Source organism: Lepisosteus oculatus, chromosome 4, assembly GCF_040954835.1.
Source record: "Lepisosteus oculatus isolate fLepOcu1 chromosome 4, fLepOcu1.hap2, whole genome shotgun sequence".
In the NCBI taxonomy this organism is placed as follows: domain Eukaryota; kingdom Metazoa; phylum Chordata; class Actinopteri; order Semionotiformes; family Lepisosteidae; genus Lepisosteus; species Lepisosteus oculatus.
Genome location: NC_090699.1, coordinates 9,083,135 through 9,155,223, shown reverse-complemented (window position 1 = coordinate 9,155,223; position 72,089 = coordinate 9,083,135). Strand labels below are relative to the sequence as shown.

Here is a 72,089-nt window from a genome sequence, read left to right as displayed (position 1 = left end):
TCTGTCCAACAGATCTCTGCGCACCTGTCTGCAATGTCGCCCATCGGCAATCTAGGAAGCAACGCTGGAGCTGCCGCTTCGGCTCCACCCCCGCCAGCTGCTACACCTGCCCCTCGACCTCTTCCACTAACTCCACCTGACAGGTTTGACGGCAACCCTACGGAATGTCGGGGCTTCTTAGCACAGTGTGCGCTGGTTTTCAGGCTCCATCCGGAAACCTTTTTTTCTCCTCAGGACAAGATCGCCTTCATAGTTTCACTGCTAACCGGCCGCGCTCTGGAATGGGCTACTGCTCTGCTTGATCACGAGGCTCCTGAAATTCAGGATTATGATCTCTTTTTAGGAAAATTTAAGGGTTTTTTTTGTTATCCTGTAGTCGGTCAAGACTCTGCCTTCCGCCTCTCCTCCATCCGCCAGGGCCGCCGGTCTGTACAAGACTATGCTATAGATTTTCAAGTAGCAGCAGCGGAGACTCACTGGAACAACGAGGTCCTAATTTTTTTTTTCCGTCAAGGACTCAGTGAAGAAATAAAGGATCGTCTGGTAAATATGCCGCAATTGGGCAGTACCTTGGAAGAAGTAATTTCACGAGTATTGGAATTGGATATCAGAATTCGTCAAAGGAGTGCTGAAAGATCTCGGACCTCAATATTAAAGGCTCCTCGGCTTTCTCCTATCAGATCTTTCAACTCAGATCAACTTGGGAAGTAGCCCGAACCCAGTTAACCCCTGAAGAACGAGAGAGGCGCCAACGAGAGGGTCGCTGCATGTACTGTGGGAAATTAGGACACTTTAAAGCGGCCTGCCCTGCCTCATACTCGTCCTTGAGGCGCAGCCCACCTTCTCAAGTTCCTAAGGTGAGTGAGATTTCTCAATCTCCTCAGTTTTCCTCTGGATTTTTTATTCGTTCTACACTATTCTGGGGTAATGAAAGGAGACCTCTTCTAGCTTTTATAGACTCAGGGGCGGCAGGAAACTTTATTGATGCCTCCATCGCTCAAACTTGGAAATTACCCTTGACCCCGGTGACTACACCACTTCGTGTTCAATCGATCGACGGCTCCCCCGTATCTCCAGGACTCATTAGATGGCAAACTGAAATTATAAGTTTGCAGATTGGCGCCACCCATGTGGAAGACATCTGGTTTTATCTCCTTGAGACCCCAACACATCCTCTTGTGTTGGGCTTTCCTTGGCTACAACAGCATGACCCTAACATTTCTTGGTCCCGAAAAGAAATTTTAGCTTGGGGACCCAGATGTATTAAAGACTGCTGTCGTCTACCAGTACGAATTGCACTCACGGCGGCGTCCCCTTCAGGGGTTCCTACCATACCCCCTCAATATTCCGATCTACAGGAAGCCTTTAATGAGCAGGAGGCCTTGACCCTCCCACCTCATCGACCTAATGATTGTGCCATTGACCTTTTGCCAGGTACTATCCCTCCTAAAGGTCGTATTTTTCCGCTCTCCAGTTCTGAGTCTGAGGCCCTGAAAGTCTACATACAGGATTCTCTGAAAGCTGGACTTATACGTCCATCCACTTCACCAGCATGTGCCAGTTTTTTTTTCGTGGAAAAGAAGGATGGTGGGCTTCGTCCCTGCATCGACTATCATGGTCTCAATGAGATCACAATCAAGAATCGGTACCCTTTGCCTCTAATTCCAGCAGCACTTGAGTCGGTGCATGGAGCCAAAGTCTTCACCAAACTGGATTTACGAGGGGCCTATAATCTAATCCGCATTCGGGAAGGGGACGAGTGGAAGACGGCCTTTATGACTACCCATGGACATTACGAATATTTGGTCATGCCCTTTGGTTTGGTTAATGCCCCAGCGGTGTTTCAGTCTTTTATTAATGACATCTTTCGTGATCTACGACAAAGATTTGTCTTGGTCTATCTAGATGACATTCTAATTTTTTCTGATTCCTTCCAGGATCATGTTCTCCATGTCAGAGAAGTACTCTCCTGGCTCATCAAGAATAAACTATATGTCAAACTGGAGAAGTGTACCTTCCATGCTTCGAGGATTCATTTTTTAGGTTATGTCATCTCTCCAGAGGGTGTGGAAATGGATTCGAGTAAAGTCTCGGTGATAACTGATTGGCCCACACCCAAGAACCTCAAACACATTCAACGATTTCTCGGCTTTGCTAATTTTTACAGGAAGTTTATTCGAAACTTCAGCTCGGTGGTCACTCCCATAACCTCCTTGACCCGTAAAGGACCAAGACAAGGCAAATGGACCCCTCAAGCCGAAGAAGCATTTCAGCGTCTGAAACACCTGTTCACAACAGCCCCCATCCTAAAACACCCTGATCCAACTTTGCCTTTTGTAGTCGAAGTGGATGCCTCTGGCCATGGTGTGGGGGCTGTTCTCTCTCAACGTCATGGAGAAAAACAGATTCTTCACCCCTGCGCCTTCTTCTCCAAGAAGTTATCCCCTGCCCAAATGAACTATGACGTGGGTAACCGTGAGCTCTTGGCCATTAAGCTGGCATTGGAGGAATGGAGGCACTGGTTAGAGGGTGCTCATCACCCTTTTTTGATTTACACAGATCACAAAAACCTGGAGTACCTGCAGTCGGCCAAATGTCTTTGTCCTCGCCAGGCTAGGTGGTCCCTTTTTTTTTCCAGGTTTAATTTTTTGATCACCTATACTCCAGGTTCTAAGAACGTCAAAGCAGACGCCCTCTCGCGGATCCATGACCCCCCTGAGGCCGAATTGACCCCAGAACCCATCATTCCATCTGGTAAGTTCCTGGCTGCGGTAAGATGGGACATTGAGGTGATTGTCCGACGAGCCTTGGTTGGGCAGACAGTACCTCCTCAGTGTCCTCAGGACAAGTTATTTGTCTCTCATCCCGTCCGATCGGCAGTTTTACAATGGGGTCATGACTCCCGCTTCGCTGGACACCCTGGAGTCCACCGTACCTTGGATTTCATCTCCAGAGACTTCTGGTGGCCAACTATGGCTAAGGATACCAAGGAGTATGTCCAGGCCTGCGCTATCTGTTCCCAAATGAAGTCTTCCCGAATGAAGGCAGCGGGCCTACTTCAACCCTTACCCATCCCGGATCGTCCTTGGACCCACCTCTCAGTAGATTTTGTTACTGACCTTCCACCCAGCCATGGACACACAACTATTATGGTAGTGGTAGACCGTTTCTCCAAATCTGCTCATTTTATTCCCCTACCATCTTTACCTACAGCTCGAGAACTAGCAGAATTGTTTGTACAGCATATCCTCCGATTGCATGGCATCCCTAAGGATATTGTTTCAGATAGGGGCCCTCAGTTTGTCTCCCGGTTTTGGAGGGCTTTCTGTAAGTCACTGGGCGCCTCAGTCTCACTTACCTCAGCTTACCACCCTCAGGCCAACGGTCAGACAGAACGCATAAATAAGGAACTGCTGACCTATTTACGGACTTATATCTCCTCTACCCATGATAATTGGGTGTCCTTGCACCCATGGGCTGAGTATGCACACAACTCATTGTATACTACATCTACTGGCATGTCTCCCTTTAAGTGTGCCTGAGGTTATCAGCCTCCTCTGATCCCTGACTCCCACCCCAACACGGAGGTCCCTTCGGTTCAGGACTATATCTCTAACCTGAAGACCTTCTGGAGGAAGGCCAAAGCCACCCTTCTTCGCACCTCAGCTCAGCAGAAGAAGGTAACTGATCGGCGCCGTCGGATCCCACCCAGACTTCGACGCGGTCAGTTTGTTTGGTTATCCACTCGTAACCTTCCTCTTAAGCAACCTTCTGGCAAGCTTGCTCCCAGGTACATTGGTCCTTTTCGTGTCCTCGCCCAGATTACCCCTGTAACTTACAGACTGGCCTTGCCTCCTACCCTTCGAATCCATCCTACTTTCCATGTTTCCCTCCTTAAACCCTTTCACAGATCCACCCTGTCTAAACCACAACAAAAACCCCCACCACCTCGAGTGATTGATGGACTCCCTGCTTACACGGTCAATAAAATCCTGGATTCCCAATGGTCTCGTGGAGCCCTACAATATCTCGTCGATTGGGAAGGCTACGGTCCGGAGGAGCGCTCGTGGGTTTCGGAGAAGGATATTCTGGACCCCAATCTCATCAAAGACTTCCACCTTAACTTCCCGGATCGTCCCGCTAGGGCGTCAGGAGTCGCCCGTAGAGGGGGGGGTAATGTTACGATCCCTGCCTCTCGGCAACGGAGGAGGCAGAAGTAGGTGTAGCCCCTATCCATCAGTTCACCTATCAGTTTTTCCATTCACCACCACACCCCCGTCTCATCCTACTTAAACACCTGTCCTTCCCTACCTCATTGCTCAGTATTGGTTTTCCCTATCGAGCTTCCTGGTGTCGCGGACGTCCAAAGGGACTAACCGTGGGGAGCAGGAGAGCGGAAAAAGACCCATATGCGTAGCGGCGAGACGGGAAAAAGGCCCGGGCTCATTAGTGCAAAGAGTTCAGGAATGCCGTATAGAAACCTATGCCCTCAGGGAGCGGACGTGGGGCGCCCTGGTGCTAGGCGGGTCTCAGGACATCCGAACAACAATGCTGAGCCCGGACAGAGTGCAAGATCCGGAAATATATAGCCCAAGGAAGAGAGGGACAGGAAGGACAGCAGACCGGAAACTAGGGACAGGACAGAGAAGGAGCGCCCTCTGGCTGCAGAGGGCGTGACACCTGGTTGCGCTTCTTCTACTCTGTGTTTGTCTTGGATTTCGGCTTACGGTTTTTCCCTTTGGACTTCGGCTTTTCGGATCTCGGCTTGGATTGGTACTTTCGCTCTGTCTTGGATTACTGGCTACCTCTGGATTCTCGGATTGCTCTACGGACTACGACTTCGGATCACGCTTCGGCTTCGGTACACGTTCCCTTTCGGATATCTTGCTCCCCCTGGACTCTCGGCTCGTTCCTACGATTACGGTTTGCTTTCGGTTTACGACTTGGCTTTGTTCGCTCCTGCAAGTGGGTTCACTCACTGGTTCGGTCCCTATTACCGAACTCGTAACACTTTCTCGTCTTGAGACTGTGTTTGGAGTCTCTGATACTGCTCTCAAGTGGTTCAAGTCTTACCTCACTGATCGCTGTTACTTTGTCTCTCTTGGCAGATTTACGTTTGAAATTGGTCTTGTTAAGTCTGATGTTCCTCAGGGCTCAATACTGAGACCTTTACTTTTCAGCATTTACATGTTTCCACTTGGTCAGCTTTAAAGATCACATGGCCTCAACTTTCATTTCTAAGCTGATGATACTCAAATATACATCCATACCAAACCTGACACTAATATGGCTGTCTCTATTCTATCTAATTGCATAAAAACATAAAAACTTGGATGACTCAAAATTTCCTTAATCTTAACTGTGACAAGACTGAAGTCAAACTGATTGGCACCCCCATCAACTTTGAAAAGCCAATCCTGTAACTCTACCTGTGGATGGTACTGTACCTGAGCTTCAGTCTCAATTGAAAAACCTTGGGGTGATATTTGATTCAGGCTTGACATTCAACCCACATGTGCGGCATATTGTCAAAAAATCTTTTTTTCACCTCAGAAATATTGCTAGACTATGCCCTATGTTATCACTAACTGTGTCTGAAAAGCTGATCAACACATTTTTGTTCTTCCGAAATGATTACTGTAATGCTCTACTCACTGGGGTATCTAAATCCACTTTAAACAAATGCCAAAATGTCAAATGAACAAATGTCCAAAATTCGGCAGCCAGAATCCTGACCAAGTCTGATCGATCACATCACTCCTATCCTGGAATCTGTGCACTGGTGTTCAAAATCCTCATGCTCACCTATAAGGCACTTCATGGCTTGGCACCTCAGTTCTTGTCTGGGCTATTAACGCCCTACTCCCCACCTCACAACCTTCGCTCCTCTAATTCTGGTTTCCTAATAGTCCCCCAAGCCCATGTACACTCTATTGGGGACAGGGCCTTCTCCTGCTTCGCCCCAAAGCTCTGGAGCTCTCTCCCAAAGGATATCAGAGAGTCACCTTGTCTAAACTCCTTCAAATCCAGACTCACAACCTTCTTCTTCAGAAAAGCCTTTACTTAACTGGTTCTATTCTTCACCCCTCTGCTTTTCTTAGCACCATCATCCATGGTCTCCTCTATATATTGTAATTGTGTTTTATCTTGTGTAGTCTTTTTATTTATTGTTGTTGTCATTCTGTAAAGCGCTTTGAATAGCCACCTTTAAAGTCGCTATATAAAATAAAGTTTATTATTATTATTATTATTATTATTATTATTATTATTAAATCATGTTCTGTGACTCAGTGGAAGGAATATTCCCCTGTTCACCACTAGAAGGCTCTTAACACCAACAAGTCAGCCCTCTAAACTGTTTCTCTTTCCCTGATTATTCAAGTTCAATTTCACGTTCATTTGTCATTCCAGCCATATACAAACGAGTATACATTGGATCGGAATATCGTTTCTCCTGGTGCACGGTGCAAATACAGACAGGACACTCACATACTGCAGACATAGTGGATAGGATACCCATAGTGCACAGTACAGATAGTGCAAATTACAAGGCAGTACATAATACAATATACACAACACACTGGTGGGATTTAAACCCTGTTTCTGGAATTGGAGTGGGTGCAAGTACATTCCAGGGTGTTGAGGAGCCTGACAGCCTGTGAGAAGAAGCTGTTCCAGAGTCTGGTGGAGCTGGCCCGTACACTGCGATATCTTTTCCAGGTGGTAGGAGGGCAAAGAGTTTATAGGAGGGGGTCATCTACTATACTGGAGGCCCTGTGTAGCAGCGTTTGTGACAGGTGACAGAAATGGAAGGGAGGGAGGCTCTGTTGATCTTTCCAGCTGTTTCCATAATTTGTTGCAGGGTCTTGCACTCTGAAGTGTTGCAATTCCCAAACCAGACAGTGATCCAGCTGGTCAAGGGGCTCTCAATGGTGCTTCTGTAGAGAATAGGAAGAATGGGTGGGGGAATATTTGCCCTCCTCAGTCGCCGCAGGAAATAGAGACGCTGCTTGGCTTTCTTGGCTAGGGAGGTGGTGTTGAGGGACCAAGTGAGGTCATCTGAAATGTGTACACCAAGAAACTTGGTGCTTCTAACTGTATCCACAGGGTAGCTGTTGATGTAGTGGAAAGCAATCAGTGTTGGCTCTCCTGAAGTCAATGATTATCTCTTTTGTTTTGTTAACATTAAGAGAGGTTGTTGTTTGTGCACCAGTCCACTAGTAGCTCCACCTACTCTCTGTATGGTGACTCATCATTGCTGCTAATGAGGCCCACCACTGTCGTGCCATCGGCAAACCTGATGAAGCAGTTTGAGCTGTGCTTGGCAGTACAGTCATGAGTCATCAGTGTGAACAGCAGTGGGCTGAGCACACAGCCCTGGGGGATTCCAGTGCTCATGGTGATGGTGCTGGAGATGTTATTACCGATCCGGGGTGAGTTTCCCGAAAACAATTTATCTTAGAGACTAATGAGCAACTTTACGATGTACATACGTAACGTACGTGCTACTTTTTCGTGCGTTTCCCAAAACCCCTCTTAATTGGTCATTTAACGAGCGAGTATAAAGTACTTCTTTGTTAACCCCGCCCCTGAAGTCGTTTAGCAAAAGCATCACAAGTCGATTGAAAAACAATCGATTGACAATACTTTCATTATATGGTGTTGGTTTTGGTCCTTCAGTGGGATGAAATAAAGTTGTGAAAAGGAATATGAAGCAAAAATGACACCATAATTTAACAACCATTTAAGTGAAAGCGTATAGATAGGCACAAAATGGGACACTTATTGTTTCTAAGAGAAAAGAAAATAAATGACTGACATGCCATAAAAGAAAACCAAGTTTAACTGCGTGGACAGTGTATGCGTCCTGCACGATGTCTTTGATTTAAAGCAATATTGTTTGGCGCGCTGCCATTGTTAAGAATCACAGTGTTTCATGAGAAAAAACTGTTGTTATTTATAGTTATTGGGTGTTTTGGAACTCAATGGAAAAATTAACTACTAAGCTTGGCATGTGTCACTCAACAAATACAGGATCTATAATCACGTTTTTAAACAAGTAGGTCTAAGCTTTACCGTCCACAACCACGACAGAACATAAAACGGTATTCGAACTTTAAATATTGTATTGACCGCGGGTTACGGTACGGAATGGAGCAGGCGTGGGACTCAGGGGAATGGGGTTGAACAACAAATTTATTAACTCGAACCGGGAAAGGTACACAGGGACAGGGGTTACAGCGCTGCACCTACACTAACATACACACACACGAAGGGAAGAGACTGTATCTCAGCCTCCGTCCCACTATACACATTCCGGTAGTCCCCAGGTGCTGTTCTCAGCCCACCTTGCGTGCGCGTGGCGCTACATTATAAATACATGTTAGGCCCAATGATTTAACTTAAATAATGCATTGCCGCATTTCATCTTGAAAATAATATCATCTAGTCAAGCATAAAACTTAGCATTTTTTTAAATTAAGTGTAATGTAATGGATTGGGGTTCTCTGGGCATGTGCCCTCTCAGCTCCCAAACAAATACAAGTAGAGGAGAAAATACAGATAAAAGAAAGAAAACATAAAAAGAACAAAAAACAATTAACTGCCAGTGGTAATGAGGTAAATATTTACTGCATGTAACCAAGTTATATTTTTACATATACCAAATTTTTTCCTTGCTTTGGCATTTTTCACTTTCTTTATGGAATTTAAATACAATTTAAACCCCACCTCAAAAGTACTAAAAGAGGGAGTATAATTAAAACATTTGACTTATGAATATGAAATTTACCCAAGATGACTAATAAATTAATTACTGTATAAATAAATATTCTTTTCCCAAATTTCCTCTTACATAGTACAACAAAATATCAAAATCCTTAATATAAAATCTTAGTATTCTATATTTCCATAGAATTCCCATGACTTGAATTGAATGTGCTCAGTCTGGCGATCTCTGTCGCTAAGGTTGGCGCAAGAGGTAACCAGTTTAAGAAGCACTTAGTGATTAACGAGTGGGTCGGGGAGCACGTAGATTAAGAAGGATTTAACGTGCTACTTTAGTTACGATGGGTTTTGGGAAACACTCGTAAATTAACGATCGATCTTAAGAGCGATTTTACAATGTTCTTAGCGCTACGATGCTTTCGGGAAACTCACCCCCGGACTGTCTGAGGTCTCTCGATCAGAATCCAGTTACAAAGGGAGGTGTTAAGTTTCAGGAAGCTCAATTTTTCTGTCAGCTTCAGGGTGATTCTATTAAATGGTGAACTGAAGTCGATGAAAAGCATTCTTACAGTATTTCTTATCCAGATGGGAATCGCATGAGAATGTCTATCATCAGCACCACCTGAGATTCTAATTGACCCCTATATTACATTCTCATGTGATTCCCCCTTCGTTTGACCTAGAATCATGCCATTGGCAGCAAAGCTAGGGTGCTCTCTTTCATCCCTAAACAACCTTAGAGAATTCCCTCTATATTTCTCTTTTGATCCTAGCTCACCTTAGTGAAAAACCCTAGTTTTTGATTGAGTATGGACTAGCTCACTATCACCTCTTGAGGTATCTGTTACGACCACGGACTGAGATCCGTGTCGGCTCTTGTAGTAGACCCTATGCAATGCGGTAAGAGCTGGTGAAAACAGGAGGCGTGGTAAAAGGGAACACACAGGGGTTTAATAGTGCACAAAATAATAGTGACAGTACGTGAGACCGTGAACAGGGGAGACGGAGAATAGCATCCAAAACAGGTCCAAAGGCAGGTCTGGTCAAGGTCCGGGAGTCCATCAGCGAGTAATCCATCCTGGGATGCGACAAGGTTAAAATCCCCGGGAGGGGGGAACACATGGAGAGACAAAACATGGAGGTCCAAGGGTGACGGGGCGAAATCCTCCAGACCCCGGGCTCAGGAAGTGGGAGGTGCCGAGGATGAGGCCTATGCCCTCAGGAGACGGATGTAGGATTTCCTGGTGCCAGGTGAACCTCGCGACATCCTAACCCTAATGATGAGCCCTGAGGACTGGAGGTGCTAGTCTTTAAATACACATAAGAGGGTACACCTGGGGAGCTTAGCAATCACAGGGGCAATAACGGGTGCAGTGGAGCACCCTCTAGGGAGGGATGTCAGGCGTGACAGTACCAACCCTTTAGCTTGCGACAAGGCAGTCCGAAGACCTACGCTGCTACAGTTTCTTGTGCTGTCAAACAGCTTTGAGATTTTTATTACTGGCTTGGTTACAAAACATGAAATGTTACAAAATGTTTCATAAGACACTCAGTGATCTCATTGATTCAAAGCCTATTTTACATATATAAATATTAATATAAAATTAAATTGTCTCTGTAATCATTTTTAATGCTGAAAGTGTGAAAATATTATACTGCATATTAAAATACAAACAATTTGTCATAATCTTCAACTGTACAGAAAAAAGAATTAATCTTGCGTGACATATTTGTATTTGTTCTATTTCACTCGGTCTCTCAGTGCCATCGAGTCGGTGTTGACTCATGGTGACCCTATGGGTATCCATTGAGTTTTCTTGGCTAGATACAGAAGTAGATTACCAGGCCTTTCTTCCTTACAGATTGTGCAAGTGTTGTTGCCGTTGTCACGGAAATGTGATCCTCCGCCGCCAACACTGCCTCCATACCGCTGCTGCCCAGTATGGGTTTTCATTCTATTTACTGGAGAGTAAAAGACATTTAAAGTCAGATAAATTTTTCCCCAGTAACCTTAAATACCACTTGTAGTGGTCAATTGTCTGCATTTGTACAGTGCAAGTGTACACTGTGCTTGTAAAGCAGTTAATGTAGTGAGCAGTCTTCTGTAGTTAGTAGTTAGTGACCTCAAAAGGATGTTGAAGATCTTCAAATCTGGCACTTCAATTTAACATTAATATACTACATTGTTGAAGACAGCCATTGTAATCCTAGAACTGTTTGTTTGTTGTAATTAACATTCCTACAATAAGTTGCTTGAACATCACAATTATTTGGTTCAAGGTCTTGATGAGGTTGTTGTTAAACTATATATTTGCCTTCCATCTGTACTAAAGTTTTTTGTGTAATAAAGATTCTTCAAAACATCATAAATCTATTATACAGCTGCTCCCGATTTGAACTTTTGTTCTCACTGAGTTTTCCCCATCATGAACCACTTCAGGAACAGTTATGTTTAGCACAGTCAAGCCTGTGTTGTGAGATCACTGAAGGGACTTTCAAACAGTGTTACTTATCAGTATGGTCTATTATGTATTCACTGTAGTTTCCTTAGCAATCAGACATTAAATAAAGCCCATATTACTAGTTATGCTACAGATTAACACTGTGCAGTTCTGAAATGTTCCAGCACTGATATTGTTACTGTTGTCTCCTATCAATTGGCATATTTGACCCATAGATGTTGTATTTGACTCTAATGTACACAGCAAAAAGTGCTTTTATCTAGATTGTTTTCTTGAAAACATGCCATTGTAATCCCAGCATTGTGTGGTCTTGTATTGTCCACTTGGAAAATCAACACTTCTGCATTGACTTACGGAAATGCTGGTGAAGGATGATGATAAAGAAATTTTCACTGAGCAGTCCTCATAATCTGCACCAAAGTTTGTTGTATTAAAAGTAGAATCATCTAATCACAGTTCTACTACCCCACTGGTTGACCTGAATAAAACAGCAGTCAGTATATTGCTCAGCATGTCTGTTGTTTCCTTGCCTTCCTTCAGGTCTCCCCAAAAACAAAATAGTATCAAACTCAACTCTCCGTCTCCAGCTCAGATGATCTCTCACAAAAGAGGGCAATTTGCTCTTTCTGTTGTCATGTTTTCACCCAGTAACATACAAATGTATATATCAATAGCAGGCTAAACAGATTTGTATACAGTACATATATAGGAACTACTGTAGATAATCTTAAAAAGTGAATTAAACCTTTTCACAATCTTTGTTCTGAAACACAAAGAGGCTCAGCACCCATTTCTGTTTGATGTCCCTCACATTCAGATTAATTGTCTTTAAGCAATAACTGAATGGAGGTCCTCTTCCCTCTATAGTTATATAAAGCCTGTATTATATAATAAATGTTCATGTTTTAGTATTGCACTTGCTTATTATTACATATTCATTATATCATATTTTATATACATATCCCTGTATTTTACCAAACAATTACATCACAAAATGCTTTTAAAATCACTTACAAATGAACCAAAAAATATTAATTATAAGGTATTGAGGTACAGTATGTTGCCATCTAAACTCTTAAAATAATCTTTTCACAAAACTGGTCCTGACCCACACAGTGAATCTGTGTAATCAGGTTTAACTTCTGAGAACACCTGTCATTATGAAAATGACAATGTTTTAACAGACAGCTTCTTATTTGTCATCTTCATTTGTTTTTAAAGAGTTCAATGTGTGAATTAACAGTGGTTTTTTCTCTTTTTAGAATTTAAGTTGAGGAAGGCCATGGAAGGTATAGTATTTTTGTTTGTAAGATCAACAATCTTATTTCTACAGTTTAATTGAAAAGTTCAGGGATAGTTTTTATTTTTATTCATTTAATATAACATTTACTAACAAAACAATATCCTGGTTGTGCTGTTAACATAGTGTGGTGCCTCCGGGGGAATAGGTTTATGTAATAGGTACGACCACACACTTATTTTAGTGGTTTTCTCCTTTTCTTTTGCTCGTCCGTCTACCAAGCCAGTCCGCAATCCATTTTCTCTATCCTTACTCAGTCCGTGTTCCAAAAGTCCGTAAAACCTCACAAATCCGCGCCAAGTCCAAATCACAAACCGTATACCGTTATCCTTTATTTATTCCATAAATCCGTTGTCCTTAACTCTATATCCACACCAACCAAACTCCACTGTCTCCTCCAAGACACATTCACCCACTAGCTTCCGCACCAGTTCACTGTTTCCGGGGCATATATATTTTGTTTCCTGATGAGACCCACCTGCGTCTCGTTGTCTTTCAGACTGAGCCCTTTCCATCTGCGGGTCAGCTGGTTTCTCTTAGCAGCCATCTTGGTCAGGTCTAAATCAAGTATAGTGAGCAGATCGTTCCTAAAATACCTGTCCTGAATGACCCTTCCTCTGGTCCTCTTACAATAGTGATATAAGATATTGACAGAAGAGATATTTATAAACATAAATGTTTATATTTTCAGAACATAATACAAAGCATTTAGAATAAAAATAACTAAAATTATTTTCCAATACACTTGGAAAATGATTAAATTTCAGTCAGAGTGAAGTCAACCGGTCACCATATTTACCAAACTATTATTTATTTTGTTATTAACAGTATTTACTGTAGACCGTGAAATGGGAAAATGGGGTGTATTGGGGATTATATTTTATTAGACTGTATCAATTTGAATTCTGATTTTGCTCTCTGTCAAGAATCTTATTCACAAAATGATAAGATTGATATGGCAGTACATTATATAAACAAAGCATTAAATAAGTCTAGATATTATTTTCTAATACTGGAATGTACTGCAAGGTAAAATCTTTTCACTTTGGACTAAATTCTCTCCCTGTGCTTTTTACCCCCCAGTTTACGTGACCCTGGATGAGGACACAATGAACCCCTACCTGATGGTGTCAGAAGATGGCAGAGAACTGAGGTGGACAGAGCAGCGCCAGCATCTCACTGACAATCCTGAGCGGTTTGATGAATACCCCTGTGTGCTGGGCAACAGGTTACCAGCAGAGATGAGATGGGGGTGTTACTGGGAGGTGGAGGTTGGAAACAAGGAGTCTTGGGAGCTGGGAGTGGCCCGAGACTCAGTGTGCAGGAAGGGGCAACTGAGTCTGAGCCCTGGAGCTGGGTTTTGGGTCCTCAGTCTTTGGGATGGGAAGCTAACGGCGCTGACTGACCAAGAGCCCACACTGAAAAAAGACATTCCCACAAGAGTGGGGATCCATGTGGACTATGACAAGAAGACAGTCTCCTTCTACAATGTTCAACAACGTTCCCTCCTCTACACATTTGAAGACAAAATAGATGGGGACTTTCGACCATTCTTCTCCCCTGGCAGCAATGATAATGAACCTCTTTGCTTTCCAAACAGATCATTAGATGTAAACGACAAATGCCCTGCTGGAAGTGTTAAAGGAGGAAGAGAACAGAAGAAGCAAAGAAAGAAAAAAACAAGGAAAAACACTAAAAGTGTCAAGCCAACTCCTGTCACGTGTTAAAGCGTGAAGTACTGTGGTAACTTTTGTCTCTCAGTCTGTACTGTATATAAGAGCTGGGAAACCCTTGCAGTTTGTTCTGCGGGGCTGACCCAGCACACTTTGCTGTCCTTATTGAGCTCAATAAAACTGAATCTGCACAAGACTGTGTCCTGCATCTCTGATGCAGAATTTCCCACAACAGATCCTACTGCTGGGAAAAGAGATACATCATTTTAGCTAGGAATATTGGCATTAAGCACCCTTCAGATGCGTAGTCCTGAAGAGACAAGGGAGACACCTAGGAAGTGAGATAATAGAATTTTTTATTTTTGCAAACTATGCAGTCCAGTGTCTTGAAGTCGGCTTTGCACCCAAATATATAAAGATGCTGCCTGTCCTTGGTCAGTAGGATAAAGGGCATGTATGAGGTAAGCTGGCTGTGTGCCCAGAACATATGAAAGGATCTAACTTTTGTCTAGTCTGCAACTTAGATATGATTAAAAACCATATAGGGATGTGTTGTGTCTTTATCATTCGTTCAGAAAATGTCGTAGTAACTTGTTTGTTCCACAGGGAACATTCCAGATGTACACATGTTGTTAGCAGGAAGGTTCATTTGCTTCTTTACTTTAGAACATGATGGGATTAGAAGTGAAGGAATGTCCTCCCTAAGAAGAATTACAAGTAGGAAGGGTAGTCACTAGAGAAAGGTCACTGTTACAGATACCTGGAGCAAGTAAGGACAGAAGACCCTGTGCGGAGTCTTAAATAACTAGGAAGCCGAGAGTACTTATCTGAAGTAAAGATCAAAACTGAGGTGCTATCTGAAAGTTGTAATCAAGAGGTAAACCTTGTCTTGAAACCAGGAACGAAGATACACGAAAACCCAATATTGAGCAGTGAGGGAACTGCGAGCAGTCCTGAAGTCCTGAAGGTTGCTGCTGGAAGAGGTGTTAGTGGGGCCAGCAGAAGGCGCTCACCCTGCGGTCTGTGTGGGTCCTAATGCCCCAGTATAGTGACAGGGACAATATACTATAAACAGGTGCCATCCTTCAGATGAGACATAAAACCTAGGTCCTGACTCTGTGGTCATTAAAAATCCCAGGGCGTTTCTCGAAAAGAGTAGGGGTGTAACCCTGACATCATGGCCAAATTTCCCATCGGCCCTTACCAATCATGGCCTCCTAATAATCCCCCTCTATGAATTGGCTTCATTACTCTGCTCTCCTCCCCACTGAGAGCTGGTGTGTGGGGAGCATTCTTGTACACTATGGCTGCCATCGCATCATCGAGGTGGATGCTGCACATTGGTGGAGTGGAGTGTCCAGAAAAGCACTATATAAGTGTAAGCAATTGTAGTGTGCTCTCACGAGGCACCAGTTCTGTAGGAGTTTGGGCATTTACGGGGACAATTTTTAATTGTAGCCGTAAATCACAAAATGATTCTTTTAATGGCTTTAGAATCCAACCTTGTGATATAACTCAAACAACGAACACACACAGGTACTAATACACGAGGATACACTTATTAATACATAGAATATGCATGTAAACCTAACAGATCTTATCGTGAGGGTTATCAGAATACAAAAGGTATATATTCATTCAGTTACGAAGAGTTACATATATCAAGAGGACATACGTTCGTTATATCATTCATTTAGACCATTTCGTGAACATGAACTTGGTTATAACTTCTACATTAGATACACAAAACAAGTACATAACTCTTAGGAATTAAATTGAGATCAACTGGTTGGGATAACAATTGAATTCTCGAGCAGTAATGCAGTGAAGTTGAATACTCATCCAATCTCTGGATTCAGATCCCCTGCAGGCACAAAGAAACAGCTGCAGGTTTGTTGCTGTCCAATCCACGCTCTCTGGCTCGGTGCCAGGCTGTGCTGTTGCGGCTTGGTGGAGACTCCTGCGGCGCTGCTCTCTGAAGACCGGCTAGTTAGTGTTGGCTTTAACTAGCAAAGTTGTACACAGGAGAAAAGTGACCGTGGGTCCCAGCAGGTCAGGAAGAGGACCGGTTCATTCCTGATGAAGCGCTAGTTCTGAATAGTGATTCAGCTGTCCACAGTTCCGCCCTGTTCACGAGGCTTGCTGCTGATGCTAACCTCGGGTGGATCCTCTGGTTACTCTCTGGCAACCTCCGCTCTCGACTCTTAGAACAGAGGAAAGTTCTGGCACTCGGACACACTGGCCGTTCGGTGGTTGTCCGGGCTGAGTCTCAGAATGATCAGGAGGCGCGCTGCGAGAATGTCCTGCCCTTGGGAGCCTTTCTGCTCCTGGGCCATCCTGCCCTGGAATTGTCTCGCACCCCTGGAATTCTCCTTAGAATTATTCCCTTTTTGGAAAAGTTCTGGAGCTCTGTGTTGCCTGTTTTTACCTGGAGGAACTTCAGCTCATTGATTGGCTGAAAGTTCCATGGGCATCAGAGTCCCACTTGGGTTACTTGGCCCTACCAGTCCCTGATTGGTTGATCAAGGTGAGATATGAGTCACTTACCCCTGACACTTATGAATGCAGTCCAGATGTCCATTTTGCACTCCCTAGACAGATAGGCACCAATGGATGACCATTGATCATGGTAGCCAGGCTTAGCTAAGTGCATCCCCAAGCTGTACCTTATCAAAAGAAAACATCTTAAAATCAGCCTGCATGAATAGGAGGGAGATGGGGCCTCATTTGGGAAAGCACAGCAACACTTACTTCTGTCTTATTAATAAGCCTTGCCGCTACACAATTATTATTATTATTATTATTATTATTATTATTATTATTATTATTATTATTATTATTCTAGAGCTGGGGAGGTGTGGTAGTGAATGGATAAGCTGATTGGGTAATTGGCTTAAAGGTCCATGCCTACCAGATTGGCTGAGGTAGAGGTCTGTGTGTGTCTTGATCTGTGATTGTGGGAAGCCGACACCGTGACAGTCACTAGAGGAAAATTAAGTCTTTACCTCATGTCAGGTATTTTACTTGACTTGCATGCACAACTTTTGCGATTCATGTTACATATATTATATGTAAGTACATTCAATAGTCTCAAAAAGGAAGACATATAAGATCAATGATGTGTTAAAGTGTACATTTATTTTCACTACAGTAAAATCCAAATTAATTGGGCAACTTACTAACTTTAGTTTTAATAAGAACTATATTTATGTTGGTTACAAAATGTTTTCAATTTCTTGTATTCATGAATAGTTTAGTCCAGTCTGGCTATAGGCTATAGGAAGAGCTAAAAAAAAAGATGTGGAATCTGGAGATATATCAGAACAATACATAGCCTAGCAAAAGGTCCATCAAGATGTTCTTTTGAATACAAAATTGTCACGATCGCAAACCCCTCCTCTTAAGGGCGCTCCAGCTCTTCCTCGTTTGTATTATTCCCCGCACCTGTCCCTTGTTCCAGTCTCCTTCCTGTCCCTTTAAAAGCCAGACACAGTCACCAATCGTGGCTCTGCATCTGATCTCCACATCGTGCGAGCCCAGGACCTGATTTGTCTTGGATTGTTTGCCTCGGCCACACCTCCCTGGATCACCAGCACAGCATGGACATGCCCCCCTGTTTTCATCCCCCTCTTTCCTGCATGACTTTTTCCCCCGGTGTTTCCTCACTATTCTGGATTGTGTCGTCCGCATCGGGTCCGGAAAGAACTGTTCGTTACAAAAATATACTGATGACTGCTGCATGTTGATTTCTCCAGTTTTTTGCAGTCCAAATCTGGACCTTGTCTTTTTTCTAAACTTCCTGAAGAAGGCTCCATAGCCAAAACGTTGTGTCGCTTTTCCTTTCAGGATAGAATAAACCTTCACCTGTTCCTGTGTTAATTCTGTCACATTAGTGTACAAGCAAAGTGAATCATCAGCCACCAACCCACCATGCTTTTTTTCACCCATATATCAGTTTGAAATGATTGTATTGTGTATTGCGCGCAGTGACATTTCTGCCCTGTCATCTCACACCTGAGACAAGCGCTGTACCTCTGGATGTAAAGTGGTTCAGAGGGAACAAGAAACGAGGCTACCAGGGCAAAGTGAGGCTTTTTAATTTAGAGCTAGAAAGAGGAAACTCTATCCCTGCTTCTTGAAAAAGTCATCCAATGCCAATTCAGCTTTGAGCCTGGGAACATCTCGGAGTCTCAGTTGAAGATAGTGGTTATGATGAGAACTGGTTGATTACTTTAAATATTATCATTACTTTCTGTTGAGTGATGCTTGGAAGGTTGCAGAAAATACTCATTCCCAGACATTACTTATCCCTTATCTCTGGAACCCTTCTGACCGCTAGTTTAGCCAATGTTTAGCCAATACCAATGTAGCATCAGAGGGGAAAGGTGTTTGGACTGAGGATCTAAAACTGCATTTCAGGACACTCAGATAAGATGGTATCAAAAGGTCCTAATAGTCTGGTATTAATCAGCCACAAGATTCATCACTTACAGCTGCTTTGGAATTTTAAATTCTTAAAGTGCAATCCATGGGTGAATGTAGGATGTACTAGGTTCAATTGGATTGATTCTTTATTTGATTCTACTTACAGTCTAGATATGGATTGACAGACTGTTCACTGTACTGTATATCTATGTGAAAAATATTGACACACATCATGAGAATAGTCAGTGATACTCAGCTTTTTTCTAGAAACAATATAAGATAACTTAAAATGTCAACAGTTCTTATTTCTTATGTTTTGAATAGTTTTAATGTAAAATTCAATTTCTATTTCAAACAGGTTAATATTTGGAGAACACAGTCCGTTTCATTTTATTGATGTGGTACCTCACAATAATTTAGTAATAGGTTTATTGCAAATATAATTTTTTGGTCCATATCTGGACATGTAAAATAAAGTATGGTATCAAACCCATTAAAATAAATCTTAATATTTACTGTATAGATCTTAATAAGAAATGTTCCAAGTTATTGGTTTTAATACATCAATAAAACAAATGACATATAGTTTCTTTATTCATGTTACAAAATACACATTGACCATCTAAGTTGAGTTTCAATCTGGATAATGTTTGTTTAACAGGATAAATTGTATGAATATTCTTATATGACACTTCTTTAATTTTATTGTTGAGACAATATTTGTCATTTTCCATACTTTCTGACAATTAATATAATTCAATTAGAATTCCAATAGGTCTTTGCAGGTGGAATGAATATTGGTAAAGATATGTTCTTTATGTAATTATTATTACATTTCTTTTCTAAAATGTTAACACTACCCAATTAGACAATATATGTTAATTGATTGGTTGCATAATTATATGTTCTGTTATCGCCCCTAAGGAAAGTAATAACGCCCCCAGGGGTAGCATCAAATACAGTACTATAACATATTCTTTGGGTTTAACTGGAATCTTAAAGGTCTCCAAATATTCTGCAAGTCAGTAATGTGTCGATCTCATTTAGTAATTGTCTCACCAATATAATACCATCAAATATCAAACCATCTTTTAAAAAATATATATTTTATAATGTATAATGTTGTTATTCCAAGTACTGTATGTGTGTGGGAAGAAATAGTGTTTATAGGCCAGTGTCCAAGATAAAAGTAACTGTTTATGAAAACTGGATAACCTCCTTGCTTTTGTTGTAACTGGCCAGACTAAAATCAAAACAAATACATTTGATTCAAGGGCGTATAACTAGCAGTCATCTGCGCCATTTACTGTATTTAGAAACCTGTCAGTAGACTCGCAACAAATCTGCCTGCGAGAGAGGTAGCAGGGATTCAAATAGTCTGTCCCCCTTGGTATCATTTTGTACCTTATCAGCCCCCGTTAACAGAACCGAGCAATGGGAGCACTGAACAGAGCAGGTCTGTTTCGCGTTTAGGAGACTTGTATTGGACGCTGTTATGTTCTTGCCTGGATTGTGTTACTTTTGATATCTTCCTCCCGTAACTGAGCTTCAATATTTTCAAGTGAGTTGCCGTTTTTTTCGCTTTGTACACAGAATGTCTGCTCTGTGAACTGTCTCAGCAGTGGGCGGACTTTCTATATTTTGCTGATCCGAGATTTTATTGAATTGCGCAATAACGACTTTATTTTCTTTAACTGGCGACAAATGTATTTGTACTGTGTAATAAAGCAAATACAAATTTCACGTTGTGTATGAGAAGGAGCTCTGCAAAGTTTTAAAGAGATTTTCTATCCGTTTTTTTGTGTGTGTGAGCCTTTGAAAATGAAGGATCAGTGGTTCTAGGGCAAAAGCGCAGAAATAAATCGAATATATATATATATCCGCTTAGCAAAATACATGCACTTATAGATGTTACAAAATCTGAATTTCAAACGTTAGTATCAAACACGTAAAAACAAACTAATGTAAATAATGTTTTTGGAAAAGTCTGATGGAGATGGCAGAGATTTTCACTTTCAAGATGTGACAAAGTTCCCCTCTTGCGGTAAAATGTTTCTTGGCCAGCTTCATGGGGCTTAATCAGCTGTCAGCCCGTGGGGTTGTGCAACGATACTTCACACTTCAGGAATGTTCTCTTGACGTGTTACTTTCCCCCCGCATGTTATGTACAATTGCATTATAAATATGTACTATAATTTAATGAAAATAATATTCCTATATAATATATATATATAATGTACACTGTACAGTATGTGAGCCAACCACAGGGAGAGATTCCATCCGAGAATGTTTTACTAAATATAGAGGCACCGATTCCCCAAAGCTTTCCTTTGATGGCACTGTAGGAGAGAAGCGAGAGACGGTAACTGCAGCTCACTGATTATATTACCCTTTCTCGGTACACGGGTATGCTGGTTACCGAGAGAGGAAGGGTAGGCAGTAAACACAAAGAGGAAGAGAGTGGAAGACGGAAAGAGGCCCCGGCAGAGGGAAAGAGGTGAGGGTTCGGATGCTCCAGACACCCCGCTTCAGGGAGTTGACGCAACACGGCTCCCCAATCAAATATAATCAATCAATTAAAATGCCCGTTAGCGGAATGACAGTCTACTCTGAGTCAATAAATGGTAAATAATAAATAATCTTACGTAGAGACGCACAGAAACATCGGATTAATCTTTCCTAATAAGAAAATATATTCTGGCACTGTTAATAATATCCCGTTATTTTCTGTAAGGTTCCTTAAAGTTATTTCTTCAAAGCGACTTTTTTAAATACGTTTCAGAGCAATGTTATTTTAAATGTATTAAATATAGGCCCATGACAATACTCTATTTGCAATAACTATAGGGAAATTACTGGAACAAGTTTATTCCATGCTGAAATGTGAAGAAAACACAAAGTTTGGGCTGTGGAGCCTTCTTTGGGTGTAAGCTTAGTTACACCTATTTACACCCAGGAAATTACTGCACGAGTTACTTTAAAAAATATATTAGAAATGGAAAGGACAAATAATATGTACATTCTTTAACACACTTATATAACATTATTAATAACAAGCCTTCTAGATGCCATATTATTTCAGTCGGAAAACTGTAAGATTAGTCTAAGTCATATGATTTAAGTACATACTGTAGCTGTGTCAGCATTTGTAGGCTGCAAAGGAACAAGTAAAGGTTTATTCCCTGCTGTAAAGAGAAGAAAAGAAACACAACGTTTTGGCTGTGGAGCTTTCTTCGGTTGTGAGCCTTCCGCTAAATCTTTTTTTAGATCTCTCCATCAGTCCTTCTTCTCCTTCCTGAACTACTTGCCCGCTTCTCTCATCAAACCAGCATTTCCCCTCTTCACAGTGACTGACCTGTTCCAAGACCAGGCTTTCTAACCACCTCTTGTCCCTTTACAAATGTCGTAGTTATAATATAATTCCTACAGGATTTAATCTGAAATCTAATACCTTTTCTTGTTCTAAACCTTTTCTTGTTCCTTTGCAGCCCATGCATGCTTTTTCACAAATGGAGCCAGGATTATTTTCACTTTTATGGAACATTAAATCACAGAGAATTGGTTGCAGGCAATTTTGTTCAATCGAGATCAACATGCAGTGTTTGCTTAAAAGCCTGAGGTTCACTTATAAGGGCCCTGTTGTATGACATGACTGAAGAGCACAGTAGATCCTTAACGAGCAGTGGTACCGTAAAACCGAACAACCTTGTCGTATTTTAAAGATAACATTTAAGTAAAAAATACAGTTGCTGATTTTATTTTTAATAGAAATTATCACTGATCAGAGTCTGTAAATCAATTACAGAATTTCCAGTCCCCCTCTCCTCCACCTTCCCCTTCCCCTCCAGCCTATGGTCCTATGATCCCCAGGCTGTGGGCTATGGCTATGGTCCTGGTGAGACAGACCGGGAGCCTGATCATATCAAATTATTCATCCTCCTAAATAAGCTGAAAGCCAGCTCCATAATGCAATAATGCATTATAATGCATAATGAGGGTGTGAGGCGAGACTCAGTAGGCGAGACCTACTGTAATGCTCAAACGTTCGCCCATGGAAAGAAACAGGCCAGAAGCTCTGACAACTGTTGGCAGGATATGTTTTAAAGACTCTGGGGAGGGCTACACACATAGGGACAGGGGAGATACAGCACTGCACCACACCATGCAGACACAAAACAGCAGAGGGCGTCTCCAGCCCTCGTCCCACTATATACAGGCGGGTAGTCCCGCCCCTCAGCTGCCATTCCCAGCCTGCCTTGCATGCGCATGGCTACAGCGCCCCATGTGGACGCTACAGTACATTTCATTTTCCTGTGTTAACTGAGCTACAGCTGTGCTGGAGTCAAACTGTAATATACTAACTAGCTGGAACAGAGCTGTATCTTCAGGACTGATCCATTAAGCCTGGCTACAGACCTCCAGGAACAGAAACAGGTATCACACAACGTCATATTTTTTATATTGTGATTCTTCTATTAATATATTGTAAGGCCAATGGTTTATAAATAGTACTTTTTGTGGGAAAAATTGTCTTTACAAAGGATTGTTTTGTTTTTTTATTTCACTATTTTCCTGATTCAGTTGCAAGAGACAAGACTGGTCTGAACAATGGTGAGTTTACTTCAGTAAAATTGCTATTGTAATGCATTAAAATCAAGAATATCAACAAAACAGGCTTAAAAATTGAAGTTGTTTTAAATGTGTACAGTACATTGTTCATTCAGACTGATTTGTGTAAATAAACTATTAAGCTTCTGGATTTGTTCTGACAATCATCTGATTCACACAGTGTGTTGTTTACCCCGTTGTTGACACCTGTCAGTAAAGACTGATGAAACTCTGTGAACATGTGAATAATACAACTTAAAGACAATCACTCTTCTAATTAATAGAGCTTCTTTACACATCTCAGCAGGAAGAGTGCCACAGGTTTGGTCTCTGTAGTTTAATGGCCATTAACAAGTTTTACCAGAAAGGTGTACTATGACCACAGAGAGGAAATGTAATGTGCTTCGATTAGCTGCAGGATTTTAAATATCTGTTCAGAAGGTGCAAGGCTAATTCTCAGGCAAATGATAAGCACAAGACATTAAACTAAATATCTAATTAACTAATATTTCTTCTTCTCATTTTCATAGGGAGATAATAACAGTAAAAATGGTAAGTTGTCCTGTTTTTTAAATAAATGTCATTGGCTTTTTTCCAGCTTTGTTAATCACATAATCTATTAAAAGCATGCAGTGTTCCAAGAGCATTATCTTTCCTATGAATATTCTTATAAGTTTCTAGTCCTTGGCAGAAATTCTGTTATTTTTTCCCCTTTATAAGACTTGCCTACAGTGGCACGATTCTTCATTCTTAATATGGTTTAATTGTGGAGATTTTACCACACTGCTCAAACGATACAGTGCTGTAAAAAAGTATATTCCCGATTTCCTCTATTATTGCAGATTTTTGACACTGAATGTTTTCAGGTCTTCAACAAAAATCTATTATTAGATAAAAGGAACCTGAGTGAACAAATATCAGTTTTTCTCTTTACTTATTTCATTTATTTAATGAACAAAGTTTTCCAACATCAACTGGCACCGTGTGTCAAAAAAAGTAAAGTAAAAAAAAGTAATAGCCCCCTAGTTAAATCAACCCAATTAAAAGGATAATGTAGAGTCAGCTGATTGAACGCAGCCAGGTCTATCTACAGCCAGCCCTGCTCAATATAAACCTCAGATACCTAACTTAAACCTCATGACCTTTACCATCAGAGTCACGTTGCCAGCACAAAGATTCAACAAGCACATTATGCCATGATCAAAAGAAAATAAGTTGTTGATATCTATTCAATTCAACTTTATTGTCATTAAACTTACACAGGTGCATAGTATAATGAAAAGTGTTTCTCATTAGTCACTCAGGTGCAGTATATAAATAGGACAGAAGATGAGACAATAGACAGTTACACAATAAGACAGTTACACAATAGCAATAATAGTAACATGTAATAACATAACATAAATAACATGTAATCAAGTAATCGAAAACTGTGCAAAATTCCGCAAACAGAGAAAATTTAACAGGACAAAAACAGTGCAAAAAAATAGTGTGGTTAAAAGTAGTATGGTTAATTAATATTAAATATTATTATGCCTGTTACAATTTTACTGGGCTATCGAGGGGACAGTACAATTTTGGCTTACATGTGTGTGTGGTGGTGTAGGAGTACAGTGGTTGTGGGTACAGGAGGATGTTAGGAGAGATCATAATAAGGTGGAAGGGAGTGGGGGCGTCACCAACTTGACAGCTCTGGGGAAGAAGCTATTTTGGAGTCTAGTTCTGTGCGATTGGAGTGACCGGAACCTTCTGCCAGATGGTAGGGGAACAAACAAGTTATGACCGGGGTGAGTGGGGTCAGACATAATTTTGGTGGCTTTTTTCAGACTCCTGGTGTTGTATATTTCCTGGATGGATGGTAAGGCACTGCCGATGATGTGTTGGGCAGTTTTGACCGCCCACTGTAGTGCCTTACGGTCGGATGCGGTGCAGTTGCCGTACCAGACTGTGATGCAGCTGGTCAGTATGCTCTCCACCGTACATCTGTAGAAGTTGGTGAGGATCAGTGGGTGTAGGTGTATTTTCTTCAGCCTTCTCAGGAAGTACAGCCGCTGTTGTGCCTTCTTGATGAGACTGGAGGTGTTCAGTGTCCATGTAAGGTCCTTAGAGATGTGAACGCCTAGGAATTTGAAGTTATTCACCATCTCCACCGCAGACCCTTCTATGTAGATGGGGGAGTGAACTTTTCCTTGTCTTCTGAAGTCAACAATCAGCTCTTTGGTTTTGCTGATGTTGAGACATAGGTTGTTGGTTCGGCAGTCTGCGAGTTGTTTTATCTCCTCCCTGTAGGCAGTCTCATCATTGTCAGTGATCAGGCCCACGACTGTGGTATCGTCAGCATACTTGGTGATGGTGTTTGTGCTGAACTTAGCAGTACAGTCGTGGGTGAACAGGGAGTAAAGCAGTGGGCTGAGCACACAGCCTTGAGGGGCACCGGTGTTAAGGGTGAGTATGTTGGAGGTGAGGTTGCCAATCCTGACAGTCTGGGGTCTGCTGGTGAGGAAGTCTAGGATCCAGCTGCAGAGGGTTGTATCTAAACCTAGAGCCCTGAGTTTGGTAGAAAGTTTTATGGGTATGATGGTGTTAAATGCTGAGCTAAAGTCAATGAACAGCATTCTTGTATAGGTGTTCCTTTTATCCAGGTGGGTTAGTGTGGTGTGTAAAGCTATAGAGATTGCATCCTCTGTGGAGCGGTTTGTGCAATAGGCAAACTGGAGAGGATCCAGTGTTTTTGGAATGCTGGCTTTAATGTGCGGAGTAAGTAGTTTTTCAAAGCATTTCATTATGATGGGGGTGAGTGCAATAGGGCGGTAGTCGTTTAGGCATGTGGGGGCTGATTTTTTTGGTACTGGCACGATGGTGGTTGTCTTGAAGCAGCTAGGTACAGTAGCCTGGGCCAAGGACATGTTGAAGATGTCGGTACAGACATCAGCTATCTGCCAGGCACATGTTCTGAGTACCAGGCCAGGGATACCATCAGGCCCAGCAGCTTTATGTGTGTTCACTCTACTTAGTGATTTCCACACATCTATCTTGGATAGTGTGGGGGGTGGGGTGGTAGGGGAGTCAGTGGTCCAGGTGGTTGGTTCAGGGTTTTGAGCTTCGAAGCGTGCGTAAAAGGTGTTAAGCTTGTTTGGGAGAGAGGGGTCAGTAGCGCTTACAGGGCTTGTAATCTATAAGTCTGGAAAGGTTACAAAGCCATTTCTAAGGCTCTAGGAACCCACTAAACCACAGTGAGAGCCATAAATATCCAAATGGAGAACACTTGGAACAGTAGTCAATCTTCCCAGGAGCGGCCGGCCTGCCAAAATTTCAAAGGGCGCAACGTAAAATCATCCAGGAAGTCACAAAGGATCCTAAAAAAAGGACTGCAGGTCAGTGTTCATGACTCCACAATCAGAAAGAGACTGGGCAAAAATGGGCTTCATGAGAGAGTAGCAAGGCAGAAACCACTGCTAACCAAGAAAAGCACCTGGATGATCCCCAAGCCTTTTGGGAGAATGTTCTATGGACAGATGTGTCAAAAGTGCAAAAGTGGAACTTTCTGGACGACATGGGTCCCATTATGTCTGGCGTAAGCAAACACAGCATTCCACAGTAAGAACATCATACCAACAGTCAAACATGGTGTAGGTAGTAGTGTGATGGTGTAGGGATGCTTTGCTGCCTCAGGACCTGGGTGACTTGCCATAATTGAAGGAACCATGAATTCTGCTCTGTGTCAGAAAATTCTTCAGGAGAATGTCCGGTCATCCATCCGTGAGCTGAAGCTGAAGCGTAGTTGGGTCATGCAGCAAGACAATGATCCAAAACACAAAAGAAAGTTCACACCAGAATGGCTGAAAAGAAGCTAAATCAAAGTTTTGGAGTAGCCTAGTCAAAGTCCAGACTTAAACCCAATAGAGATGCTGTGGCAGGACCTGAAATGAGCAGTTCATTCTTGAAGACCTACCAGTGTTTCTGAATTAAAGCAGTTCTGAGAGGACGAGTGGGCTAAAACTGATGTGAAAGACTGATATTGAATTATAGGAAGCATTTGGTTGCAGTCATTGCAGCTAAAGGTGGCACAACCAGTTATTAAGTGTAAGGGGGCAATTACTTTTTCACACATGGGTGGGGATATGGGTGTTGGATTATTTTGTTTATTAAATAAATGAAATAATCATAATAAGAAAGTGTTATTTGTTCACTCAGGTTCCCTTTATCTAATATTAGATTTTGTCTAATGATCTGAAAACATCCAGTGTGACAAATATGCAATAATAGAGGAAATCACTTTTTCACGGAACTATTTACTTTTCTGACATACATCTTATGTCTGATTTATGTTTTAACAGGTAATAATGTTTTGGTGTCTGTCTCCACTTACAGGCAGGAATGAAGAGGCAGCTGAAAGAGATGGTAGGTTCAGTACAGTGGTTAAAGAGTTCTTCACAGTATTAAGTAATGTCTTCAAAACTATTATTAATCTTAATCTTATATATTCAAGATGTAAGATTAATCAAAATATAACTGCACAAATGGCATTGAAAAAGAAGGTTCTTGTTTAGTTGATCCTGTAAATACAAAATAAAACTAACAGTTTCAAATTTATAATGTTCTTCATTTTACAATTGAAATTGCATATAAATCCTTTTTAATGTGATGGCCAGAGATTAGGTCCTTCCTACCTGCTTGGTCATTAGATATCTTGTGAAAAGCAGCATTTTTTGAATATTTAATATAATCTGCCCTCCCTAGTTTCCCTTTGAAGTTGAATTCAGCTTCTTACTCCACCCTTATCACTGCCCAGTAGGGCTACTGCAGTAACATGGCTGCCATGTTTCCCCCAGGTGGGATAGGGCTGCAGTGGGACAGGAACAGGAAGTGATGCTCTATTTCCTGTTTAACTCTTCATTCCTTTCAGGATTGTAGTAGGACTGCAAGAGTGTTGCACCTACACACTATGACTTACCATCAATTTTTTGGCAATTATCACCGTCTTCTAAAGCCATCCATGAAAATACATAAACCTGTCGTACCAATGTGGCAATTGCTAAAAGCACTAAATATAACCAGCAGACTGACAATGATACAAAACATATGTGTAACGAACAGTACTTTCCGGACCCTATGCGGACGACACAATCCGAAGAAGTGGGGAAACACTAGGAAAACGTCATGCAGGAATGCGGGGCTGAAAACATGGGGGGGGGGGGGCGTGTCCAAAGTGCGCTGGTGCACGGGGGAGGTGTGGCCGAGGCAAACAATCCAAAAATAATCCATAGAGGGAATCCAAAACACAAGAATAAGTCCATTGCCAGGTGATCCGTCCAAACAAGGAATTAAAGCCATGAACCGGGTCGGAACCAGGTCGGAACCGGCGGACAGGGAACGGGAACAGAGATTAAAACCTTAAACGGGACCAGGCGCTTCCAGGTCCCGGACTCGCACTGTGTGGAAATCAGATGCAGAGCCAGGATGAGCGTCAGCGCCTGGTTTTTAAGGTGGGCTGAGAACAGGGATCAGGTGCACAGAATTAAGTCTGTAGTGAAAGGGCTGGAGCACCCTTAAGGAGGGGGGACTATAATCATGACAATATGGCCTGTGCAACCAAGGGTTTTTTAGGAAGGAATGACCAACAATCAGATTTAAATCTACTTGTGTGGCATTTTAATTGTGTAAGAAACAGATTTGTTTGTTTTAATTATATAGTTCAATTTAAAATGTAATTAGTATTTTTATATTTGTAAATTTGTACTGAATTCTATTAATAAAACAACAATCTGGATAATGCTGTTAATATTGTTAGAAGTGATATTTATTAACCTATTTTGAAGACTTTGATGCATAAAATGTCTATGAAGAAGGTGGAATACTGTTGTGTATTTTTATTTTTAGCTAACACTACCAGCCATATACAGTATGTATAATTTATTTCTATTCCTAAATTAAATTAATATTGTTTATGTTGTTCAGGGATGTTATTCTTCTGTTATTTCTATGCTCAGCTACCAAAAGTTCCCTTTAGTTGTAAAATATCATATTAATATTCCATATTTAAGCACCTTGGGGCAACCTTGTTGTGAAAGGTGCTATATAAAAATGAATTGAATTGAATATTAAATTGATTTAATCATGCAGAGTAGAGAAACAGATTAATTGCAGCACTTGTTTCCTTAACATCTTACACATCACAAATGCCACCTTTGGCGTATTACATAACCCAAAGCACCATGTTACAGGTAACGCATTTGAAAGAAATATTGCACATTCTGCATGGCTGTATCTGTAACTGTGCTGGTTGGAGATCAGCGCAGTCACATCAATTCCCATGATGTATGAGCCAAGGAAAAGTGATGCTGGTCTGGGGGGGGCTAAACAGGATGTGTGCAGCACCATGTGCAGCCCTGGAATATTAATATGTAGGGGAGCAGACATGCAAGATTCAAATTTGATCTCCACCTGAGTCTCTGTTCAACAATACCAGATCTGCAGTTCTGTTGAAGTCTAACAATAAGAAGATGAATCATGGAAAGAGATAATGTGCTTAATACTGGCTTTAACTTGCCTGGCTGAGGAAATGACAGTTCAATGTCAGCGCTGTTGCTTCACTCTAAAAGAATCCCCAAAACATTGACTGAAAAATTTAAAGCAAAAGTTTTAAAATTTAAAGAGAAAGTAAGCTTACCTGGGTTTTCTCCAGAAGCTGAGCAGAACATGAATAGTGTAGAACGAATAAAAAATCCAGAGGAAAACTGAGGGGATTGGGAAATCTCCCTCACCTTAGGAACTTGAGAAGGTGGGCTGCGCCTCAAGGATGAGTAGGAGGCAGGGCAGGCCGCTTTAAAGTGTCCTAATCTCCCACAGTTCATGCAGCGACCCTCTCGTTGGCGCCTCTCTCGTTCTTCAGGGGTTAACTGGGTGCAGGCTACTTCCATAGGTTGATCTGAGTCGAAAGATCTGATAGGAGATAGCCGAGGAGCCTTTAATATTGGGGTCCGAGATCTTTCAGCACTCTTTTGACGAATTCTGATATCCAATTCCAACACCTGTGAAATTACTTCCTCCAAGGTACTGCCCAATTGCGGCATATTTACCAGACGGTCCTTTATTTCTTCACTGAGTCCTCGACGAAAAAGAAAAATAAGGACCTCATTGTTCCAGTGAGTCTCCGCTGCTGCTACTCGAAAATCTATAGCATAGTCTTGTACAGACCGGCGGCCCTGGTGGATGGAGGAGAGGCGGAAGGCAGAGTCTTGACCAACTACGGGACGACAAAAAACCCCCTTAAATTTCCTAAAAAGAGATCATAATCCTGAACTTCAGGAGCCCCGCGATCAAGCAGAGCAGTAGCCCATTCCAAAGCGCGGCCAGTTAGCCGTGAAACTATGAAGGCGATCTTGTCCTGAGGAGAAAAAAAAGTTTCCGGATGGAGCCTGAAAACCAGCGCACACTGTGCTAAGAAGCCCCGACATTTCGTAGGGTTGCCGTCAAACCTGTCAGGTGGATTTAGTGGAAGAGGTCGAGGGGCAGGTGTAGGAGCCGGCAGAGGCGGAGCCGAAGCGGCAGCTCCAGCGTTGCTTCCTAGATTGCCGATGGGCGGCATTGCAGACAGGTGCGCAGAGATCTGTTGGACAGAAGCCTGTAGCTGGAGTAAGGCTTGCCCGTGCTGATCCAAAGCCGAGCGAATCTCCTCTTGCTCCGCTGGGTCCATGTTAAATGGCTCAGTATTCTGTTAAGGATTCGGTAAGAGGGACCGAACCAGTGAGTGACGTTAAGAATCTCTCACCAGCCTAATTTTGCTTATGAACAATAGGTTTATTCCCTACTTAAAAGAGAAGACAGAAAACCCAACGGCTAATTTTGCTTATGTCGTTATGGTCGGTAAAAGCTTTCCCCACTGTCCACTTTCATGAGTGGTCCCCTCAAAAAAACTAGAACTCTTCACTCAAAACACAAGGAAGCGTGCTGGGCATGAGACAACAGGGTCCCTCATGCTGAACCCCAGTCAGGCAGGGGTGACTCAAGTACAAATGAAGACGAGCTGGTATCTAAAAAAGATGTACAGTAGTGTCGATCATTTGGTCATATTTTGGCTTCAGCAGACCGGATACTGAACAAAGAGAAGTCAGATGTAAACTCTGTCAGAAAACCGTTTCTGCGCCCGAACGTAACACAATCAACTAGTTACATCATTTGAAACACAACCATGTTGTGGATTTCGAAGAGTGTATGGCCAAAAGAGAGAGAGAGATTGACAAGCGCACTCATGGCCGAAGTGATTCCCCTAAACAGCTGTCTCTAACACAAGCATTTACTAATGCCACTTAATACGCAAAAGATTCACGCAGAAGGAACAACATAACTAACGGCATTACATACTACATAGAGAAGGATATAGTCCCCATTGCTACAGTGGAACATAGTGGTTTCAAAATACTAGTTCAAACTCCTGACAAGAGATAAGGAAAAGCAGAGATTGATAAACTGAATAAAGAGTTGTGTGATGAGAACAGTAAGTACTGCTTTGTTTTTTTTGCATTGAAAGTGTGGAATCATTTAACAATGTGGGTTTACAGTTATAAGAACAAGTTTTACACTTTTTCTGTTTTTCTAGTCAAGTCTTTTTTTACTGCTAAATACAGCTGCTCTTGATGTACACTCCTGCCCTCTCATTTAAGGTGGGTGTTGTGTTCTGTTGTTAACTCCTGGTATCTGTATTTGTAGAGAGAATAGCAGAGCTTGAGAAAGAGAATAAAGAGCTGCGTGATGAGAACAGTAAGTACTGCTCTGTTTTCTGTATGTTTGAAGTATAGCATCATTATCAGCAATAATGATGGTCTGGTAGGAATACAAAGGGACAGAGTATCGCACTGTATTTTTAGTGTAGTCCTTTTTAGTTTTTAATACATTACAATACATTATAATCTGCCCTTGAATTGTACTTTATCTTTCACTAAGGAGGTTTCTGTTATAAATCACTTCAGGGACAGTTTTTTTTACTGCTAAATACAACTGCCCTTGATTAACACTCCTTCCCTCTCATTTAACGTGCGTGTTGTGTTCTGTTGTTAACTCCTGTTGTCTATATTTGCAGTGAGGAGAATAGCAGAGCTTGAGAAACTGAATAAAGAGCTGTGTGATGAGAAGAGTAAGTACTGCTGTTTTTTGTGTCAAAAGTATGAAAACATCTAACAATGTGGTTTTACAGACATAAGAACACATATTGCACCTGTTCTTACTCTAAAAGAATGCAGCTGCTGTTGATTTGCCCTCCTCACTCTCACTGAGGAGGGTGTTGTGTTCTGTCATGAATCTCTACAGGAACAGTGAGGTACAGTCAAGCCTTTACTGTGATGTCACTCAAGGGACTTTCAAACAGTGCTCACTTAACAACACGATCCCTACTTGTACTGACTCTATCTCCAAGCATTCAAACTGTAAATAAGGTCAATTTACATGTGTATGCATTTATATGTGTTACAGCACTGATATTATGAATCCAGTTGTCTCCTATTGATTTGCATGTTTGGCCCGTAGATGAACTATTTGACTCAGGAGGAAAATGAGGTCTGGACAACAATATACACAGCACACAGTCTGCTTTTGTCTACATTTATTTCTTAAACACATCCAATTATAATTTCAACACTGTGTGGTCTTCTATTGACCACCTAGAAAATCAACACTTCTTAACATGTAATATCCCTGGCTCAAGGAATTTTCACTGAGAAGTATATTTCCAATTAATCTGCACCATATCTGTCCTTGTTTTGAAGTAGATTCCTCTCATCACAGTTTTATCACAGATTGGTGTGAATAAAGCAGCAGTCAGGATATTGCTCAGTATCTCCATACTGAGGCCTCACCAAGGAAAAAACAGTATCCACCACTCCACCACTCTCTCTGTCTCCAGTTCACAGATGAGGACAATTGTCTTGACAATGGGCTTTTTGCTGTCATCTTGTTATCCCTGAATAGCCTCTGTGGGTCTATATATAAAGTTAGACATGAAGACATATACACTTGTATAGAAAGTACAGTTGTATGTGAACGTTTGGGTATCCCTGGTCTGACTGAATGTTTCACTGAATCTCTAAGTGAAAAGACATTAACCCTACCTCTTATTTAAACATGTCATGTTTTTGCACATTTTAATGCACAATTACTGGTTATGTGCTGAATTTGACAGACTGGAAAAAAATAACAGTGAATGTGGCAGGTGCAAAGTTCTAGTGCCCTTTCAGTTGATTCGTTAATACTTTTTAAGGAATAAAACTTGATTGACTCATTAGGCCTTATATTAAGCCAGGTGAAGACAATTCGAGTTGAACAAACCCTTTGACCTTTGTATGGGCAGCTAACTGAGGACTTGAAAATAAAGATAATTCATTTTTACAAAGCAAAGGAAGGCTATAACAATATCTAAATGTGCATTAAAATGTGGAGAAATGTGGCATGTTTGAGTTTGACCAGGAAAGAGGTTGTGTTATCTTCTTTTCACTTAGAGATTCTGTGAAACATGAAATTTGACCAGTGGTGTCCAAACATTTGCATACAACTGTATACAGTATATTAAGAAGTCTGAAAAGGTGGTTTAAATCCTTTTGATATTTCTTTTGACACACAGAGGTTCAGCACCTGGTTCTGTCTGATAACTTCATATTCAGATAAATCACGTCTTTAAACAATAACTAAATGCGGGTGCTCTACTCTCTTTAGTTATTTAAGGCCAGTAAACCATCCTGTTATAACCTGTAAATGTCTATTTGCAGAGATCATAGACGTTTTGAGAAAGAAGTGTCAGAAGCTCTGTAAGTACAGAAATCTTTGCTGGGAGATGTTTACAGAATTTTTTCTTCTCAGTTTATACTATCAAAGCCAATTATTTCCTCTCATGCCTGCATATGTCTCTAGTTTCTGCTGGAGTCTCTCTGTGCTTTTTTCATCGCAGAGAGGGTCAACTGTGTGTTTGGATTGATTTTGTTAAAATCTTCATGGAATCAGGACTGAATTTTTCACAAAACTATCTCTGTTCTGAATTACTACAGGACTTCAGCTTTCTTTCATCTGTCTAGATACAGTATAACGCATTTCTCATTTTGGGAATTGTAAATCTCTTAAAATATAGCGTAGGTTTTTATTTCTTCTTCATAATATACTGTAGGAAGAACCAGTCATATGTGCTCATGTATTGTGTGCATTAACAGTGCTTTTATCTCTTTTTAAATATTGCAGTGAGACGGGCCATGGGAGGTAATTTTTTTGTTGTTATCACCAGAGTTGTTTGTTTTAATTATAATGTTTAAAATTTCATAATTATATTCATATTTCTGAATTTCTACTGAATTTTATTCATTAAACAACAATCTGGATAATATTGTTAATATTGATAGAAGAGGTATTTATTAACCTATGCGGAAGAACTTACAATGTTTAGATGTTTGTGGAACACAAACAAAGCATCTGGTATAACAAATAGAAACAGAATTTATTTAAGATTACAAGCTTTTCTAGTACACTTGAAAATGATTAAATGTAGGTCAAAGTGAAAGACAATAGTTTGTATTGTCCAGTTTTAATAATGGCTTATGGGTTAATCCTACATTTACTGCTTTTTACAAGGCTACATGAATATTGGTCTCAGTGAATCCTGATTGTACTACCTGTTCCCAAGCTTAAGGCAAGATAAGTTAGGGTGTGGATCACTATGCTGTACAGTCCCTTCACAGCATGCAGTGTGATCAGTTCAGAATTCATCCTGAAAATCCTGGCAAATCTAGATGAGAAACTAGAAACTTACAGACACAGAAGTGAGGGATGGTAATCCATCTTAGTCTTTTTCTATTAAATCTAAATTAAAGCACCACATTTAGCAAACTGTTTTGTGACTTCTTATTTTGTAATTAATACTTTCCAAACAGTTTCCTGTGAAGCTTCTTTTACATTGTGTGTAATGGAATGTGAAAGCTTGCTGAGTATTAAAAAAGAAACGAAAAAGTAAAAGTTTACACTACAGAAAACCATTATTGGTGTGTTAATTATGTGGTTAATAATAATAGACATTTGGGTTTGTTGTATTTCATTAGACTATCTCAGTCTGAATCCTGTTTTCACCATCAGTCAATGTACTGTATAATATATTACAGAACTTGTATAGTTTTCATATAATTATCAGAATGCACTTTCAGTATGCAAATCACATACACAGATCATTAAATATGACTTGTTTTTTTTGTTTCTAAAACCAGAAAGTGTTATCAGGTGAAATCTTTATCTGTGGTTCTACATTCTCTCTCTGTGCTTCTTTTCCCACAGTGGACGTGACCCTTGATGAGGACACAATGAACCCCTACCTGAGAATGTCAGAAGATGGCAGAGAACTGAGGTGGACAGAGCATCGCCAGAATCTCCCTGACAATCCTGAGCGGTTTGATGAATACCCCTGTGTGCTGGGCAACAGGTTACCAGCAGAGATGAGATGGGGGTGTTACTGGGAGGTGGAGGTTGGAAAGAAGAAGTACTGGGAGCTGGGAGTGGCCCGGGACTCAGTGTTCAGGAAGGGGCAACTGAGTCTGAGCCCTGCAAATGGGTTTTGGGTCCTGAGTCTTTGGGATGGGAAGCTGACGGCCCTGACTGACCCTGAGACATCACTGAACACAGACGTTCTCACAAGAGTGTGGATCTGTATAGACTATGAGAAAGTCTCCTTCTACAATGCTGTAGATGGCTCCGACATCTATACTTTTGAAGAAAAAATAGACAGGAGTGTTCACCCGTTCTTCTCTCCTGGCAATAATGATTAAATTCCCCTTTGCATTATACAGTTTTAAGGAAATGAATCTACTGCAGGGAAAATGAATACACCATCTTCCCTAGGAATACTGACATACACTGCCCCCCAGAATTATCCACACTCCTGCTGAAACAGATACAGTAGATATACTGTAACAGAATGAGTTATTGTCATCCAGATTGCAATATGTGTTTAAAATACTTCTATATTGGATATAATTATAACACAATTTCAAAGAGATAAGTCATATGTGTCATAAATGAATTCCTCACAAAACACAATGCTCACACCTCTTTAATCACACCTCAAATTATTCATTTAAAGTTCAACAGAAACAAATATTGAATAACATTCTGCTCTATGGATGTGCAGTAGAAGTCCTGAGGAATATATAGAGACTCTCAAAGATTCCCCTGGCCCTGGGGTGTAAAAGGAGGAAACACAGAGCAGACATTCAGTAGTAGCAGCATTATCATGGTCGATAATAATTTGGGGAATGGCTATAAAAGAATCAACAGACAGCTATCACTTTCCCCTGTAAAGTAAATCATGAAGAGATTTAAGACTACTCCTATACTGGCCACCCTGCCAGAAGAGGACACAAATGTATCTTATGAGACAAATGATACAGTAGAAAACTGAATGTCCTAAAGAGCAGACACCCAGGCTACCAGACCAGACATCTTTCATGTTCAGAGCACAATTAAACCAGAGACCAGTGTGCAAACTCACCTTTTACTCCACAATGCACCTGGGAGCAGGGTTGGTCCTTCTTTGGGTCCCTAGGCAAGATCTTGGAAGACCCAAGATCTTGGAAAGGGGCCCTTCAGATCACAATTTGCATACACTACTCTTATCAGCTCCTACTCCAACCTTATTTTACTATAAGAACAATTAAATAAATGAATTATACAACCAGAAAACTTTTATTACCCAGCTTTGAAGAACATATAATAAATAACTTCCAATCAACAAGAAGAACACATTTTACAAAGATGTATTTTAAATAGAAACATCAATAACAATAAACAGGATTTGTGTTACTGAAAGACTATTGCAAATCCTAATTTACAAATTACTGCACTGAAATCTTTGCCGGAAGGAATTGTAGATGTGTGAAATGAAGTAAGAAAAAATAAGAGCACTCGATAAAAAGACAGGTGAGATCAGTAAGGCTGAGCAGATGGGAAAATTCGATATAAATGTTCTATAAATTAGTTCACCTAGATTTTCAGAAGCAAAATTATCATCGATTACTCAATATCTTCATTTGATCGTAGTTGATCCACTGTGTGATTGATGCTCACGATGGCCAGTCCACTGAGATGGTCTTGTGTCATGGTTGACCTCAGGTGTGTTTCAATCAACTTGAGCTTTAAGAGGCTCCTCTCTCCTCCTGCTGCTGTCACTAGGAGAGAGAAGAACTACAGGCTGGGTGTATAAAACCCCCTTTTAATGAAATACAGGAGAGACCGCAAGGAATACAATGCATTTGATGTTGATTACATATAATTGCTGAATGATCTTTTGTGCTGCTTAGCCAGTTGACCCACATGGCATGTATACAATTGCAGGAAAAGTGAATCTGTTAAAACTAGTAAAACACCTCAAGTAATCTGTGTCTCTAACTTGAAATTGTGACTACAGATTTGCTAGATACATGACAGACTCAAAACCAAATTAAACACAAATGATTACATTTTATTATTATACAGTGAATGTATGCATTATTACAGTGACTTGATTTAGTGTACCTCTGTTTGGAGATCGCTAATCCAGCTTTTTTATTCTGCTCTTCAGAAATGTATGCACTTGATTATGATTGGTCATTTTGTGCCTGGGCTTCTGCTAGGATAATCCATTTCTGTTTCTTTGTGTGTATTAAACCGTAAGCCCTTAAACACTCATTGAGTTGTATTGATAAAAACTTGATACTGTTAATATCAAGTGGGAAAAAATGAAACCTGGAAAATGTGAAAAGCTGCTTAAAATATACCTCAAAAGACTTGGAGCTGTAATTTCTGCAAAAGGTAGAGTAACTACAGATTAAATGCTTAAGATCTCAGGAATACTGGTCCAAGCTGGATTGTTCATTGTTTTTTTATTTTTTAAGGAAATTTCCTTTTGCCATAATAATGATTATTCGCTAAGAAAATGTTATGTTAAAAACTAGTAAAACAAACTATTTAAATGTGTTGCAATTGAGGTTGTATCACAACAAAATATAGTACAGGTCCAAGGGGAGTCAATAATTTCTACACACACTGTATGTCTTTGTCCTGTAAAACAATAAGCATTTGCTAATTGAGATGGTAGAAATAGTCATGTTTTTAACCTCCTGATTAAACTTGGTCATGGTGATGCCTGTCCTGCAAGCAAACGGCACAAGGTGAAAACATGCCATAGATAGCTTATCAGTCCACTGAAGGGCACACAAACTGAACAATATCTGTACAAAAAATAATTTGTCTGAGACACTTAAGTCTGTATAAACATATTTTGTTGATGCGTAATTTAACTTAATTACTGAATTTAACTACTTAATTTGGTTTGGAACGAACTGAGCTAAAGATATTTAACGTTACTACAATTACAATTTACTGTACTACTGTACGTCTAATAATAATTCCTTTCACCTGTACTCGCTGAAGGGAAAAAAGAAATATATTTTTAGAAGATTTAGATTTAGAAGTTCTAAACCATATATAGGCTCATTATTCTCAAAAAAAATATCGTATCAAATTATTCATCCTCCTAAATACACTGGATGTGGACGTTATATGCCTCATGTGTGTTGTACACTGGTAATTTTGGAAAGAGTACTTGTGTTCGATGCAACGGTAACCAAAAAGTAAAAAGAAAATGTATGAATAAGAAGGGATATTTTTCTAAATTGTATAAATATGAATAATCAAAATCGATCAGAAAACCTGTACAAGTTTTAAGAATCCTGAACGATTCCTGCATTAGACATTTACTGTACAGTATACTGCATGGAGACGGTATTTTTAAACGGGTCAAATCGACTAGGTAAGTAGTTCTAGAATGAATTTAAAGTAGAATATATAGATAAGTTTTGTTTTTGTTTGAAAACAAAATGTGTGTCACTAATCACATTAAAATGTCATCCCTGCTCATAAACGGGTGCAGTAAGAATTCCTTTGAAACTGGATCCCTACGAATTGCTCACAGGGACTGTTTGTCGAATCAGGAATCAATTCGGGATTTGCCGAGTTCTACATATTAGGACCCAGTATTAAGAAAGACAGTCGGTGTGAAACACTGTAATCAGTCTAGTGGGAAATGAAACGTTTCGCTTGGTATTTCACTGCGCTCCTGTACTTTCTGTAGGTTTTCTTTATTTTTATTCCTTATTAGTTGGTTATTTTCGTTATTGTTGCTTTGCTATTTTTTCTTGTTACTTTTGGTTCTTGTTTATGTTTGCCTTTTTTTAAAGTGTTGTAGCATGTCTATTTTAGTAAACTACACAATACTATTTGCGACACTGATCCTGTCCGACTTTCTAACTGCATGTAGTTCAGGTGGGTAGCCGCGTCAGCATGTGTAGGCTGCAAAGGAACAAGTAATAGGTTTATTCCATGCTGTAAAAAAGAGGAAAGCAAACACAACGTTTTGGCCGTGGAGCCTTCTTCAGGTGTGAGCACCTGAGCACCTGTGTTTTCTTTCCTCTTTTTTCAGCATGGAATAAACCTATTACTTGTTCTTTTCTAACTACATGCCTACTCACGCCGGATCACATAAGGAACAGTCGCGCACTGCTTTCTTATACACGGGATGCGCTTTTATCATTACGGCCGTCCGGCGAAGCGGCTAGCCCGAGGACATTCGTGCAAGGGGAAACCGCCGACCGCGGAGAAGAGGCAAGAGAGGAGGCGTTCGGCAGCGGCTCAGGAGAAGATGGAGCAGACCACCGTTTCCCTCCATGATCCTGAGAAACACGCGTTCCCTAAGGAACAAGATGGATGAGCTTCGGATCAACACCACAGCGTGCTTCGAGTACCGTGAGTCTTGTATGATGATCTTTACTGAGACCTGGCTTCAACAAGACTTCCCCGACTCAGATAGAATTGAAACATCTGGGAAAGGCAGAGGTGGTGGTATTTGTGTCTTTGTGAACGGTAAGTGGTGCAGACAATACTCTGTGAAGAAAATTATCTGCAATAAAAATGTAGAGCTTTTGTGCCTGTGCCTGAGTTTCAGGCCTTTCGAGAGGCCGAGAGAATTCGGTAACATTTTTGTATGCGCTGTTTACGTTCCTCCCAGTGGAAATGCAGCGGCTGCTGCTTCTCAGGTAGTCGATTGTGTACACGAGCAACTCCATCAGACTTCGGAAGCTCCCGTGTTTATTTTGGGTGACTTTAACCACTGTAAACTGGAGATGGCATTGCCTGGGTTTGAACAGTATGTCAAATGTGGGACGAGAGGGAACAGAGTTCTAGACAAATGCTACGAAAATATAAAACAAGCCTATTCCACCAAAGCCAAACCACCTCTGTCTAACTCTGATCACAATACTGTTCACCTCATCCCCACTTGCTGGACAGCTCTGAAGAGCAGCAAACCTGTTATTAAGACTGTAAATGTATGGATTGATGATAGTATTGAGATGCTGACAGGGTGTTTTCTTTGCACAGACTGGGAGATATTTCATAGCATGGAAGTTAATGAAGCAACAGAGACTGTTACAGACTACATTAAGTTCTGTGTGGACAGTGTCATACCCAAGAAACACATTACAGTGTACCCAAATAATAAACCATATATAACTAAGGATGTGAAAGACTGTACAACAGCAAAAGACTCGCTTTTAAAAAACAAGATCAAGTGCAACTGAAATTACTGCAGAAAGAGCTTAAACTAAAACTCAGGAATGCAAGGAATCAACACAAGGAGACAATGGAGAGTGACTTTGAAACAATGAACTCCAGGAGGTTGTGGCAAACAGTGAAAACAGTCACAAACAGTCATAAAGAGCTTCCATACCATGGATGAGCTGGCTAAAGCAAACAAGCTGAAGGACTTCTATTTGAGGTTTGGGACACAGGACTTCTCTGGTGCATGTGACAGTATATGAGATACTAGCTTGTGAGATACTATTACAGCCGACAGTAGTGCTGGTACAGCTGTATGAGATACTATTACAGCCGACAGTAGTGCTGGTACAGCTGTATGAGATACTTTTACAACCGACAGTAGTGCTGGTACAGCTGTATGAGATACTTTTACAACCGACAGTAGTGCTGGTACAGCTGTATGAGATACTTTTACAACCGACAGTAGTGCTGGTACAGCTGTGTGAGATACTATTACAGCCGACAGTAGTGCTGGTAGGATTGTAATAAGTCCGCAGATGACCACACAATCTTTCAAGCACATACTGTATCTGCAAAAAAGACAACAGGCCCAATGGCATCACTGCCTCTCTTTTAAAAACTGCACAGAGGAATTAACACCAGCATGGTGTCCTATCTTTCAGAAGTCATTTGACTCTCACTCTGTTCCAGCGCTGTGGAAAAAAGCAATCATTGTGCCAATACCCAAAAAGCCCTGTTCCTTGGATAATGACTACAGGCCGGTAGCACTGACATCTGTTGTGATGAAATGCTTTGAGAGGATTATGGTAGTGTATCCGTGCTGTGCTCAGAAGTGAACACTGTACTGGATTCATATCAGTTTGCATATAAACACCGGCGGGGCACCGATGATGCAATCAACAGCATAATGCGTCTTGTTCTAAAACACCTAGAGGACCCCAATGCCTATGCCGGCTGCTGTTTGTGGACTTCAGCTCTGCATTTAATACACTGCAGCCCCATCTATTGATAACCAAGTTGAAGCAAATGTCCGTTAACCATAACATTATAAGATGGTACCATTCATTTTTAACAAATCGCACACAGTATGTCAGAGTCAACAAAACTCTTTCCGAGTCACGATCTATTAGCACAGGTGCCCCTCAGGGCTGTGTGAGCTCTCCAGTTCCGTTCACACTTTATACAAGTGATTGTACAAGCAGTAGTCAGAGCAACTTCATTTTCAAATTCTCAGATGATACAGCTGTGCTTGGCTTAATGCATAGAGTTAGCAGCTCATCTGTGTACATGTCAGAAATCCAAAGATTTGTGCAATGGTGTGACAACAATAGCCTAATTTTAAATCCTTATAAAACAAAAGAAAAAGTTTTCAATCCCAGAGCAGTTGGTGATCACTCACAGGTAGTTATCCACAACAAACTTATCACTCAGGTTGATTCATATAAGTACTTAGGAGTACACATAGACCGTAACCTGTGCTGGTCTACTCATGTTGAGAGTGTTTGCTCCTGAGCTCAGCAGCGCTTTTATTTCCTGCGAATACTAAGAGTGTTTGGGGTTTGACAGGACGTAATACTACTCTTTTACCATACTGTAATCGAGAGTATTATCCGATATGGTATTACAGTGGTTTGGTAATCTATCAGTTCATTTTAAATCGCAAATTACCCGCCTCTTCCAGACAGCTTTGAAGGTCATTGGAGTGAATCAGCACCCCTGCCTGCAGACAATCTTTGAAAAATCCTTAATCAAACAGGCAGGAAAAATCATATCAGATCCTCAACTCTGAATATCAACTTCTTCTTTCTGGCAAACGTTTTAGGGTTCCCAAATGTCAGTCAAACAGGTACAAACATTCCTGTGTTCCACTATCCATTAAAGCTGTCAATGCAAATGTCAAGGATAAACACAATTTTGACCTTTACAACCCACTTGAGTGCAATATGTTATTGTGTTGTGTTATAAATGTTACATGTTGTTATGTGTTATACTGTACATCTGCAATAGAATGATGTGCAATATTTTTCTTGTAATAGTATAATGTGCAATGTTTTTCTTCTCTCTTTTTTTTGCATTCTATTGTATTTAAATGTACAGGAGTGCTGGGTGTCCATAAAAAATGTCCCTCGGGGGACAATACAAATGTTATCTTATCACTGTAGGTATTTCATTCTGCACCTTAACAACCCTCATAGCTGTTTAGGAACAAAGGTTATACAGGAAGTAAAGGAGGAGATTTCGGGAACAGAAAGCCAGCTCCACACTGCAAGACTTGATGTGAGTATGTGAGACGAGACCTGAAGTTAGTTTTGTTCCTACGTTTTATTTTCGTGTGTTGACTGAGCTACAGCTGTGCTGGAGTTGAACTGTAATATACTAACTAGCTGGAACAGAGCTGTATCTTCCAGACTGATCCATTAAGCCTGGCTACAGACCTCCAGGAACAGAAACAGGTATCACACAATGTCACATTTTGTATATCGCGATTCTTCTATCAATATATGTTCTCTTAGTACGCAGAAAGTCTACTATGAGACTTGTCGCAAAACTCAACTGCTACACAAAACACCAGGCATGACTGGTTTCCGGCTGCAGATTGTTTTCTCAACAGATGTGCAGTGCATCAGGAAATAATGGTTTTAGTTGTTTCTATATGCGAACGTTCTGCGAAGATGTTGAGAAATTTGTTACCTATTGGTTTGAAAGGCGTTTTTTTTAAATGTTTGGCAAATGAAAAGGGAGGCGATAGGCATTCAGGGTCCGGGGCATGAATCACATACATGAGATATGATATGTATAACAGATATGATGTACGTGACTTCCACAGAGCAGAGATCTTTACTTTATCTTTACTCACTGGTGTTACAAAACCAGGGCAAAGTTTAACATGTTTTTGCCTTTGTCAAAATGGAGACATTAGAAACACTTTCATTTTCGTGTCATGAAAGTGAAAGTAACCAGATTGAGGGATTGCTGAGATCAGACTAATTCCACAGCCCTAACAAGTCTCTGAGCACTCTACTGTATATGAGCGCAAGGCACCGGGGAACCTGTGTCAAAAAAAGAGAAAAAAAGTAGCTTAACAGAGTAAAGCAGATTAGGGTCAAGGACAGGGATTTGTGGAAGTGTACAGTTTGCAATGCCTCTCACAATATAGTGTATGAAAGAGAGAACATCAAAACCCCGCTTGTCCTACTTTCTGTTCTCTGAGCTGTGGGATCAAAGCTGGTTGACTTTCACAGAACAGTTTTAACACTCTTTTCTTTATCGCTAGATGCCAGACTGTCAGTGAGCAACAGGTCCTGTAGTTGGGAGTTTTCTTTTAATCAGTGCGAAGTAGGGGCGTAGAATCCGAAGGGCTGCCCTTATGTTGACGGTCTGTCTTGGTGTGAAATGCGATGCTGTGCTTGAAACTTGAAGACCGTGTCAATAACAGAGTCAAACGACATGAAGTTTTTTTCCTATCACAGTGGCTTTAATCAAGCATTGGGAAACGAGAGTTAGTAGATCTCTGGAGTGCCACCAGTCATAAACCAGTTGTATAGCCAGTGTGTGATTTTAGCCTCATTCGTAAAAATATCACCCTCTTTTTAAACAGAAATTAACAAGCTGATAATGTTACAAATAAAAACTTGTAGAAATGTATTTTCTAGCACATAGATCACAATCCTGAAAGATTTGTGACCCCACCCTACATTTTTAAATGGAATAGTAATTTAGCGTTGCTATTAGTTTGCGAGAATAGATAGATTATTAATATATTGTAACAACCGTGGGGTTCGGTACGGAATAGAGCAGGATTGCGACTCAGGAGAAGGGGTTAACCAACACATTTATGAAACAAGACAAGGGAAAGGTACACATAGGGATAGAGATTACAGCGCTGCACCTGCACCAACACACGACACGCAAGGGAAGAGACTCTCTCCCAGCCTCCGTCCCACTATATACAGTCCAGTAGACCGTTCCCAGTCTGCCTTGCGTGCGCATGGCTAAAGCACCCCGCGAGGTGCTACACTGTCCCCGCCTGAAGAGTCAGGCGTCCTGCCGACTCAAAACTGGCCCTCCAGGCTGCACACGCAGGGTGGGTTGCTCCTGCTTGCCTCTCCATCTGTGCCAGGACTCTCTGTCTCGGCTAGGGCCTCCACTCCATCCCTTCCTGACACCAATGTAGCAAATTCAGGTTCTTGGGCTTGTGCACTCACCGCATGGGCTTGAACCCGGGTCTCCGGTGTCGCTCAACAGGGGTGTTGCCAGCTGACCTTTCTTAGCCTGAGTGGCCAAGAACCCCGCAGGGGAGTAGAGGGTGGAGCCATCACCGCGCTGCTCCTGGCTCATACAACCTGTGTGTCGGACGTTTCATTACAATATTGCCAACATTATATCATTATGGATAGCTCTATGTGGTTTGTAAAAAGTATTTTTTGCAGGAAAATTGTCTTCACAAAGGATTGTTTTTTTTATTTCACGATTTTCCTGATTCACTTCCAGGAGACAAGGTTCGTCTGAACAATGGTGAGTTTACTTCAGTAAAATAATAGCTCTAGTAATGCATTAAAATCAAGAATATCAACAAAGCAGGCTAGAAAAAATTGAAGTTGTTTTAAATGTGTACATAGTTCTTTCAGACTGATTTTTGTAAATTATTAAGCCTCTGGATTTGTTCTGACAATCACCTGATTCACACAGTGTGTTGTTTCCCCTGTTGTTGACACTGTCAGTAAAGACTGATGAAACCCTCACTAAGAGCATGTGAATAATACAACTGTAAGACAATCGCTCTTCTAGTTAATAGAGATCTCAGAAGGAATAGTGCAACAGGTTTGATTTCTGTAGTTTAATGGTCATTAACAAGATTTACCAGAAAGGTGTAATATGACCACAGAGAGGCAATGTAATGTGCTTTGATTAGCTACAGGACTTTTAGTGTCTGTTCAGAAAGTGCAAGGCTGATTCTCAGGCAAATGCTAAGAAATTATTATAAATATCTTATTAACAAATATTCTTTCTTCTCATTTTCATAGGGAGGTTTAAGCAGTAGAAACAGTAAGTTGTCCTGTTTTTTAAATTAATGTCATTGCATGTGTCAAGATAGAGTATAAACTATAAATGTTTACGTCTACATCTAAACATTTATAGTTGAAACTCTACATCCTGCTTGGGGGTCCTGGTCTCTGTGTCCTCTGGCCGGGAGGTCAGCCCTCAGCCAAGCGGGTTAAGACAAAATTTCGCTTCATCATAATCCATTCATGACACTTTAATCTTGGGTGTTGTCATTCCTAGTTAAAAGTGAAACAGACAATTTAAGGCTTCTCGCTGCTTATTAACTGCTCTGACATTGAGCTATTCGGTCAATGCACAGCTTTGCAGTATTAAATCTGTCATTTAACAAATGCCTTGTTTCTTCTCTAAATTTACACCTACTGAATCAGCTGAGCTATTCAACCCTCACTGCTTTATTTTGGCTCATAATTTTTCTACACTGTCTTTTCCAAATCTACGACTCTCAGACTTTTCCATTGCTGTTTCCAGACAGTCTCATTCTGCTGGGAGCCTTTGCATGATTTCAAACAGCTTCATACCAGCCTGTCCAATTGTAAGTGCTGTACTCAAACCAAATCTTTCCCAGCTTTGCCTTAATTATATTAATGTTATTATTAATAATAATCATAATAATAAAGAAAAATTTCCATGCTGAAAAAAGAAGAAAAGAAACATAACATGTTAACGCAGAGCCTTCTTTGGGTGTGACAGCTCCCTACTTGAACCAATTAATAATAAGTATTACAATATGTATCTTTATAGCAGGTGGTGTACAGCTTTTTAGTATAGATTACACTTTTCTAAAGTGTATTTAAAAAATAAAAACGATTACAATCTAGTCTTTCCACGTTTGATCCCAAGATCCCAAGAAAAATAAATCTAAACGGGGAGAAAGCTATGCTGAAAGTTTATTAAGATACTTAGAAGACAAAGATATGAATTTATGTTGCATTTGTCTGATTGTGAATCAAAAAACACATATATTTAAACACGCGTTTGCGATTTAAATCAATATAAATGTTTATAATGTAACGCATAGGTGACTATTCATTGTTATTAAAATGACTTAAATTCGATCATGTTGTGATATTTAGAAATATAAATTTGTTTGGTGCGAGTGAAGTTTTATTTAATCTCTGACCCAGGGAAAAGTTTTATTTTTTCAAAGAAATGTTTGTTAAAAAAGAAGTCATGGTTCTAGCTGGATTTGAACACCCAATGCGTGATGTATAAGATACAGTATAAGTGTATCCCTGATACAGTATAAGTCAGGAACCTAACCCACAGTGCCACTGGCAAGGTCATATGAGGTATGTTGAAAAAGCCCTGGAGAAACAGTATCAGCAGACAATGTACAGTGTGTACTATTCTTGTGTTGCGGTACATGAATATAATTATATCGTTATTAATTTCTTTAGATACGCGATTCCATATTATATTCCCTTTTAATCAAATTCTAAAAGTATGCTTGTTGACTCCGGTATCACGTTAGTTAAAGACTTCGATGCTTAAAATGTTTAGGGAGAAATGGAATACTGGTGTGTATTTTTTCTTTAAAGTACCGAGACCAGCCATGTACTTTATGTTTATGTTCCAAAATTAATATCGTTTATGGCCTTCACATGCGTTGCAGTATGCTCCTATTCTTTTTATGCTCAGCTACTAAGATTTCCCTTCAGTGGTAAAATTCAATATAAATATTCAATACTCAAACGGGCACAGTAGAGACATTTAAATCTTTCTACGACCGACCAACGCACAACGAGTGCCCCTGTTGGTCAACCAATCACGTACCGCAGTATTTTGCGTCACGATGCGCAAGGCCGTAGCCAATTACCCGCGGTAAGTGTCTGTGCTGCGTACTTTGAATGGCTGCATCTGTACCTCGCTCAAAGAGCTGAATAGATGGGCAGATGGGGATTATTACGGGTTCATGATAGGTAAAGACCAAGGGAGAATTTTACCAGAATTCCTGGGGTAACACCTATAACACCTATAACACCTGGATGATAAGCTGGAGTGGTCTGGTAACACTGACGCCCTGTACAAGAAAGGTCAGAGCCAACTCTATTTTCTTAGGAGACTCAGGTCCTTTGGTGTGTGTGGAACACTGCTACACATTTTTCATGAATCAGTGGTGGCGGTGGCCATCTTCTACGCTGTGGTGTGCTGGGGCAGCAGCATCTTGACAAAAGATGCAAATAGGCTCAATAAACTCATCAAGAAGGCTGGACCTGTGTTGGGGATGAGCCTTGACCCCATGGAGGTGGTGGCTGAGAGGAGAATGCTGACCAAGCTCACAGCCATCATGAACAACACCTCTCATCCTCTTCATGGGACTGTTACTGGGCAGCGGAACACATTTAGCAACAGACTGCTCCAGCTACGGTGTTCAAGGGAACGTTTCCGCAGGTCTTTCCTCCCGGCGGCTGTCAGGGTGTATAACGATGTCCTTGGCTAGGGCTGTTAGCCCTTCATTTGCTCCTCTATGGACAGCATGTTTACTTCATTGTACTTTTTGGACAATCAGTCTGTATAAACCTATGCACATTTTGTACATATTTTATTGTTTTTACAGTGACTATGATCAGCACATTTTGCACACACCTATGTATTTATTTATTTTTATTTATTTTGTTTCTCTTTTGTTTTATAACTATTCTGATGTCTGTTTTGCTTGTCTTGGGCTGGACTGCTGTAACACATCAATTTCTATTATCTAATGTTTTAGAAACACCCTGAGATTTTTAATGACCATGAAGTGGCAGGACCTGGGTTATACAGTATGTGTAAAGGAAGAGTTCATTCAGGGCCCTATGCAGATGACACGATTCTGGGGTGGAGTGAGAAAAACACAGGGAAAAAGGCCTGCGGGAGTCAAGAGTGAAAATGGGGGGCGTGTCCAAAGTGCACAGGTGTCCAGGGGGGTTAGTCCGGGGCAAACATGTTCACATACTGGCCAGGCTAATACATACAATACTTATTCTTTGGAAGGTTGCCAGTAGTTGAGTTTATCCTGTAAAAACAAAATTATAAAATAATATTTTAAAAATTCTGAAATTTACTTTTAATTATTCATCATTCATCATAACTACTGCAATGACAAGTATTGTTTGACATGAGTCTGAGTGGACTGTCAAAATTTCAGTTTTTTTCAGACAGCTGTGAAAAGCCGTGGATGTGACAAAGAAAACACACAGAGCTTTCTGCAGCGTGTCTTCATGTGAAGAAAGCTCTGCTGCCAAAAGTTTTTGTTTTTCTTTTCTATTTTAGCATGGAGTTAACCTTACTTTATTAGTTCACTCAAATACTAATATGATGATAAAATGAGCCAACAATATTAAGAGGCAGTGTGTTTATTACTTTGGTGTTAACTTGCCTGGCTGTAATATAGTGTGACACAGTGGTGATCAGCCTCGCTTGTGAACCAGGGAGACCTGCTGCAGTGATGTTGGGGTGGAGGGAGGGGAGCTAGAAAAGAATTGGGGTGAAGTGGTGGCACTGGGGATAAGGATCTGCGCCTGGGGCTGGAAGGTTGCCGGCTCAAATCCTGCAGCTGGCAGAGGAATCCTACTCTGTTGGGCCCCAGCGCAAGGCCCTTCACCCCAACTGCTTCAGGGGCACTGTATAAATGACTGACCCTGCGCTCTGACTCCAAGCTTTTCTGTGTCTCATGGAGAGCAAGCTGGGGTATGCAAAAAGACAAATTCCTAATGCAAGAAGTTGTATAGGGCTAATAAAGTGATCTTATCTTATCTTAAGTGTGCAGCCAGGCAGCATTTTATGCACGGGGTAGTCGAAGTTTTCAAAGTTTTTTGAGCTTCCATTCCATAATTATTATAAGAAAAGATGATGAATGTAAACATGTAGCGTGCTTGATGCTTTAACTTTAACTCACCTGGCTGAGGAAATGGTGTTCGGATAGAGTTAAGTTAGTTCTGCTGCTTTTTGCTGGTACCAAGCAGAAAGTGAGTGTAGCGTGGAGCGAATGAAAAGCATTTATGATGCAGGCTTCAGCCTGTTTGACTGTCTAGATCCAGTCATGCAGTACTTGGGAAGTGCTATTTTTTTATCAAAGTAAACTTTAATTTTAAAGATAAAACATCTAAAAAAAGTAAACATTCTCACAATTTGTATGTGTGCTAAGACATTATGAAACTAACATCAAAAGAAAAAACTTTCTGAAAGATTCGATTGTCCATTTTCAATCAGTGCAAGTGGATGATGGGGCCAGCTTTGTGCAATTAGAGTCCCTCCAAGCCCTACCATTTGCTTTTGTCCATTAGTCCCTGTACTGTACTGTCCTTTCCAGTGCTCTCTCGCCAGGGAGAACCCCCATTTGGTGATGTTGTGCTTCATCTTCCCTCTGAGGTCTGCCAGGATCCTCTCCTCCAGCTCCCTCGTTCCCCACTGCATTGTGCTGGATGAGTGTTCCTCCTGTTTCACAGTCCTTGTTTTATCAGTGACACCAGCCAAAGCAAGTACTGTGTCCCTTTGTCCAATCCAGTTGGTGGCAGCCCCAGCAGGATGCACTGGTAACTGAGCACCGCTCCCGCTCCCAGGAGGTGAAAAGTTTTGTTCATTCTCCAGAATAGGTAGTCCTGAGTCTCCTCGACGAAACACGTGTCCTGCGGAAAATGTGGGTTCCCTAAATAACCTCTCTGGTTGCGAGCCTCTGGTGCATGGCCATCCAGTTGAGGTCCTTCAGCTTGCTGTCCAATTCCTTTGGCTTCGCCCTTTCCCAGACCTGTCTGGGAACCTGTAGCCTTTCGCTGGCGACCAGCTGTCCCCTCACCTCCTTGTACAGGGATCTGTGGTTGGTGCAGAGCTCTGGCTATCTCATGGCCTCGTACCTTGACAGTATAGAGCTCCAGTCACCTCTCTGCTTTGGGCCCGGTGTTTGTCCACTGGACCAGGTGCCTCATCGGGATGGAGAACCACAGCCTGACAAAGTACTGGTACTTGTGGCTGATGGGTTCACGCAGCGCCTGACTGAGGTTGCAGAACAAGATGCAGTCAGTTTCAGAGGGAAATACGACATGTCTCTTCCCCCTTCCTCGACTGGCTGGCACATCCGGTTCCTTGTGATGTACTCGTAGCACCTGTCTGAGTCTGGCCGGCAGCGGGTACACCACCGCCAGGTAAACCAAAGCCAGCAGGATGTCTGCTTTCAACACCATCACTTTCCCCTGAGGGATAGCAACTGTGTTTTCCACAGACCCAGCTTCATGTTCACCCTGGCAATCCTCTTGGTCCAGCTGATAGTCTTGTTGTCCTGGCTCTGGAAAGAAACCCTCAATATCTTGAGGGGCAGAGCTTGAGACCTTTCGGTGCCATCGTCCTTTCCTTCCAGGGTCAGAAAAACTTCAGTTTGCTCTTTCGGCGGTTGAGCTTCGACCCCGAGGCACTGAGGTATTGCTCCATGACCTGCAGGGCTTTCTTCAACCCCCTGTCTGAACTCAGGAACAGCGTCCTGTCATCTGCGTACTGGGAGATCTTCATGTTTTCCCCAGCACCTTTCGGTATCGCCGGGCTATTGATGTTGGGGTCCTGTCTCATCGCCTCCGATAATGGCCCTGTGAAGAATGAAATCCCCCAGGTGTCCATTTACAGTACGTTGACCCTGCAGCCCACATCAGAGTACAGTATCTTTATCCAGCACTCTGAACAGATAGGTGTGGTTTACTCTGTCGAAGTCTTTCTCCTGGTCCAGACTCACCATCATCATGGGCATGTTCCGGTCTTCAGTCCAGGCGATGGCATCTCTGGTGAACTGGAGGTTCCAGCTGATGGATTGCTCCTCCTTGCCACACGTATGGTCACTGCTGATGATGTGGGGCAGGGCGGTCCTCTGTCTGCTGGCCAGTAGCTTGGACAGGATCTTGATATCCACGCAGAGCATCGTGATCGGCTTGGATTGCTCCTCCTTGCCACACGTATGGTCACTGCTGATGATGTGGGGCAGGGCGGTCCTCTGTCTGCTGGCCAGTAGCTTGGACAGGATCTTGATATCCACACAGAGCATTGTGATCGGCTTCCAGTTCTTGAGGTCTGCTGCGTCCCCTCCCTTGAAGAGCAGGGAAATAACGCCTTCCCTCTTCCCAGATCTGCCACCAGGGTGTCCCACAAGCAAGTGGAGAATTCCTTGGGGAGTCCATTCGTCCCTGGCACCTTGCCATTCTCCATGGACCAAAGCGCCGCTCTCAGCTCCTGCACTGTAATTGGACTCTCCAAGTCCTCCCTCACCTGCTTCGGTATTCTTGCCTTTAGCCCCTTCAGAAAAGCATCGCCTGCCTCCACCTCTGTCTGCTTTTCTGAAAAGAGCTCACTGTAGAAAGCAGTTACCGCTTCTACTTTGTCACCCTCGTCCAGCACTTTCTCTCCATCTCCCTGTCTCAGTCTGTGGATCACCCTCTTCTTCGGGGCTCCCCGGACCTGATTAAAGAAATAAGAGGAAGAGGTTTCATTGTTTTCATAATGCTCCCTTTGTGCCTTGAACAGGAAAGTTTTGGCTTTCTCAGTGTACAGGTTGCGGAGCATCTCTTTCAGAACAGTGCAGAGCAAGTGAGATTTGGAAGAGAGAGAAGGGAAAGCAAAATGAGAGACAGAAATTCTTCCGGTGTTTAATGTTTCTGGAAGGTTTGTCGACATCATGAGAACTGAAAGGAAAGCACAGATGATACAATGGCAGAGTTGCTTGTTTTTATTGGAGGGTTGATGTTGAAAATGCCGTTGAAGAAGCATGAAAGGGACTTGGGTTGTAGTTTGGTGAAGATTAATGTGATGAAGGTAAGGTCTCAGCAGCACTTAGTGGGAAGCACATCTGTCTGTGCCGAGGTGAATTGCTGAGTGCTAGAATGAAGTACAGTATGTGGTGCCGTGTTTAGCCCATGATCTTTTATGTTCTAGGAAGCAGCAGTGCAAGGTTAGAATTTGATCACCACACAAACTTCTGTTCAGTGAAACCATCTGTTGCTTTACAGAATTTATACTGAATATGTTTCAGATGTTACACATTTCTTCTACATTTGTCTGAATTTGTTTCTACTTGGGACTTCTCATGCATATATTACTGTTATATTTTCAACAGTGGCATGGACTTATTTTTTTATTTTTTTAGGAGTGTAATTTCAATTCATCCTTTCACAATCTGTTTTATGAAAAACTAAATATGTTCTTCAGCCTCTCCTTTTATATGTATGCAATGTTTTCTTTAAATGTTAAGTCTGTATTGTGTTTTAAGAATTGACAGAGATTCCTGAGGAAATATCTTTCCTGGTTGAAAGAAAAGAACAGGAGAAATGGAGACACAAGGGGCATAAGGAGTGTGGTAAGTAGTGAAATATTTTATAGTAGGATTTCCCAGAGAGTATTTTCCAGTCATTATATTTTGAAAGAAGAATGTGCTGTTTGACTTCTTACTTGATCCTCACCTTAGTTAGTTTCTCTACCCAGAATACTTTTTTTTTTTACTGTTAAGCCTCAACTACTTATTTAGATTGATTGTGTCAAAATCTTCAAGGAATCTGAACACTTTAGTTCCTTTCACTTGTCTAAATATTAACACCCTTCCCATTCACCAGAGGTTATTACTATGTGAAAATGTATGCCTTGGACTGATTTTTTATTTTTTTAGGAGTGTAATTTCAATTAATCCTTTCACAATCAGTGTTATGAAAAACTAAAGATGTCCTTCATCCTCTCCTTTTATGTGTTTGCAATGTTTTCTTTAAATGATACGTCTGTATTGTGTTTTAATAATTGGCAGAGATTCCTGAAGAAAGTATAAACGCGGATAAAAGAAAAAAAAAGAAGAAATGGAGATACAAGGGGCGTGGTAAGTACTGAAATATTTTATAGTAGGATTTCCCAGAGAGTATTTTCCAGTCATTATATTTTGAAAGAAGAATGTGCTGTTTAACTTCTGACATGATCCTCACCTTAGTTACTCTACCCAGAATATTTTACTGTTGAGTCTCAATTACTCATTTGGATTGATTGTTTCAAAATCTTTAAAGGAATCTGAATATTTGGGCTGAACTCCTGCACAATCTCTTTTGTGAAACACTAAAGGGATTTAGTTCCTTTCACTTGTGTAAATATTAACACCCTTCCCATTCACCAGAGGTTATTACTATGTGAAAATGTATATGCATTTGTAGAGAACAGATCTAGAACAACAGATTGAAGAGGTGCGTGATGAGTAACATTAGTACTGTTCTGTGTGTAGTATCATTGTAAGTGTGGTTTTAAAGTCATGATAACAGATGTTACACTCTTTCTGTTTTTAATGGTGGCGTTATACTGCTTAGGACAGCTGTCATTGTACTCCTGCTCTCACTACAGCAGTAGAGGGTGTTGTATTTAATTGTTAATTCCTGTTGTCCTTATTTGTAGAGAGAAGAATAAAAGAGCTTGAACAAAAGCTTGAACAACAGGAAAAAGAGCTCTGTGTTGAACACAGTGAGTCCTCTGTTTTTCGTGTGTTTGAAATGTAACATCATTAGCAGTGTAGTTATATAGTAATAAGAAGAGATATCAAATATCTCAGGAGTGTATTATACTCTGTTGTTAACTGTTGTTGTATATATTTGCAGTGAGAATAGCAGAGCTTGAACAACAGAATAAAGAGCTGCGTGATGAGAACAGTAAGTACTGAATATTTGGGCTGAACTCTTGCACAATCTCTTGTGTGAAACACTAAAGGGATTTAGTTCCTTTCACTTGTGTAAATATTAACACCCTTCCCATTCACCAGAGGTTATTACTATGTGAAAATGTATATGCATTTGTAGAGAACAGATCTAGAACAACAGATTGAAGAGGTGCGTGATGAGTAACATTAGTACTGTTCTGTGTGTAGTATCATTGTAAGTGTGGTTTTAAAGTCATGATAACAGATGTTACACTCTTTCTGTTTTTAATGGTGGCGTTATACTGCTTAGGACAGCTGTCATTGTACTCCTGCTCTCACTACAGCAGTAGAGGGTGTTGTATTTAATTGTTAATTCCTGTTGTCCTTATTTGTAGAGAGAAGAATAAAAGAGCTTGAACAAAAGCTTGAACAACAGGAAAAAGAGCTCTGTGTTGAACACAGTGAGTCCTCTGTTTTTCGTGTGTTTGAAATGTAACATCATTAGCAGTGTAGTTATATAGTAATAAGAAGAGATATCAAATATCTCAGGAGTGTATTATACTCTGTTGTTAACTGTTGTTGTATATATTTGCAGTGAGAATAGCAGAGCTTGAACAACAGAATAAAGAGCTGTGTGATGAGAACAGTAAGTACTGAATATTTGGGCTGAACTCTTGCACAATCTCTTTTGTGAAACACTAAAGGGATTTAGTTCCTTTCACTTGTGTAAATATTAACACCCTTCCCATTCACCAGAGGTTATTACTATGTGAAAATGTATATGTATTTGTAGAGAACAGATCTAGAACAACAGATTGAAGAGGTGCGTGATGAGTAACATTAGTACTGTTCTGTGTGTAGTATCATTGTAAGTGTGGTTTTAAAGTCATGATAACAGATGTTACACTCTTTCTGTTTTTAATGGTGGCGTTATACTGCTTAGGACAGCTGTCATTGTACTCCTGCTCTCACTACAGCAGTAGAGGGTGTTGTATTTAATTGTTAATTCCTGTTGTCCTTATTTGTAGAGAGAAGAATAAAAGAGCTTGAACAAAAGCTTGAACAACAGGAAAAAGAGCTCTGTGTTGAACACAGTGAGTCCTCTGTTTTTCGTGTGTTTGAAATGTAACATCATTAGCAGTGTAGTTATATAGTAATAAGAAGAGATATCAAATATCTCAGGAGTGTATTATACTCTGTTGTTAACTGTTGTTGTATATATTTGCAGTGAGAATAGCAGAGCTTGAACAACAGAATAAAGAGCTGCGTGATGAGAACAGTAAGTACTGAATATTTGGGCTGAACTCTTGCACAATCTCTTGTGTGAAACACTAAAGGGATTTAGTTCCTTTCACTTGTGTAAATATCAACACCCTTCCCATTCACCAGAGGTTATTACTATGTGAAAATGTATATGCATTTGTAGAGAACAGATCTAGAACAACAGATTGAAGAGGTGCGTGATGAGTAACATTAGTACTGTTCTGTGTGTAGTATCATTGTAAGTGTGGTTTTAAAGTCATGATAACAGATGTTACACTCTTTCTGTTTTTAATGGTGGCGTTATACTGCTTAGGACAGCTGTCATTGTACTCCTGCTCTCACTACAGCAGTAGAGGGTGTTGTATTTAATTGTTAATTCCTGTTGTCCTTATTTGTAGAGAGAAGAATAAAAGAGCTTGAACAAAAGCTTGAACAACAGGAAAAAGAGCTCTGTGTTGAACACAGTGAGTCCTCTGTTTTTCGTGTGTTTGAAATGTAACATCATTAGCAGTGTAGTTATATAGTAATAAGAAGAGATATCAAATATCTCAGGAGTGTATTATACTCTGTTGTTAACTGTTGTTGTATATATTTGCAGTGAGAATAGCAGAGCTTGAACAACAGAATAAAGAGCTGTGTGATGAGAACTGTAAGTACTGAATATTTGGGCTGAACTCTTGCACAATCTCTTTTGTGAAACACTAAAGGGATTTAGTTCCTTTCACTTGTGTAAATATTAACACCCTTCCCATTCACCAGAGGTTATTACTATGTGAAAATGTATATGTATGTGTAGAGAACAGATCTAGAACAACAGATTGAAGAGGTGCGTGATGAGTAACATTAGTACTGTTCTGTGTGTAGTATCATTGTAAGTGTGGTTTTAAAGTCATGATAACAGATGTTACACTCTTTCTGTTTTTAATGGTGGCGTTATACTGCTTAGGACAGCTGTCATTGTACTCCTGCTCTCACTACAGCAGTAGAGGGTGTTGTATTTAATTGTTAATTCCTGTTGTCCTTATTTGTAGAGAGAAGAATAAAAGAGCTTGAACAAAAGCTTGAACAACAGGAAAAAGAGCTCTGTGTTGAACACAGTGAGTCCTCTGTTTTTCGTGTGTTTGAAATGTAACATCATTAGCAGTGTAGTTATATAGTAATAAGAAGAGATATCAAATATCTCAGGAGTGTATTATACTCTGTTGTTAACTGTTGTTGTATATATTTGCAGTGAGAATAGCAGAGCTTGAACAACAGAATAAAGAGCTGTGTGATGAGAACAGTAAGTACTGAATATTTGGGCTGAACTCTTGCACAATCTCTTGTGTGAAACACTAAAGGGATTTAGTTCCTTTCACTTGTGTAAATATTAACACCCTTCCCATTCACCAGAGGTTATTACTATGTGAAAATGTATATGCATTTGTAGAGAACAGATCTAGAACAACAGATTGAAGAGGTGCGTGATGAGTAACATTAGTACTGTTCTGTGTGTAGTATCATTGTAAGTGTGGTTTTAAAGTCATGATAACAGATGTTACACTCTTTCTGTTTTTAATGGTGGCGTTATACTGCTTAGGACAGCTGTCATTGTACTCCTGCTCTCACTACAGCAGTAGAGGGTGTTGTATTTAATTGTTAATTCCTGTTGTCCTTATTTGTAGAGAGAAGAATAAAAGAGCTTGAACAAAAGCTTGAACAACAGGAAAAAGAGCTCTGTGTTGAACACAGTGAGTCCTCTGTTTTTCGTGTGTTTGAAATGTAACATCATTAGCAGTGTAGTTATATAGTAATAAGAAGAGATATCAAATATCTCAGGAGTGTATTATACTCTGTTGTTAACTGTTGTTGTATATATTTGCAGTGAGAATAGCAGAGCTTGAACAACAGAATAAAGAGCTGTGTGATGAGAACAGTAAGTACTGAATATTTGGGCTGAACTCTTGCACAATCTCTTTTGTGAAACACTAAAGGGATTTAGTTCCTTTCACTTGTGTAAATATTAACACCCTTCCCATTCACCAGAGGTTATTACTATGTGAAAATGTATATGTATTTGTAGAGAACAGATCTAGAACAACAGATTGAAGAGGTGCGTGATGAGTAACATTAGTACTGTTCTGTGTGTAGTATCATTGTAAGTGTGGTTTTAAAGTCATGATAACAGATGTTACACTCTTTCTGTTTTTAATGGTGGCGTTATACTGCTTAGGACAGCTGTCATTGTACTCCTGCTCTCACTACAGCAGTAGAGGGTGTTGTATTTAATTGTTAATTCCTGTTGTCCTTATTTGTAGAGAGAAGAATAAAAGAGCTTGAACAAAAGCTTGAACAACAGGAAAAAGAGCTCTGTGTTGAACACAGTGAGTCCTCTGTTTTTCGTGTGTTTGAAATGTAACATCATTAGCAGTGTAGTTATATAGTAATAAGAAGAGATATCAAATATCTCAGGAGTGTATTATACTCTGTTGTTAACTGTTGTATATATTTGCAGTGAGAATAGCAGAGCTTGAACAACAGAATAAAGAGCTGCGTGATGAGAACAGTAAGTATTGAATATTTGGGCTGAACTCTTGCACAATCTCTTGTGTGAAACACTAAAGGGATTTAGTTCCTTTCACTTGTGTAAATATTAACACCCTTCCCATTCACCAGAGGTTATTACTATGTGAAAATGTATATGCATTTGTAGAGAACAGATCTAGAACAACAGATTGAAGAGGTGCGTGATGAGTAACATTAGTACTGTTCTGTGTGTAGTATCATTGTAAGTGTGGTTTTAAAGTCATGATAACAGATGTTACACTCTTTCTGTTTTTAATGGTGGCGTTATACTGCTTAGGACAGCTGTCATTGTACTCCTGCTCTCACTACAGCAGTAGAGGGTGTTGTATTTAATTGTTAATTCCTGCTTTGAGTACTGCTTTGTTTTTTGCATTTAAAATGTGGAATCATTTAACAGTGTGCTTTTACAGTAATAATAACACAGGTAGAACAGGTAGAACAGGTATTACACTCTGTTTTTCAAGTCAAGTGTTTTTACTGCTAAATATGGCTGCCCTTGATGTACACTCCTGCCCTCTCATTTAAGGTGGGTGTTGTGTTCTGTTGTTAACTCCTGTTATCTGTATTTGTAGAGAGAATAGCAGAGCTTGAGAAACAGAATAAAGAGCTGCGTGATGAGAACAATAAGTAATGCTCTGTTTTTGTGTCAAAAGTATGAAAATATCTAAGAATGTGGTTTTACAGTCATAAGAACACACATTACACCTGTTCTGTTTTTTTAGTGGAGTATTTTTTACTCTCAAAAAATGCAGCTGCTGTTGATTTACCCTCCTCACTCTCAGGGTGTTGTGTTCTGTCATGAATCTCTACAGAAACAGTGAGGTACTGTACATTTAAGCCTTTACTGTGATGTCACTCAAGGGACTTTCAAACAGTGCTCACTTAACAACACGATCCCTACTTGTACTGACTCTATTTCCACCTATTCTAAGAGTGAATACAGTCAACTGTATAGCAGTACAGATTAACACTCTGCATTTGTAAGTGTTAAAGCACTGATGTTATTAATCAGCTTTGTCCAGTTACTGTTGTCTCCTATCGATTTGCATGTTTGGCCCATAGATGTATTATTTGACTCAAGAGAAAAAGGAGGTCAGGAGATGACAACAATTCTGCATTGACTTGCATTATTTCTGGCTCAAGGAATTTTTACTTAGGAAGAAATGTCCCCATAATACACCAAGTATGTTCTTTTGTTAAAGGGGATTTTTTCTCTTGGCAGTTTTATCTCCCCATGGATTGACTTGAATAAAGCTTCACTCAGGATATTGATCAGTATCTCCATACATTGTCCCCTCTTAGGCCTCCCCAGGGACAGAACAGTATCTGACACTCCACCACTCTCTTTGTCTCCATTTCAGATGATCTTGTTCATAGAAGAGGACAATTGTCTTGACAATGGATCTATATAACAAGTTAGACACACAGACATATACACTTGTATAGAAACTACAGTTGTATGTGAAAGTTTGGGTATTCCTGGCCTGACTGAATGTTTCACTGAATCTCTAAGTGAAAAGAAGTCAACCCTACCTCTTACTCTTACATGTCATGTTTCTGCACATTTTAATGCACAATTACTGGTTATGTGCTGAATTTAACAGATTGAAAAAAATAAAACAGTGAATGTGGCATGTGCAAAGTTCGGGTGCCCTTTCAGTTGATTCATTAATACTTTTTAAGGAATAAAACTTGATTGACTTATTAGGCCTTACATTAAGCCAGGTGAAGACAGTCCCAGTTCAGTAAATACTTTGACCCTTCTATCCTCTCGGGATGTTGTGTCTACTCTCAACAACATGTGCTTGTCTGAGCAGCTGACTGAGGACTTGAAAATAAAGATAATTGACTCTTACAAAGCAAAGGAAGGCTACAAAATTATCTAAATGTGCAATAAAATGTGGAAAATATGTCATGTTTAAGTTTGACCCTGCAGAGGTTGTGTTATCTTCCTTTCACTTAGAGATTCTGTGAAACATGACTTTTGACCAGTGGTGCACAAATATTTGCATACAACTGTATATATTAAGAAGTCTGAAAAGGTGGATTAAACCCTTTTGATATTTCTTTTGCCACACAGAGGTTCAGCACCTGGTTCTGTTTGATAACTTCATATTTGGATAAATCACGTCTTTAAACAATAACTAAATGCTTGTAAACCATCCTGTTATAACCTGTAAATGTCTATTTGCAGAGATCAAAGAAGATTTTAGAAAGGAGTTTCAGAAGCTGTGTAAGTACAGAAATGTCAATTATTTGCTCTTATGCGTGCACATGTCCCTAGTTTCTGCTTGAGTCTCTTTGTAACTTCTTTCATCACAGAGAGTCAACTGTGTGTTTGGACTGATTTTGTTCAAATCTTCATGGAATCAAGACTGATTTCTTTCACAAAAATATCTCTGTTTTGAATTACTACAGGACTTCAGCTTTGTTTCAGCTCTCTAGATACAGTATAACACGTTTACCATTCTGGGAATTGCAGTTATTTTAATGATACTGTAGGTTTTTATTTCTTCTTCATAATCTACTGTAGGAAGAACCAGTCATATGTGTTCATGTATTGTGTGCATTAACAGTGCTTTTATCTCTTTTTAAATATTGCAGTGAGACGGGCCATGGGAGGTAATTTTTTGGTTGTTATCACCAGAGTTGTTTGTTTTTAATTATAATGTTTAAAATTTCATAATTATTTTCATATTTCTGAATTGATACTGAATTTTATTCATTGAACAACAATCTGGATAATATTGTTAATATTGATAGAAGAGGTATTTATTAACCTATGTGGAAGAACTTACAATGTTTAGATGTTTGTGGAACACAAACAAAGCATCTGGTATAACAAATAACATTTATTTAAGATTACAATACTTTCTAGTACAATTGAAAATGATTAAATGTAGGTCAAAGTGAAAGACAATAGTTTGTATTGTCCAGTTTTAACAAAGGCTTATGGGTGAATCCTACACCCTTTCACTGCTTTTTACAAGGCTACATGAATATTGGTCTCGGTGAATCCTGATTGTACTACCTGTTCCCAAGCCTAAAGCAAGATAAGTTAGGGTATGGATCACTGTGCCTTACAGTCCCTTCACAGCATGCTGGTGAAAGCAGTTTGATCAGTTCAGAATTCATCCTGAAAACCCTGGCAAATCTAGACAAGAAACTAGAAAGATACAGACATACTGTATGTGAGGGATGATAATCCATTTTAGTCCCTTTTTACCTAAATCTAAATCACCACATTTTGCAAACTGTTTTGTGACTTCTTATTTTGTAATTAATAGTATTCAAACAGTTTCTTGTGGGGATTATTTTACATTGTGTGTAATGAAAAGTGGAAGCTTGCGGAGTATTTAAAAAGAAACTAAAAAGTTAATGTTTACACTACAGAAAATCATTTCACCATAGGTGTGTTAATTATGTGGTTAATAATAATAGACATTTGGGTTAATTGTATTTCATTAGACTACGTCAGTCTGAATCCTGTTTTCACCATCAGGCAATGTATCAAGTATAAAAGAACAGTTTTCACATAATTATCAGAATTCTTTTCAGTATGTAAATCATATACACAGATCATTAAATATGACTGTTTTTTTTGTTTGTTTCTAAAACCAGAAAGTGTTATCAGGTGAAATCTTTATTCGTGGTTCTACATTCTCTCTCTGTACTTCTTTTCCCACAGTGGACGTAACCCTGGATAAGAACACAATGAACCCCTACCTGAGAGTGTCAGAAGATGGCAGATCAGTGTGGTGGACAGATCAGCGCCAGAATCTCCCTGACAATCCTGAGAGGTTTGATGAATACCCCTGTGTGCTGGGCAACAGGTTACCAGCAGAGATGAGATGGGGGTGTTACTGGGAGGTGGTGGTTGGAAACAAGAAGTCCTGGGAGCTGGGAGTGGCCCGAGACTCAGTGTTCAGGAAGGGGCAACTGAGTCTGAGCCCTGAAAATAGGTTTTGGGTCCTGAGTCTTTGGGATGGGAAGCTGACGGCCCTGACTGACCCAGAGACCTCACTGGACACAAAGATTCCCACAAGTCTGGGGATCCATGTGGACTATGAGGAGAAGAAGGTCTCCTTCTACAATGCTGTGGACGGCTCCCACATCTACACTTTTGAGGACAAAATATACAGGAACATTCAACCATTCTTCTCTCCTGGCAATAATGATACAGATCCCCTTCGTATTACAGAACCGTTAGGGGAATGAACCAACTACAGGGAAAATGGATACAACATCTTCCCTAAGAATATTGAAATTCGGTGCCCTCCAAAATTATGCATACTGCTAACAAAATAGGAAGGAATGGAAACAGAATTATTGCCATCCCAATTGGATTATGTGTGTGAAATATTTCTATATTTTATTCGATAATCATTATATCATTGTACAGAGAAAAGTTATATTTGTCACAGATGAATTCCAGAAAACACGACTCAAATTTATTCACACCCCTAATCATTCTTTCAAAGTTCAGCAGAAAAAAATCTTCAGTAATTTTCTGCTCTATGGCTGGACAGTGAAAGTCCTGAAAAATATATAGTTTCCTCTGTCCTTAGGGTGTAAAAGGAGGAAATACAGAGAAGACATTCGGAACCGATGGTTTCGTCACCATGGTGGAGGCCAGACAGCTCTTTGAAACCTCCAGCCAAATGGTCTCTGACCTCCATAATTTGAGCCTGCTTCCACAGCGGTCTCCTGCCAGAAGAGGACACATCTGTATCTTGTGAAACAAGTGTTAGAGGAGACAATTGTAAATCCAAAGTCAACAGATGTTGTTGTCAACATATGTTGGCGACAGAAGGGTTCCTCACAGCCTGGTGAAGGAGAGGAAGAGAGACCAGAGAATAATAATAATAATTTCTGGACACTCCATTCAAAGCGCTCTATAGGTAATGGGGACTCCATCCACCACCACCACCAGTGTTGGAAGCTGGAATGTTGGATGGGAAGCTAACGGAACTGACTGTCCCAGAGACCCCACTGGACACAAAGATTCCCACAAGAGTGGGGATCTGTATAGACTATGAGGAGAAGAAAGTCTCCTTCTACAATGCTGTAGATGGCTCCAACATCTATACTTTTGAAGAAAAAATAGGAGTGTTCACCCGTTCTTCTCTCCTGGCAATAATGATAACATTCCCCTTTGTATTATACAGTTTTCAAGGAAATGAATCTACTGCAGGGAAATGAATACACCATTTTCCCTAAGAATATTGACATACAGTGCCCTCCAGAATTATCCACACCCCTGGTGACACAGATAGATATACTTTAATAGAATGAGTTATTGTCATCCAGATTGCAATATGTGTTTAAAATACTTCTATATTGGATATAGTTATAACACAATTTCAAAGAGAGAAGTCATGTGTCATAAATGAAAAAAACATAATGCTCACACCTCTTTAATCACACCTCAAATTATTCATTTAAAGTTCAACAGAAACAAATCTTGAATAACATTCTACTCTATAGATGTGCAGTAGAAGTCCTGAGGAATATATAGAGACTCTCAAAGATTCCCCTGGTCCTGAGGTGTAAAAGGAGGAAACACAGAGCAGACATTCAGTAGTAGTGGCATCATCACGGTCGATAATAATTTGGGGAATGGCTATAAAAGAATCAACAGACAGCTATCACTTTCCACTGTAAAGTAAATCATGAAGAGATGTAAGACTACACCCTGCCAGAAGAGGACACAAATGCATCTTATGAGACAAACGGTACAATAGAAAACTGAATGTCCTGGAGCAGAGACCCAGGCTACCAGACCAGAGATGTTCCATGTTCAGAGCACAATTAAACCAGAGACCAGTGTGCAAACTTGATCACCTTTAACCTGCCAGAAGAGGACACAAATGTATTAGAATTTGTGTATTAGAATAAATGTTAGAATTCAGAAGTCTCAATGGAGGAGTTTCCCCAAACACCTTCCTAACTGAATCTTAGAGCTTATAGAGCTAGAAGAATTCTTCATGGAGGAAAGGTCAAAAGTACCACAGCAAACAACACGGGGCATCTTGAGATTGTGATCTAGGCCAAAGGATTATTGACTAAATATTAACTACAGGGGTGTGAATAGATGTGACACTCATGTTTTCTGGACATAAATTCTGACAAATATAACTTTGCAAAGCAGTTAAGGAATGCAAAACATCATATAACAGAATTATTGCAGATTAAGAATTACAGATTGGATATGTGTGTTGCTTAAACAACATTTTTATGCTGTTATCTATTTCACTGGGTGGTGCTGAAGGTACCAGTGAGACAATGGTATTATTTCTGTATTTTTGCAAACGATGCAGTCTTGTTGCTTGAAGTTGGCTTCACGCCCGGAATGTAAATGCGGAACTTGTTAAAGCCAAGAGACATGATCTAAGATATAAGATGCTTATTCTACATGTTCATTATAAACTTTTTGCTCAGACATTTATACAGGGAAATGTACATTTGAGCAGTTTGTCATGTATCACTAGGTAAGCTGATTGAGACACAGTTATATGGGCGGTGCGCTAAACAGTTTGCTTCACTAATCTTATCATGAACTTTATGTGATGTATATCCATATACAGACATACTTCTGTATTACTAACTATTAGGGGGAGTGTCACGGTATAAAAGACCATCTTTAGTTACTTATTTTCGAGTTCGGTGGTTGCAAGCCGTTCTCCCATATGCATATGAAATAAAGAGACTTCTACTACACAGACACCTGGACTATGTCATCTGTATGACACAACAGTGCTAATAAATACAGACAGCATTCCAGATGTACACAATAGCCTTACATGTTGTTAGATGGAAGGTCCATGTTTGTTCCTTTACTTTAGAATACAATGGGGTTAGAAATGAAGGATTGTTTACAGGGCTTTCATATTGTCAAAGCCCATAAACTGCAAAGGAGAATTAGAATGGTTACTAGATAACGTTGACTACAGTAAAATTTACTCAGTTTACCTCAGGTGGAGTACTGTTTCTTTACTAACATGCACAGCTTCATACATTTCATGAATTACATACTGCATATCACATACTTCAGACCTATAAAATCTCAAATGTCTTTTTCATGTCTATATGTCTCAAAAAGGGAGATGTATAATGCCAAAGGTGTGTTAAAGGATAAATTTATTTTAACTACAGAAAAATCCAAATTAATTGTTTACTAACTTTAGTTTTTAATAAGAAATGTATTTATGTTGGTTATATATTTTTAATGTCTTGTATTCATGAATAATCCAGTCCAGACTGACTGTAGGAACAGGAAAATATAATATTTCTAAATATTCTAAAGATATAACAGCACAGCACATAGCATAGCATAGAAAAAAGTCCACTAAGACATTCTACTGAATACAACATATACTGTGAATTGCTGTATATTGATTTCTTGAGGTTTCTGTGGCCCATCTGGGACTTGTCCTTTAACAAAGAGCTCTAATATGTATGTTTAACACTTGAACTTGAAATGTGGAGTTTGGACTCATATTGTGAAATAAAATAAATGGCTAGACACTGTAAGTTGTGTCTACATAATAAAGGGGATACTATTTAACCCATTTAGTCTTTTTATGGTTGGTAACTGATCTAAGGATCTTACCCCACTGTGTCTTGAAAGAGGACATGAAGTCAGCTTCAAAAACATGGTTGGACAACATGTTCCAGACTCCTATAACATCTGTTCCCAAGCTGCTGTGTAAAGGTGATGGTCATTCTTGATCTTGTCATCCACAACTAGGTGGCCTGACCTTCTACTAACACCAATAACAGTGCTCATCTAGTACTGCTGCTCACTTGCAGGGATTACATCCCCATATCAATACAGCTGATTTGCTTCTATCTGCTGGTACCTCACTGTCTGTACCATCTACGGCTTTCCTCCAGATTCCCCCTCCAGATGCTGTGTGGAGCTCTATCTCTGATGTCCCTTACAGCCCTCAGTCCCTGCCTCTTCATACTCTTCAATCCCCCCCTCACCACTTCTTCCCCTCGTCCACACCCCCATAGTCCCTACATCATCTTCACTGAATGGCTATAGGTTTAAGATAAGACAAGATCACTTTATTAGTCAAATTGTATATGGAAATTGTGTATTCCTTGCATTAGGATCCTTGTAATTTGTCTTTTCACATACCCCAGCTTGCTCTCCATGAAACACCCAGACTGGGAGAGAAGCTTGGGGTCAGAGCACAGGGTCAGCCATTTATACGGCACCCCTAGAGTAGCAGGGGGTTAAGGGCCTTGCTCAGGGGCCCAAATGGAGTAGGACTCCTCTGCCAGCCATGGGATTTGAACTGGCAACCTTCCAGCTACAGGTGCAGATCCTTAGCCACAGATCCACTTCTCTGTCCATGGTTTGCAAGACTTTTAATTCTTATATTCAGATAATTATATCTGCATATATTGTAGGAATGCTCTGTCTTTTTCCTTATGTACCCAACATCTGCCTTTACTTATACTCACTCAGCTCCCCCTCCTATTGTCAATTATGCTGCCATTACCCTGCTGCCATTACCCCCGTGCCAAAAAAACCTAACATGGCTCTCGACAGTCTTAACAACTTTCGCCCCATCTCCAACTTACCCTTTCTCTCTAAAATTCTAGAACGTGCTGTCACACTTCAGTTACATAACCACCTCATGACAAACAACCTTTTCGAACCCCTCCAATCTGGCTTTCGTCAACTTCACAGCACAGAAACTGTCCTGGTCAAAGTCACCAACAATCTCCTAATAGCTTCTGATTCTGGTTCTCTTTCCATACTCATCCTTCTTGATCTCAGTGCTGCCTTTGACACTGTTGACCATAACATCTTACTTTCTCATCTTGAGACTGTGTTTGGAGTTTCTGACACTGCCCTCAAATGGTTTAAATCTTACCTCACTGATTGCTGTCACTTTGTCTCTCTCAATGGGTACAGGTCTGAAATTGGTCTTGTCAAGTTTGGTGTCCCCCAGGGCTTAATACTGGGCCCCTTGCTCTTCAGCATTTACATGTTCCCACTTGATCAGCTTTTAAGATCACATGGCCTCAGCTTTCATTTTTATGTTGACGATACTCAAATATACATCCATACCAAACCTGACACTGATGTGGCTGTCTCCATTCTATCTAATTGCATCTCTGACATAAAAGGTTGGATGACTCAAAACTTCCTTCATCTTAACTGCGACAAGACTGAAATCATGCTTATTGGTACCCCTCATCAACTTCGTAAAGCCAGTCCTGTAACCCTATCTGTAGATGGCTCTGTACTTGAGCTTCAATCAAAATTGAAAAACCTTGGGGTTATATTGGATTCTGGCTTAACATTCGACCCACATGTGCAGCATACTGTCTTTTTTTTACTTTAGAAATATTGCAAGACTACGCCCTATGCTATCATTGACTGTGGCTGAAAAACTGATCAACATATTTCTATTCTCTCGAATTGACTAATGCAATGCTCTACTCGCTGGGGTATCTAAATCTACTCTGAACAAGCTGCAGTATGTCCAAAATTCAGCAGCCAGAATCCTGACCAGGTCTAGTGCAAGTGTTCACATTACTCCTATCCTGGAGGAGGGAGGGCCATAGTAATAAGCAGAAAGTGCAATCACCTTTTCCCAGTGTAAGTTCGTGTTATTGTGAGTTTTTAAAATTGTTCTCCATACAAAAATATGGAACAGTCGCTATTCATTTGGATATTCCCTTCCACTGAGGATGTCTACAGTATTCGATCCGGATTAGTACTGGCCGAAGAGAGCCATCTACAGGCGACAGCCGATATAACATCACAGCAGCAGCATTTAAGGTGGAACGAAAAACGCGAATAAGATGGCGAATAAGAAGCCAACTTCAGCCTCGTCACTTTGCTTGCGTTGTAACTGGCTAGACTGAGATAAGAACTATTTTGATTCAAGGGCGTAACTAGCAGTCATCTGCGTCATTTACTGTATTTGGAAACCTGCCAGCAATGTCGCAAAAGATCTGCCTGCGTCAAGTTAGCAGGGATTCAAATATTGTTTCACCCTTTGAATTATTTTGTACCTTGTCAGTAAACAGAACCGAGCGATAGGAACGCTAGAAGGCAAGGAGCAGGTCTTTTCGCGGTTGGGAGACTTTGAGCACAGTTTCGTTCTCGCCTGGAATGTGTTGCTTTTGATATCTTCCTCCCGAACTCGAGCTTCAGTATTCGCAAGTGAGTTGCCGTTTTTTAATTGCTGTAGCTACAGTAAGCTGTCGCCGTCTAATATAATGTGACTAGTATCTATAACAGAGCTACAGTGCCCTCCAGAATTATAGCCACCCTTGGTAAAGATGAGCAAAAAAATGTATTTGTTGTTTATCAGCTTGATTTTGCACTGAAAATATGAGAGAAATCTAACCTTTCAGTGAGGTAAAATTATTCTAAGAAAACATCCTTTAAAAAAATAAACATTTTTCTCACAAACACGTGTCACAGTTATTGGCACCCCTGCATTTAGTACTTTGTGCACCCTTCCTTTGCCAAGATAACAGCACTGAGTCTTGCCTTATAATGCTGGATGGGGTGGGAGAACACATACTGTATGAAGGGATCTGAAACTATTCCTCCATACAGAATCTCTCTAGATCCTTCAGAGTCCTTGGTCCTCGCTTGTGGACTCTCCTCTTCAGCTCAGCCCACAGGTTTTCAATGGGGTTTAGGTCAGGGGACTGGGCTGGCCACTGCAAAAGCTTGATTATGTGGTTACTGAGCCATTTCTGTGTGGATTTGGAGGTAAGCTTTGGACCATTGTCCTGCTGGAAGATCCAACCACGACCCAGTCTTAGCCTCCTGGCAGAGGCAGCCAGGTTTTGTAATAAAATCTCCTGGTATTTGATGTGGTCCATGATGCCGTGTATCCTAACAAGATTCCCAGGGCCTGTGGAAGATAAACAGACCCACAAATTCACAGACCCACCACCATACTTTACAGTGGGGATGAGGCTCTTTTCTGCATGACCTTGACTCTTTTTATGCCAAACCCACCTCTGGTGTTTGTTGCCAAAAAGCTCTGTTTTTTTCTCATCTGACCATAGAACCCGGTTCCAATCAAAGTTCCAGTGATGTTAGGTGAACTGCAGTCTGGCAAGCCTTCCAAATAGTTTGTTGGCATGGAGGTGGCGTCTGATTTTAGTTTTGGAGACTTGATGACCCCAGGATACAACCAACTCCTGCAATTGTCCAACTGTGATCCTTGGAGAAAGTTTGGCCTCTCGAACCATCTTCCTCACTGTGTGTGGGGGTAAGATACACTTGTGTCCTCTTCCAGGAAGGTTCATCAGAGCTCCAGTTGTTTGAAACATCTTAATTATTGCCCTAATGGTGGAGATGGGTATTTTCACATGTGAAGCTATTTATTTATAGCCATTGCCTGATTTATGAAGGTCAACAACTGTTTGTCTAGTTTCATTTTTTTGTATTCTCTGATCTTCCCCATGTTGATGGATGACTAAGTGTGTTTGGCCTGCATGTCACCTCATATTTAAACCCCAGTGAAACAGGAAGTCATGAATGACCACTTAAGAGTTCCTAAAGTCTCACGTGTGCTTAAAAAAGGTAAAATATGAATGGGAATATATGTCAATTAGATTTTGTCCATAGGAATTTCTAGGGGTGCCAATAGTTTGGACACGTGTTTTTGAGAAAAAAAATTATAAGGATTTATTTTTTCTTTGAATCACTTTACCTCACTGAAAGGTTAGATTTCTCTCATATATTCAGTATAAGATCATGATGAACAACAAAGACATTTTTTCATAGGCTTTTTTGCTCTTCTTTACCAAGGGTGCTAATAATTCTGGAGGGCACTGTACTGTATATTACCCTGTCTAATCAACTAACGCGCTACCGATAACCTGAGCATAACCACGAGTTAATAGATTTTGCTCTGTTCAACCAGTGTTTTCGCTTTGTACACTGCAAATGTCTGTACATTGTAATGTCTGCTTTGTGAATCGTCTCAGCAGAACTTCAACTCGCAATATTGATTGTGTTTTGACTGGCCGACCTTTGTACATCTTGCTGATCCGACGGCTTAATGCAGTGGTTCTCAAACTGTGGTACGGGTACTGGCAGTGGTACGTGGAGACCCACCATGTGGTACGCCAAATGACCCTGGAACTGTGTCGTGTGCGCTGAAAAATCGGGACGGGTTTTCATATTTTGTATTTTAATACGTGTCGAATACGCAGCCTACGTACTACGATACAGTGCGCGCCAATACTTCAGGGGACACAAGAGATACTCTGTAATTCTATACCACTCTATAGGAATGTGTCCTACGGATGCAAGTGATGCAAGTGGATGCTACCATATCTCCAGCAAATAGGGAGATTGGAGAATGTGCGTGATTTTGGAACAATGCTAACGTGTAAACATAGGAATGCATAGAAATACGTGCTACGAACACAGGTCATCTTGTGAGCACATGAAAGCGTGATAACAGAAAAATATTTAAGAACTGTTCTAATTTGAGAAAAATACACAGAGCGTCTCTGTGTTTCGCTCCCATGCGCATGAAATAAAAACTTTAAATAAATACGGAAATAAAAACGAATTTATCGAAAAGAATGGCCTCGACTAGATAAAATGCGTCTGAATTTGTACAGACGGTGCTAGAGCAACGACAAGCCGACATAACGGTGTAGTTGCATGAATTAGATAGGTTGCTTCAGAAATTAATGTACGCATTACAACATCCACCGCGAGACCTTTGCCGCCTGACGATTTAATATCTGTTAGACTCTGTTGTGAATTGTATCAAGGCTCGAAAAATTAATTCACATCTGCTTTGCTCAACTAAACAGGCTCACCCCTCTCACTGAAATTGTGCTTTTTTATTAGTTGTTGTTAATGGTTTTTTTCTGTAAAACACTTTGAGAAGCCACCTTTTAAGGCGCTATGTCAAATTAAGTTTATTATTATAATATTTATTATATGTATGTGTGAGTGTGTGCACGTGCGCTCATGTTGGTCATTGAGAATTTCTGGGGTTCCTATGAGAACATGACTTGTAGGTGGTACTTGGATGCTTTGGTTGGATTAGGGGTGGTACTTGGTCCAAAAAGTTTGAGAACCACTGGCTTAATGAATTGCGCAGTCACGATTTTATTTTCTTTATTTGATGACAAATATGTTTCTATCCTCAAACTAGGTTTCACGTTGTGAAGTGGAGCTCTGCAAATTCTTAAATACATTTTCTATCCGTCTTTTTTTTTTAGACTGAAAATGAAGGATCTGCGGTTCAAGGGCTAAAGTGCAGACATAAATCTAGAATCAATAGCTCCGCTTTGTTGAATACATGTAATTTTAGACTTTCCAAAACTTGAATTTCAAACATTAGAAGTAAATACATAAAAACAAACTAATAGAAATAAAGTTATTGGAAAAGTCTGCCTTTTTTTCCTGAACAGAGATAGCAGATATTTTTGCTTTCAAGATGTGACAAAGTTCTACTCTTGTTGTAAAATGTGGGCCCGACCTGATGCGGCAAGGGCGGCTACCTGAACCCTGTTGCATTACAATATATATGTTATATAGAACTATATTATGTACACTGTATGTGAGCCAACCACAGGTAGAGATTCCATCTGAGAATGTTTTACTAAATACAGAGGCAGTGATTCCCCATAGCTTTCCCTTGATGGCACTGTAGGAGAGAAGCGAGAGATGGTAACTGCAACTAATTGATTTTACTGTATTACCATTTCTTGGTACATGGGTATGCTAGTCACCGAGAGAGGAGCGGTAGGCAGGA

At 40.5% G+C, this 72,089-nt stretch overlaps 2 protein-coding genes and 3 long non-coding RNA genes across 6 annotated transcripts in view; all 5 read left to right on the top strand.

Moving 5' to 3' along the window:
- LOC107077241 (uncharacterized) overlaps positions 1–14,410 on the top strand; it is a 25,047-nt gene extending 10,637 nt beyond the window's left edge. The window contains exons 4-5 of the long non-coding RNA XR_001478311.2: positions 12,452–12,478; positions 13,573–14,410. This is a non-coding gene — a long non-coding RNA (uncharacterized lncRNA). The remainder of the gene's footprint in view (positions 1–12,451; positions 12,479–13,572) is intronic.
- Positions 14,411–19,918: 5,508 nt separating this feature from the next.
- LOC102695327 (E3 ubiquitin-protein ligase TRIM21-like) lies at positions 19,919–39,094 on the top strand. 2 transcript variants are annotated; one of them, XM_069188582.1, is made up of 8 exons: positions 19,919–20,148; positions 23,726–23,751; positions 27,571–27,596; positions 31,905–31,955; positions 32,275–32,328; positions 33,953–33,991; positions 34,416–34,433; positions 35,496–39,094. In XM_069188582.1, coding segments are annotated over exons 4-8 (600 nt in total). In that variant the 5' UTR covers positions 19,919–20,148; positions 23,726–23,751; positions 27,571–27,596; positions 31,905–31,954; the 3' UTR covers positions 35,984–39,094. The 2 variants fall into 2 exon arrangements, with proteins under 2 accessions (XP_069044683.1, XP_069044684.1); XM_069188583.1 differs by lacking the exons at positions 19,919–20,148; positions 23,726–23,751; positions 27,571–27,596 and having other exon boundaries at positions 31,775–31,955.
- A 14,041-nt stretch (positions 39,095–53,135) lies between these two features.
- On the top strand, positions 53,136–55,157 carry LOC107076276 (uncharacterized). The gene is made up of 5 exons (XR_011189376.1): positions 53,136–53,181; positions 54,249–54,314; positions 54,449–54,499; positions 54,882–54,947; positions 55,082–55,157. It is a non-coding gene; the product is annotated as an uncharacterized lncRNA (long non-coding RNA).
- Positions 55,158–55,513: 356 nt separating this feature from the next.
- On the top strand, positions 55,514–56,213 carry LOC138238325 (uncharacterized). The gene is made up of 3 exons (XR_011189380.1): positions 55,514–55,580; positions 55,715–55,765; positions 56,148–56,213. It is a non-coding gene; the product is annotated as an uncharacterized lncRNA (long non-coding RNA).
- Positions 56,214–58,053: 1,840 nt separating this feature from the next.
- Positions 58,054–63,681, top strand: LOC107077245 (E3 ubiquitin-protein ligase TRIM21-like). The gene is made up of 5 exons (XM_069188581.1): positions 58,054–58,112; positions 58,244–58,294; positions 60,509–60,547; positions 60,919–60,936; positions 62,003–63,681. Coding segments are annotated over exons 1-5 (639 nt in total). The 5' UTR covers positions 58,054–58,111; the 3' UTR covers positions 62,533–63,681.
- The last annotated feature ends 8,408 nt before the right edge of the window (positions 63,682–72,089 follow it).

Excerpts from the sequence above, each read along its gene's own strand:
- LOC102695327 (XM_069188582.1), top strand. Across the intron at positions 32,329-33,952 it reads AGAGCTGTGTGATGAGAAGA|AGATCATAGACGTTTTGAGA; the intron begins GTAAGTACTGCT and ends GTCTATTTGCAG.
- LOC107077245 (XM_069188581.1), top strand. Across the intron at positions 58,295-60,508 it reads AGAGCTGCGTGATGAGAACA|AGATCAAAGAAGATTTTAGA; the intron begins GTAAGTATTGAA and ends GTCTATTTGCAG.